We start from the raw sequence: 71765 nt of genomic DNA, 5'->3' as shown, positions 1-71765 counted from the left end.
AGCCTGTTTGGGAGCTACATCTTATCCGAACCCTCTAACCTTAGTGATTAATTCTGGCCCTCGTGGGGTTGGCTATGTGAATGACATAATGTTTTGATTGGTGGCAGTTGCTTTGTCAATAATATATGTATGGTGTGTTTATATTACAATCCTAATCCTTCAATCCTTACACATTATGATGTGAACCGTAGCCACCGAAATTTGTTATAAAAGTAGTTAATATTACATTAGATCCCGGTTGGGATTTCGTTGAATTTTTCTTCCAATCAACGATCCACTTATTCAATGGGCGGGCTAAACCACTTCTAATTTTGCGGGTTTTGAGTACCTTAGATAGGCAATGAAAGCGACTTTTCTTTACGAATACCGATGCATATTATTTAGGATGCAGAATTAGGGTTTGAAGGATTGTTCTAACACGAGAATGGATTTTGTCATATTATTTCAGGAATCAAGGGCCATCCATCGTATATTCTTTTTATGGTTGTTTGTGATGATTAGCCGTTGGGTAATGCAAATTCCAGGTTTTGGGCTCGGGTGCAATTACAGCCACAATCTCACGAGGGGTTACATCACTTGTACGAAACCACGCAATACAATGTGGATGGCTGTATATGGCCAAAAGATAAAGCCGTTGACATTACGACAAAATTCCATTTTATAAGAACAAATGAAACTGGTGATGTCTTTAATTATTCATAATGCTAGCAATGGTAGGGTGTCATGTCACCTTAAGAAGATAAGGGGAGGAGAAAGAGAAACGAAAGGAAAGTTCACTTTGGGATCCATCTTACAACAAGATCATCAACGGGGTCATGAAAGTGTTCCCCATCATCCCAGCTTTGCAATGGCTTGGTGTCAGTGGAACGAAAAGGAGATCCAAGGATAAGGGTCTTCTTCCCGCCAGCTCATATGCTCACCCGCAAACCCAAAGTTGAGTGGATCTTTCGGTCCACGTATCGTGGATTAACCTTTTGTATCTACACCACCCAGCGCTGCGGCGCAGTTGGCTCAAGCGCTTGTTCCTCTCGCAAAAGGTTCAACGTTCGAATCCCAGCTGCGTCGTGCTGACTTACCTGGGGAGCAAGGGTGGTGGTGACTCTACTTTCCCTCCAGGGGTTTCTTCCGCCGCAAGAACGCAGGGAGTTCCCGGGTCAAAAAAAAAAAAAAAAAAAAAAACCTTTTGTATCTACGGACATTATTATTTAGAAATCTTAAAACTTAGTATAAGATGATCAACTATCTACGAAGATTATTATTTAAAAATCTTAAAATTCATTGTAAGGTGATTAATTCAGTTCTAAAGTTTTCGTTTGATCAAAAATTGCTAAAGTGGTCGTTGGCTATTTTACACAATATTACTGATGCTGATGTAGATAATTTTTACGAATTTTTTTACAAATTCTTTTTGAATTTTTTTTTTCATTGTCCATCTTCTCGAAAGGATCAATGGGGATCGCCGACACCTCACCAACCCTTTCGTGAAGAACATTAGAAAAAAAGTCTTATAATATTTTGTAAATATCATCATTAGAAAAAAAAATCTTATAATATTTTATAAATACCATTCACATCAACATTAGTCGTGTTATTTAGAATGACTATCAATTACTTTAACAATTTTCAATTAATTTCGGCTATAAAAATTATATTGATAAATTATCAAAAAATTTAGCACTATATTCATCATTATCCTTTTTTTCCCTTGACGAGTAACGTATAAGAATTCGTATGATCATCAAATGTGACTTTGCCGTTACCGTGTTTGCCTCGATAATCATAATCCCCATTCCCTTCTCCGCCCATGGAAATGAGGTCGAAACGAGGAACTTCACTTTGAATTAGGTAAGCAATCTTGTCTAGCGAACGAAGTGAAGAATGTGCCGTCCAATTTGAAAGATGTGTTACATGACGTGTTTGCAGTGTAGCTGACTTTCAGCGACGGAAGTGTTTCGGGTTGCTCCACTAAGCAACTGACACGTCATCCGTGCTTATCCATCTCTTTCGCACCACAAGATGGAACTGCACAAATTCGTGGCCTCGTTTCTTTCGTTCGTTACAGGACAAACTGGTGTGATGATGGCGGCGGCGGCTGAGTTGGTTGTCAAGGTGGGCCAAAAAGGACACCTCGTATATCTTAAATTTTGTGCCACACTTATTTCATTGCTTGAGAGAAAAACAAAAGCATTTTTGGATTTTCTAATATGCATTTCACGAAAAATAAATTAATCACGAAAAATATATTCTACTAATGAAAAAATATATTAAAAAATGAGAAAAATATTTTTCACTTTTCAAAAGGCGGAAAAGTTTTCCATACTTTCTTTCATTTAATCAATTTTTCACCAAACACATATTTATTTTATTTTAAGCTTTCCTTTTGTTTTAAATAGAGTTCTTAATTTTTTTTTCTCTTTTCCTTTTCTTCAAGCTCGTTTAGATTTAGCGAGCCAAAGCTTGTGGCCTCGACGGAGCTCAAGCTTAGGTGGATCAATCGAGCCTCGAGCTTGCTAACCCGCATCTTGGCTGGTTGTCAGGCTGTCGACCATTGCTAAGGTAAGAGGCCAATAGAGGAAGGAGGAGGAAGAAGGAGGAAGGAAAAGAAAAAGAAAAAAAGAAAATTAAAAAATAAGAATTTGATTTTAAATAAAATATTTAAAATTTTGATTTTTTGGTAACTTTTCCTTGAAAATCAAATCAGAAATTGAATGATGAAAAATATTTTCTAGTTTATTTTTAAATTTTGGCTGAACACAAAATATTGTTATTTTCCTAAAAATGAATTTCAAGAAAAGATTTTTTAGATATGTGATATTTTCTACAAAATAAACAAAGCCTAAGTATTATAAAAATATTTTCAATCACTTGAGTACTATAACTTATGTATTATGTACAACACTCATTTGAATATCATAATTTTTAAAAAAGTTCACTGCAAATGCCATACCAAGTCAAATTTTGACACTTGAGTGAACATCAACTCAAAGTTATGACACACAAATTAGCATTTTTTAGAAGTTATCATTCTTAAGTAACCGGAAAAAAGTTTATGACACTCTGGTGAATGTCGTATAAAGTTATAATACTTATGTTGTACTTATCTCTAAAGTTTGGTGATGGCGGTGGCAACAGCTATCGAGTATTGATGGCGATGTTCTCTGAGACTAGCCATGGCAGATGGGGGTGGTGAGTAGGAAGCGTTTGATTCACTTAATAAAAATAAATATTGGGGTGTTCAAAAATTACAAAAAACAAAAGAGGAAGGTTGACCTCGAACTTTCTAGACCAGCTGATTGGTCCGCTCAAACACCAACTCTGGACCTTTGATGACAAATTAATCGCGTTAACCTCCACATTAGCGGACACTATTAGTTTTCATTTAACAAAAAGACCATATCAAGCCAACAATTTAGAGATTATATCGAATAAAAAAAAGTTGTGAGTTGATATTGATCACCGAACAAAAGATCAGAGACCATTCGCGCGAGCGGAAAATACTGATTTTTGTCCCTTGCTAACGTGTCCTTTAGCGTGCCCATTAGGAAAAAAAGACATCAATATAATGTATCAGTGGACCACTCTCCTTTGATCAGATATCTTTAAAAGAAATTCAAGTCCTACACTCAACCACCAAAATCATTTTGCAAAGTACCTAATTAACTATACGAAGTTGCATGCCTAATCATGTTCATGAGTGGATATTGAAAATGATGAGAAATAATATAATATGCTTTGCAAGTGTCTATCCATACTTTATTTGGCAATGGTTGGTTCAAGGAGCAAGGCCAACTCTTTAAACAATTCTCAAAAAATAATTACTTCCCTTCGTTCCCAAAGCACCCCACAACAACCTGATTAATGTTGGGTTGCTTTAGAAGAAATGGACAAATGTGACGTGGCAATCAGATTTTGGGTGTTGACTTTTGGGGAAAAAAAAAAAAGTGGGCCTTGTCTGTCCTGATTAATATCTCTAGGCAAGCAACGGCTTGTCGGATGGCAAGATGAGCAATATCAATTAATTTTGTAGAGTGAAACAGAAAAATAAATAAATATGGACAATATAACAACAATTGACATCACACCCATGTTACAACTTTTTTTTATAAGTTGCTAGTTTTCTAGAGTGAGAAAAAGTGCCCTTTACAAAAAGCACTTTCAACTTTCCTGTCCATGATTTTGCAAGAGTTGTGAGAAGCTTTTGTAAATTTAGATGAATGTTTTTAGAAAAAAAGAAAAAAGAAAGAGAGGGTGTTCAACAAAATATGAAATGCATATGAACGAATAAAAGTGAATTCCTAAGCCGAAATTTAAAAAAGTGAAAGAAACTTCAAATTTGCATTGAATTCTCAATTTTACAAAACTAATGAAATTGCACAGTGAGACGAAATCAATGCAGCAGTTAATTTTTCTTGAAGATTTATATTCATCATAAAATACTTGACTTGCACTTTCATGTCTAGATACAACAGTAAAGAGAAATCAACATGTGCTTGAGATAGTTGTTATTTTCTAAAATAATTTACAATAGGAATGAACGATTATAATTAGAGAATTTGAAAGTTCTTCAAATTGTATTCTCATTACATTACCCGAGCTTGACAAGCTAGATGGCCCGGGACGGCAGTAAACAGACCAGCGGGGGATTACATTTGAATGAGAGGGAAAGGGCCATCGAACCGATCTTGAGCAGCGAGTGTTGGGCTTGTGGACGAATGCTTAACAAGATCAGAGAAAGAAAATCGAATTTCGACTTCTTAAGCTGGAATTGGACCTTAGCTTTTCACCGTCTCCCATTTTCTTCAGCTTGATCCATGTCCACACGAAATCAACGAAGACCCATTAAGCCCACGAAACCCTCTTAAGTTAGCTAAAAATGGGTGCGGTGGAGCCGGCTATGGCGTAATACAATCCCACCATGCTATGGAGGGAAGAGATCAAGAGGGCATTCTCTCCAGGCGCCCTTCCAACTACACATGTTGCAAGAAACGCGGTGGAGTTGAGTGTTCAATGTCGATGACCTCGTCCGGTCGGACAGAACGGAGAGACAACGCGTGGAATTTGTTCAAATTCTGGATGGAGGAGCGCAAGGCTTTCCCATCTTCCTTCCTCAAGTTTCAAACTTTAAACTTCGTTAGCTGGCTCAGCGATCCAACTTTCCTGAGCATTCCATTATCTCAGTCCGCATTGACGCAGCACAGCTTGTATAGTGACGCAAGGCCTCTAATTCCCGCATTTGATTTGAAGCCGTGCTTGCGATAGTACAAGTCCAGCCCCCACTCATACCGGTAGAGCAAGAGATATCGAAGGCGTCGTAGCTTAAGGACGGAAGTGGGCAACTCGGACGCCAAGGTTTCCTTCAGGTCCAAAGTCTTCGGCTTTTGTAGGTTTCCTATTGAACTTTAAAACTTCCTTATCTGTGTACGTCTCAATCTTAAATGCTTCAAATGGTATGATATGATAATCTCCTTGGGAAATGAATCTAAAGGAGCATCCCTTAGGTCTAACACCTCGAGCAGCTTAAGCCCATTTACCCAGGGGCTAATACCAAGGAGTTTGAAAGTACATTTGGCAATCCGAACACAAGTGGAGAGGGAAGACGAACGGCATTGATCTTGCGCCATTGTGCATTGGTAGAGCTTCAACGGATGGCAACTCGCCGGGCCTATCTGGAAGACTTTGTGATCGTTGGATTGGCTATTGTTGCGAAATTTTCCTCCGACCTTGTCAATAGTATCTCCCTCAAGATGTCATGTACACACACGATAAGCGTGGATCCTCCCGTCGGTGGTTTGTTCTCGCAACTAGGATCAAGCTTCTATCATGAAGCTCTAGGAGGTACTTCTCTGTAACTACTTCCAATGTCTTGCTATTTTGCCCTTCCACGGACCCTTCAGATACTTATAGACGGATGAGCCTCATGCACCTAATTATAGGGGGTGTCAATGGGTCGGGTCCGGCCGGACCCAAAGTGTAAGGGCCACATGCTCCGACTTGACCCGACCCTAAACGCATAAGACCTAAAGCAAGAAACCTAGGTCAGGTTTTCAGTTTTTTTTTTTTTTTTTTTTTTTTGTAGGGCGAAGTTACTTTTCCTATGCATTAGCTAGCTAGTTGTGATGCCAAGTGAAAACAAATTATCACAGTCAAAATTCAAAAACTGAAAAAACAGTTATCAAACCAAAACTCGACGAAGACACTTTATAATATATCGATAGCGGTCTGTCATCATTACCTCTTGAGTGCATCAGAAATGCAGGCATTATAAGCACTGTTATCTTAGTCTATAGAACCTCACAAGAGCTCAATCACAAGTCAATTAGTAAAGAGTTTAAGCTACGCATTTACACTGTCACATTTTCTACAATGTAGCAGGATGCAAATACTATAACTCAACTGACAAAACTAGAAATAGGATAGGCTTAAGTCACACGAATCAAAAGCACGACCATAATGAAGATACATGTCATTGCAAAGATCAAAAGTCAAGTAAAGCATGTAGTCTTAGGGCCTATTTGGTAACCATCCCAATAGTGCCCGATTATGATTTTTTGTTTCTAAGAGTAGTTTTGGAACAAAATCGTGTTTAGTAAAATTTTTGTTCCCAAGAATAAATTTCTATTTTTTTGTTCCTAGAAATAGATTTGGAATAGAATCAAGAATTTAAAAAAAAATTGATTCTTATTCCCTAGAACAAATCTAAGAATTAAGCCATTTTATTTTTCTTCTTCCATTTTCTCTTCTTCTTCTTCATCTACCGCCACCGCCGCAATTACCGTCCGCCGCCCACTATCGCCGGTCTCCGGCAACCCGTTTGGCGAGCTCGTAGAAGGTTCACCGAGCTAGGGCGAAACAAGCCCGAGTTCCACCAACAACCTTGGCCGAGGTGGGCAAGCCTTGTGATCCGGCGAGGCCGAGCCTCGCCGATGGCCAAGCGGGCCCCACCCAGGCTCCGGCTTCGCGATGGCTTGGGCGGTCACCGGCCCGGCGAGGCTCGGGCGGCCATCGGTGAGGCTCGGCCTCGTCGAGGGTCGGCGACACTCCGATGAGCTTGTTGACCCTCATCTGGCCAATCACCAGCCACTTGAAGAAGAAGAATAGGAGAGATAAAAGAAAATAAAAAAAATTATTTAAAAATTAAAAAAAATGATTTGGAATAGAAATTTTGAACATGGTATTAAACACAATTTTATTCTAGAATTAGAAATTTTGGACAATTACCAAACGGTTTAAAATGATTAGAAATTGTTCCTGTGAACAAAATAAAAAATAATTATTTCTGATTAGAAATTATTCTCGAAAAATAGAATTATTACTAAACTCACCCTTAAAGCTTTTGAAGTATATCTCTGTTGCTCATACATTAACCTAATTTGTGTTTGCCAAGCTGTCTTCAACAGCTTTCTTGTTGAATCAAGTATCTTCAATGCAACCCAAAAGGATCTTGTCAGGCTTAGTAAATTATTGAGTTGGATGGAAAGCCACTGCCCAGGGAAATGTCATGATTTAAAGCAGCTGTTTTGCAACACAAAGAACAACCTATGAACCTCAGTAGTCGGTAGGTGAAGTGATGAGAACTAAATGTGAAGAACTTCCAAGAACAATAGATGAGAAATCGTCAATCCAAGGCCACGAAAATGAATCTGTCACGTCAGACCAGGTTAATTATTGCCTTACACATAGGTTCCTACAAAAAAACAAAACAAATTCATCAACTAGCATCGTACCAGCAAAGTCATCAAAAAGCAAGGGTTAAACATGAAAGGTCGAGTATCAACAGCAATCAACCCCATCAATCATCCAGAGAAATTGATATTGAGTTTTGCTCCATAATTGTTTTGGCAACTCTATACTAAATTTTTACAATAAAAATGAGAATTAATTAATGCATTAAAATATAAGGTATTCTATAATTATATTTTTACTTGACTAAAATTTTTGAGTTCTTCTAATTCCTCCTCAATCAAACATGAAAGTGATGCATAGATCATAATCAATCTTAAACACATATAAGAACCTCCACCATAATTGGGGTCAAGGAGCTATGAAACACATCAAGCATACAACCTCATGTGCTAAATGTGGTCTCTAATGCTACAATTGAGATGTGTATAACGGTCAAAATATCTCACGCAATAGAAGAGATGATGGGATATTTAATAGAATTTATTTTTTACCAACTTAAGATATCAAACTTAGCATTATAACATTTACATCCTTCCTCTAAATACTTGTCCAATTTAGATTTTTCTTCCAAATGTTGTTGTTTGGCTTGGCTAAGATACATTGCAATTATAATATCAGCACTAACAATAGAAGACTTTGATTCGTTTACCATCCTTGTGTTTTTTAGCCCCAAGTTGTTTTGGGGTATGCATTAGTGCAATATTGCTCAAACAATGACATTAGAGATTTTGGTGCTTTATCTCATAAAGTTTCTGCTTGTTTGCTTTCGTAAACACAATTAATTATCCACTTTACATAATCCCATTATATCGCGGGTCAAGTATGCAAGTAATAAACAAAGTAAGATTGATTTATTACCTTTACCAAAAAAAAAAAAAAAAACAAAGTAAGATTGATGGTGTTCACATTGCCTAAATACTTATTGAATTTTGTCTTTATTCTCTCAACTATTTCCTACAAACTTTGGTCATCATTCTCACAACATCTATCTAATCATTATATAAATTCCATAAATATCATTTGTCATATCATTACTAGTGATATAAGAAGAATTTGAAACTTTTAAAGTCGCATCAAAAAACAACTTCAAAAAAGTAATAAATTGACGAGCATACTTCCAATCTTCACTAGTAGGTAACCATTTTGCCTTGAAAAGCTCTTCAACAAATTTGCTATCTTGAAATTCCATTGAGTTAAAAGCTATTTGAAATTTCAAAGCTGTTCCAAACATCATGTATGTCAAGTTCCAACGAGTCTTGACATCCAAACATACAAGACTCTTGGACTCAATATTCTCTAACTCATCACATTCCTTGAATCATCTTAGCATTTTAGGAGAAGATTTCACATAATGCACAGCTGAACGTATTTCATGATGCAATTATTTGTGTTTTTCAACCACTCTCTCAATCAAACTCAAGATATGAGCGCAACATCTCGTGTGGAGTAACTTGCCTTTCAATACCAAAGAGTTTTGAGAGTTTAACCACTTTCAAAATATCGAAGCCCTATGTCATTTGAGCTAGACGCTTTGAATCTCCCAATTAATCAAGCATTTTTCAATCGCTTTTCTTATTATCTTACTAGAATGACTTAGTTTGACAAAAATTTAATAGTTTCTTTTGCAACTCCCAACTTTCCTTATTATCTTGCTAGAATGACTCATGTTTGACACAAATTTAACAAATTTAACAATTTCGTTTGCAATTTCCAATTGACATCAACAAAATGAGCAGTCGGATATATGTGACTCAAATTTTGACAAGACATGATATACTCCAAGAGATGTCCCAGAGAAATATTTCTTCAATTTACTTTTTTCTTTTGTATATGAATCATAACACTTACACCTCAAAATGTTATGTGACGGGATTATGAAGTTTGGCTAGATTTTATTAAAAAAATTGTCGAAATCCTTCATGCTTTACCAACTTGAAAGGCCATTTATTAGAATAAACATGATCATTAATTCTTTCCTACTAGATTCTTGATCAAATTTCCATAGACTAAAAGAACTGCTGACCCAATAAGTTGATGTGTTGCAGTTTTTGGGTCAAATTTCCATAGACCGAGCCCCAATGAGTTGATCTGATGCACTTTTTTGCCAACGTTTGCGTATGAAAATTGTTAGATGACGATGCATCGAACGGGTCCCTTCACCACTAGCACAATCATTATGAGCCCGGCAATATAAAAATTTAGCCTTTTCTTCATGGAATCTGTTCAAAGTGTTCCCACACTGTAGAGAGAATAGGGGAGTCTGGTGCGAGGCGTCGCCTGCAAACGAGAGCTCGTACGTCAAGGTCCGCACCACCACCAACTACGTCCGCTCGAAGCCGACGACACACCGCCCTAGCAAGCCGACCGACTCGCTGGAGTCGCACCAGGTCTTCGCGCTTGGCCACAACAAGCCCGAGTCGGCGGGCTCCACACTGAAGATCTCCGTCTGGGACTCACCGTCGGAGAGCTTCCTCGGCGGCGTCTGCTTCGAACTTTCCAATGTGCCGGTCCGCGACTCGCCCGATAGCCCGCTGGCCCCGCAGTGGTACCACCTCGAGGGCAGCGACGCGGCGGAGCGGAGCGGCGTCTCTATCGACATCCAGCTCTTCGTCTGAATCGGCACCCAGGCCGACGACGCGTTCCCGGAGGCGTGGAGCTCTGACACGCCGTACGTGGTTCACACACGCTCCAAGGTGTAACTGTTGTCAAAGTTGTGGTACTTTGCAGGTGACGGTGATTGAAGCTCGGGACCTCCACATCGTTTCAAACTTGCTGCCGCTGACGACGCCGGAGGTCACGGTGGCTGTGTTGGTGGGTGACGGGGTTAGGGATTTTCAATCGTGTATAGAGAGAGTAGGGGCGTCTGGAGAGAGAGAGGGAGATGGGGCCAAAAGGCCTGCACGGTACCGGTGCCGAGAGGGCCCGCGCCCGACCCGGCCCAACCTGACCCTAACCAATTTGAAGAGGACTTTGGGACGAGTCGGGTCGGGTCGGTACTGGCCATACCGGGTCGGGCCGATCCTGGCTGGGCCTTTTTGACAGTCCTACCTCATTATATGTTCCTCTAGAAAAATGCTTAGTTATAGGAGACAAGATTTCAAATAGTGAGGCAAATCAGAGTACCCACTTGACAGTATCTTTCTTAGATTAAAAAACGTGCCATTCCCTTCTAATTCATTGCCTCTTAGCAAATACTCTTCTTCTTCTATCACCGTTGAGAGCTTGTGGAGCAGGAATGTCACCATTCCATCTGCCATGAATCCCCAAGTTTAAGAACTCGGGACTGAATCGGTTGGACTTGTTACGCTCTTCCTTTTTTTATTGTTGAGTATGAAAATGTCTTTCGACAAGACCCCGAGTTTGATTTAACCCAATGATGAACTTTTCGGTGGTGGCTCAATGCGATTATGGTGACAGACAAAACGTAAAAGTGAAGATCATGCATAGAAAATATAGGCTTCTTTGGCTGACGGCTTTATAGGTTAAGGAACGAAAGATGGGAATGATTTAAGCGAACGAGAGGGACGTAACTTCTTTATACCCAAAACAAGAAGAAGCCAAACCTCGGTTGACTGATATGTCACTACCAGAAGAAGTTTCACCTGACATGATCATGAAATGTCTGCTAAAATATGCGTGATCATCCGTTGTGGACACAAGAAAGAGGAGGAAGGGAGAAAGAAGATGCCTTCCCATTTTCCAAGTAGCGCTATTGTTGGGCGATCTCAATCAGATATTTCGAGCGAATACTCATTCTTTTTCCGCACATATCGTCAGAATATCCATGTCAAGATGAGAGAGTAAACTCCTATAGTATTGTAATCATTCTTCCGTCATCACCGACGAGATCTGAAGCGGACTTTGAATGACGAGTGCATGTTTGGTAAATTTGTGTTCTTTTTTATTTCTTTTAATTTTTTAAAATATTTTTATTTTAGAACTAAAACTTAAAAACACGCCTAGTTTTTTTTGTTTCTTGCTTCAATTTTGATCTAACCAGAAAAAAAAAAATTACAACCAAAATTGATCCGCTGATCTAACCACAAAATTGATGAAAGCTTTCATTCCGAAATTGTGCGGATTGATGAAAACTAAGGAAGAGGCAAAGGACGGCGCGGTGACTTTGTGCGCCATTTCAGGAAATTAGCCGAGCGCAGTGAAAGAGAAAATCTCTCGGTATACTTATTACGACACTAATGACCGGCTGCCACTGTCACCAACGGATCTTAGCCAAGTGCACAGAAGCTGCTTACTAGGAATCACCTCTCGATGCAGGCCCCTGCTGGACCAAGCTGAGATCCCACGATTATTTAGCTAAGGAGCAAAGTTTTGATCATTCATTCTATCGATACCAGCTTCAACGTACATCCCTTGAAATTATGCACTGGAGCCCATCTCTGTTTGTCCAGCCAAGTGCCTTAAATTCAAAACAATCATTAAAAAAATTATTAAAAATTATCTATATGACGTTGGCGCCATTCATATTATGTATAACGGTCAGCATCCACCTTGGCGATTTCTAACCAAAGTAAGCCAGATAGATTCAATTAATAAAATGTAAAAAAAATTAAGACTCGACTGGTAAAATTAAAAAATTTAAAACTGAATTGATAAAAATATAATAATTTTAAGATTTTTTAGATAATTTTTTTCGCACAAGATGAGAGAGGGGTCAAATAAGTTGATGTAGAGTGTGTTTGGTTGGACTTTTGGGGAAAGCCATTAGGAAAATGCAAAATTCTTTGGGTTAAAGAGGCTTTTCAGAATGCAAGTAGTGTTTGGAAAAAATATATTTTGCAAAAGGACTTTTTGTGATAAAAAAAATTATCAAAAGAAAAATAAAGAAAATTGACCGATAGGGGCAATGACAGCCGGCGATCGAAATTTGTTGCCAGCGGCCAACATCTAACTTAGGCAGCCCCGGAGACGATTGGGGAGGGTTGCCTGAGGTCGAGCGACCCCGGCAAAGGCCGCTTAGGGTCGGGCAACCTTCGACAACCCCGAAGACCACGACAAAGGCCGCTCGAGGTCCGGCAAAGGCCACCCGAGGTCGGGCGACCTCCGGTGACCCCCGAAGACCACCGGCAAAGGTCACTTGAGGTCAGGCGACCTCTGGCGACCCCGCCACGACCTAGATTTGGGGCTCTTGCCGCCCCCAGATCTCGATCGTAGCGGGGTCACGCGATGTCGCTGCAACCTCTAGCAACCCCGCTACAACCTAGATTTGGGGCGGTGAGGTCATGGGAGGACCTCATTGCCCGAGATCAGAGTCGTGGGGTCGCGCGACCTCGCCGCCCTCGGATCTGGGGCGACGAGGTTGCACGACCCGGATCGGGGGCGGCAAGGTCCTCTGGCAACCCTACTGCCCCAGATCTAGGTCGCAGCAAGGTCGGCGACCCAAACCTCATCGCGACTCAGATGGCGCGGCGGTCATACCACCCCCCAGCGATGGTCGCACCTCCCCCCGACGACGGTTGCCGTGCAACTGCTTGCCCTTCATCGACTACTGCTCACGGAGAAGAAGAAGAAGAAGAAGAAGAAGAAGATGATGATGAATAGTGAGGACAAAATCGGAAAACGAAAAACCAATGAGGATAATTTAGAAAGAAATTTTTTATTTTACTCCCTCTAGCATGCCAAGAAGGTTGAAAGCCAAGGCAGCCCCCAACCTACCTTAGGCTTTCGGCCTTCACAAGGCTAGCATTCTCCAAATGAGAGGTGAAATTTTTTTATCAAACACCCCAACATTGGCCCAAAGATCTTTAGGGGCTCAAAGTGGCTTCTCAAGGCCACTCCCATATGCACCTATAGTTATCTAACAATGATGAGAATTCTTCTACTTGAGTCATAGTAATTTAAGAAAACAAGAGCTCCTTTCAAACCAATTCTAGTCGAGCACAGAGAATGAGGAGCCTTGCAAATGTACATAAATGTCTTTATCAATCCCAAAAAGAACATTTCTAATATTTTTTTTTCTATTTGTATATTTCTAATAACCCAAATGATCTCTTTGTAGCGATACTATATTCATACTTGTTATATTATTTTCATAGTTAATTTTCTTTAGAACAAATTTATCTCTTGCTTTGTTTCTCTTCCGTACATATAAGAAAGAGAAAATGTCACAAATGGTCCATGAACTTTCATTTAACGATTCCATTCATCTATTTGCTCAATTTTCAATCATCTAATGTTCAATTTCATTCTTGAACTTTCGATTTGCTCAATTTGGTTCATGAACTTTCATCTAATGTTCCATCTAGTCCCTAACTATTTGAAAATTGACAAATTTCCTTTTTTAATACAAATTTATTTTTATAAAAAAAAATACCAAATTGGGTTTCTTTTTTTGTCAAAATAATACCACATTTATGCAAAGTAATAAAGGTCAATATTTATTTCCTTTCTCCATATTAAAAACAATAGAAAAATGGACAGTAATAATAAACAAAGGTGAATCTTGCATTTTGATTTCTTTTTTGTATATGCAAATTACTTGAATAATGTACAAAAGCCCATCAATCGATTTTTTTTATGGACTTCACCGAAAAGGGAAAAATCGATTGATGGGCTTTTGTACATTATTCAAGTAATTTGCATATACAAAAAAGAAATCAAAATGCAAGATTCACCTTTGTTTATTATTACTATCCCTTTTTCCATTTGTTTTTAATATGGAGAAATGAAAGAAATATTGACCTTTATTACTTTGCATAAATGTGGTATTTTTTCAACCAAAAAAAAAAACCCAGTTTGGTATTTTTTTTATTTATAAAAAACAGTTTGGTATTTAAAAAAAAGAGAAATTGGTCAATTTTCAAATAGTTAGGGAGTAGATGGAATATTAGATGAAAGTTCATGGACCAAATTGAGCAAATCAAAAGCTCATGGATGAAATTGAACATTAAATGAAAGTTTATGGACCAAATTGAGCAAATCGAAAACTCATAGATAAAATTGAATATTATATGAAAGTTCAGGGATTATTTGTGACATTTTCCCCATAAGAAACCCCATTTGATGGAAGTGGAGCAAATCTCAAATAAGATTTTTCATTCCAATTTTCCAAAAGAGTTCATTAAAAAGAATGTAGATTGCTTTTTTTTTTTCCTCCAAATTTTATGGATAATTGAAATGTAATTGAATATGTCAAATTAAAATAATGGATGATAATGACAAATTGTGAATTAATATTTTTAGTGTAAATTCATTATAAACTCTCTTTTTATTATTTATTTACTTGTGAATTTGAATTAAAATAATCATAAAAATATATAAAAATATACATTTAATATGTAACGTATCTCAATATGTAACAATTTCTATTTTTTTTTAGAAATGACATATTGATATGCCATATCATGTCGTGTTGTATGCCGCGTGTTAGTGTTGATACTATTTAGATGGACACCTATCGCGACCAATTTTTTGGGGTGTGAACCACCTAGGGTTTGACTAATGGATTACTAAGTCTAACTTAGCTCGAGCTGTCACGCCCCGAATCTCGAGCACGCCAACATCCCACCATGGTCATGCAAATGCGACATTCTCAGGTAGTGTCGCCGACCCCATTCATTTATTATAGCGCAAGCGGAACGTATTATAAAACCCCTGACAATGAAATACAGGATAGAAAAAGCAGGGAGCAAAACCACAACATAACACTTTCATAATTCAACAGAATTACAACAGAGGTCTACGGCCAAAAGTCTACAAAAGACCGGCTCTTAAAAAGGAATTGCCTTACGACCTACAAGTCAGACACGTTCTCCAATTTTTATGACTTCACCTTTGCAACTCTTCAAAGCCAACCAAAGTTATCTGGCTGCTTCGTCCACCGGGGACCTGGAAATTTTAATCCCACAATCGGGATGAGACATTGTCTCAGCAAGTTCAACCCCCTAAACCTCTATTAGAAAGAAAATACACCCCAGGTGGCCTAGCCACATCACACAAAAGACTTACCTCGTCTTAATTCCTTACTGCAGATTAGCACAATTTGTATCATACAATCTCAGGTAGTAATAATAATTCAAACAATTGGAACGCCATCACTTTCATATAAATCACAATCGCATTTAGCACGCATTCCAATTATTATTCATCACACACAAGGGCATAGCCTATTTGCGTTTGGCTATCTACTAGCATATAGCCAGGCATCGCCTCCCCACCTTGGAGCGGCTTCGTCGACATCGACGGCGTTCCCAAAGGAGCATGGGCCGTAATCAATGCGACCCGCAACCACTGCGTGGGCATCCCATATAGGGGCAAGTCCGGCTCAACAGCCCGGGGACGATCTCCTCTTAATTATCACACAACAATTCATATTCGGCTCGGGACACTTTACATTTCACTCAATGCTTCCACTTAAAATAGTGATCTCGGCCATTTTTCTTCATATTAAAAATATTCCATAAATTACTCACGTGTGTGGGAGCACATTAATTTCGAACCAGAAAGCCAATATCTCACCTTTTCAAACCCCACTATTTAATATAATCATTAAAATCCAATTTTTGCATCAAAAACCGACACTTGGGTTTTTATAAATAAAATCTCTATTTACCACAATCAACACTCAATTTGCCACATCCATTCATCAAATTCAAATTCTAAATGCACAACAAATGATCAGCACAAAATTCTGGGAAAATAAGGTCCCGAAATAATTTTCGAAATTTATTAAATAATTAATTTTATTCCGGAAATTAATTAACTAATAATATCCATATTTTTCACGATCCACACTCAATTTATAATATACAATCATCAATTTCAAATTCTGAATACACAAGAAGCGATCAACGCGAAATTTTGAGAAAATAAGGTCCAACAAAATTTTGAATTTAATAAATAATTAAATTTATTCCGAAAATAATTAAATACTAATATTTTAATAATTTCGAATAATAACATATTATTAAATTATTGAAAAATTTCGAAATATTTATTTAATCTAAAAGTATTCATTTATATCAAATCACCATTATACTAATATAAACATCAACTTAACCTTAACTAAACATACTTTAAATTAAACCAACCTCTTAATCTAATTCACAATTAAATAAACTAAACTAACCATCTAAGTTTACTTAACTTAGACTAAGCACACTTAGGGCATCATTAACCATCTAATCAAGATTTAGTGAATTAAACTCATCCGATTAACGAACCGAGTGGACCAAAACGACGGGGACGCCGAGGGGAACAACTTTCCTCAAAGTGGGCCAAGCATTCGGGGTCGAGAAGCCGACCAAAACGGGCCAAACACGAGCTAAGAAACCCATTTTTATTTGCTGCTGGTTGAGGCCAACGGAGGTGCACCGGTGGTTGGTCGGGCGTGAGATCAACGGAGACGAGCGGCGGCAACTCGGCGTGAGGAAGCGGCGGCGAACCGGCGGGTCTCCCGGCGACCTTGGCGATGGCGAGCTGGCTGCTGGTCGATGGACGAAGGCTGGAGACGCGGGCTGAGGCGAAGCGAAGAGGCGAGCGAGACTATGGCGAGCGGGCGCGGTGCGCAGGCGACGCGCACAGACGACGGCGGTGGCGAGCTTCTCCGGCGAAGCTGGCGGTGTCGAGCGGCGAAGGGGGTGGCGTCCGGTCGGCTGGTCACACGAGCATCTCCTCTCCCCTCTCTCTCTCTCTCTTCCCAAGCTTGAAGATGATGGTGATAGGTCACCTTTTTGGGGAACAAATCTCCACCTTACACTTGTCAATATCTTAGCCATTCTTGCCCCACACCATGACATCACCACTATCTCAATTTCTCCCACAACAATATTCAATAGGTGCAATTTATTTTTCCGCCGTGGCATGAAATCTCGTACACTAATTTCTCCAATTTCATTCAATTCTCTTCCAATTGAGTCAAACTGAAGTCCATAAAATTAATTCAATGTCACCATCCTTCAATTCACATATTTACTTGACCAAAGTACTATCTTGATCTCAGAAATACCACCAAAAGCAAGCCTACCAATTTTCCAAACCAAATTAATCTTTACCAAAAAAAAAAAAATTTCCAAACCAAATTAACCATACCTTGATTATTTTGCTGAAAAGCTCGGCTTGCATAAAAAATCTTCCAAAGATGAGTCAATGATCCTAAAATGATTTGTGACACACCAGACTTCCAATTTTGGAATTGATCTCAATTCACGGTTAATTTTACTCTAGCACAATATTAGTGCATTCTAATCTACCGGGTAGTTTTAGAAATTTTCATACATTTGACATGTGATCGATCAAGCCACAATGTACATCTTTGGCATTGTCGACTCTTGGTTGTCGGGGTAATCTAAAAGTTTCAAATACGAACACAAGGTACCCAATCGACAGAAACGTCGGTCTAGTGCCGATCGACCAGAATTGTGCGATCTGGTGGAATCACCCACACTTGATCACATGCCTCCGTCGAGTCGACCTATCTCCGGTCTCTAATCGATTTTTAATTGTGCCGTAATGACCCTTGCAGATTAGCTCGATCGAAAGGTCGCTTCCTAGTCAAATTCTCGAGTCTGATGCATTAGAATCTCTTAACGGCTTCACCTGATAGACTATTTTTCACATGAGTGGCCGACTCAAGGAAAAGAACTATATACATGCCAACGAAATGCTCGTCTCAATTTATTGAAAATAGAATTGGAAAATCGGGATGTCACACGAGCTCTCCTACGCCCATACCAATTCGCGACTTATGTTTAAGTTCTTAACATGCAAATGGATTTTATCTAGGAGTCGCCACTAATCTATTTTTGGTGGGTCGATTGAAAACTCAAGTAAAATAACGGGAGAATTATTTTACTCTTACGAACTAGAGACTATGGAGTACGGGGACTTGGTTACACTAGATTTCTCTAATGCCCTTTCGGTACCATTCTTTTATTTTCAAAAATATTTTTGCAGGCAACTTGAATTGATTTTAAATTTACTTCCCTAACATGTGAGGCAATCATGCGGGTGCGCAATCCACCAATTTAACGCCCAGATAAATAATAAATAAATTGCAAAAACTTATCTCGAAACAACGAAAACATCTACAATGTTAAATTAAAATCCACATCAATAACCCTAGATATGATTTTTAATTAACACGCAATTTCTTTTTTTGTTTTCACTTAATTAACGAAAATCATGCAATATGCAATGCAATATTAACTAAATGACCTAATTCTAATGACATGTAATTTCTAATTAAATGGGCCTAGCAAAAATACTAAATGGCATGCATTTCAATGAATATAACCCTAATGACGTGCATATGACATTTTTTTCTTTTTCCTAAAAGAATGCATTTTATCCTAAATAATAAAATAATTTACCCTATGACATTTTTTTGTATTTTTTTTTATGAAATTCAAAATTAGAAAGATGTGAAAAATTATCTAGCTAAATTAAGATTCTATCCAAATTATATTAAGGATTAGGTCAGGCTAAACCCTAATTTAAATCAGGATATTATCTTAACCTATCAATCTCTAACCTAAGATGTAGTCCATCTAAATCAATCTAAATTTAAAATGAAATATGCAATTTATCCTAATATGCAATGATGTACAAAGGATGCCATAATTCTAAATGACATATGCATGATGATTTTTGTTTTTTTAATAATTTAAAATGTCAAATAATTAAACATGCAATTTAAGCTAATGAAACAAAAATCTAACATCCTAAATTTATGTCTTTTTAAAATGAAATATGCAATATGCATGATGATTTTTGTTTTTTTTCGAAAATTCATGATAAATAAAATGCTTAGTCTAAATATGCAAATAACCCTAAAACATGCAATATTCTAACTCAACCATATTTTAAGATAAATAAAACAATCAAGACGAGACAAGCACCAAGCCATTCAGAATCATCAAAGATATCATATATCATTCATATCAAGGAATAATATCTCGCTAATAAAATCGATAAATTGATCTTAAAACCTTAAAGATCAAAATAACAATTTTTTTCCCACTTGATTAATTACTCCATCTAAAGCCTTATAGATGGAATAAAAAATCCAGGCGCGGTTGCGAATCATGAAATATATCCCATTGAATATTATACCTCTTAAATTAGATATCAATCTCATCAATCTAGGCAATATGATGTTTAAATCAAATTAAGATGAGATTTTTTTACCTAATTGCTGAAAACATTCCAAATTCGAATTTGTCAATGGACGGCTTGCGGGGGAACTTGACCGAACACGGCTAAGGCTCTTGGAGCAGGCTGGTCATGTGGTGGTTCATAATGATGCTGGCCAATGGGTCTCTCGGTGGTGCTTACGATCGACAAACCTACAAAACAGAAATTTCACGGGATACTTGGTTCGGGGATGAGCTCAACGGGACGAGCTCAACGGGACGCAGCTTGTCTTGACGTATGGCCAAAGGATGGTGTCGGAGCAGCTCACGTTGAGGCTTCACAGCTCAGCATGGCAGGGCAACAGCGAGTCAATGAACTCGCCAGGGACTCCACGACTAATAATATTAAAGGAACGCCAGCATGAAATATGATAAAGAATGCCTTGGTTAATTCCTGCTTTTCGTCTGTTCCCAAAAGAAGGGATGCCTCCACTGAAGACTTTGACCGAGCAACCCTCTTAGGCCACTTCCATACATCGAAAGAAATAAGAAAGTGGCATCTTCTACATGTAGTGGGTGATGAAACTGTGCCAAAAACCTAAACCTATGCATTGATACATTGGCCTCCAAATTTTCGATCGACACATTCAGTCCTAAACCTTTTAATATCGGTACCAATTTAGTCCATCCGGCCAATTTTGGCCGGCCGGGTGCCGACGTGGACGTTGGCGGTGTGACCGGACGCCGACGTGGCAATTTTTATTATTTTTTTATTATTTTTCGAATTTTTTAATTAATTTTTATTGATTTTTTTATTAATTTTTTTCTTTTTCTGTCTGCCTCTTCTTCCGGGGTGGCGGCGAGCCTCACCGAGGCTCGCGGCCACCGGGCGAGGGCCGCGAAGCCCTCGCCGCCGCCCGGCGAGGGTCGTGGCCCTCGCCCGCCTCTCCCAGACGCCGGCGAGGCGGCTTCGCCGGATCCGGGCGAGGCCGGCTCGCCGCGCCGGGCGAGGCCGGGGGCGGAGGCGAGGGGCCGCGAAGCCCTCGCCGGCCCGCCGGCGAGGGTCGCGGCCCTCGCTCGGCCTCGACTGGGGCCGCGGTGAGGCGGCTTAGCCCAGATCTCGGGCGAGGCCGCCCGCCCGCGGCCCCGGTCGAGGCCGAGCGAGGGCCGCGACCTCGCCGGCGGCCGGCGAGGGCTTCGCGGCCCTCGCCTCCGCCCCGGCCTCACCAGCCGCGGCGAGCCCGGCCTCGCCGCATCCGGCAAAGCCGCCGGCGTCTGGAGAGGCCGGGCGAGGGCGGCCCTCGCCGGCCACCCCAGAAGAAGAAGGTAGAAAAGAAAAAGAAAAAAATTAATAAAAATCAATAAAAATTTTAAAAATTCAAAAAAAAATCATAAAAATTGCCACGTCGCCCAATCATCGCGCCCAATCATCGGCCGACGTCCACGTCGCACCGGCCCGCCAAAATTGAACAGATGGACTAAATTGGTACCGATATTAAAAGGTTTAGGACTGAATTGGTCCAATTGAAAAGTTTAGGACTGAATTGGTACCAATGCAATAGGTTTATGACTTTTTTGGTACTTTTCTCTGTACTGGGTGATGAAACTGTGCCAAAAAAAAAATCTGCAGTAAAAATAAGGAATAGAACTTTGCAGGATCGGTCTCGGTTGTATGGGACCAGACACGTTGTTGCAGCTTGATGTGGCCTAACCAAGGTTACTCGTCGTGGGAAACTCACTGGCTGCCGGGGCGGTGACTGGATTCGGTCAAGGAAGACCTGCAATGATAAAAATTCAAACGAAAGCAAAATAACTGGATCGGTGGAGGTCTCGGGCACATCAAGGACGCCTAGAAAATTTTCTCTCGTTCCATTTTGATCTTCAAGCATTGCCAAGTGGAGCTTTGTTAGAGCCGCCAAAATCTGAACGTCGTGAGCTTTCGACCATCGTCATCGGAGGCTCCTTGGCGTGTGATCATCGTCGAAGGTCGCACCTCGGCTGGACAGCAAATCGTCATGGGTTCTCAATGGTGAAGGTTTCTCGACAAGGAAACGTTGACTATTTATTTTCTCTGGATAACACCCAGAAGAAGACAAATCCACCACTTGGGCTTATTTCACCAAAATCGTGGTACTTGTTTTGCCTGTGGACTTCAGGGCAACGAGAGATGCAGCTCAGACTTCAGGCTCGCGAGCGGTGGCCACAAAAGTTTGGCGTGACTTTCACGTATGTGGAGAGATATTGGCCTCGCTGGACATCGGCGAATCCATCGGGCATAGATGGAACTCCACAGGAGTCTTGCTGGCTCTAAAACATGATGAAAGTGATTCAAACGATCCTGAGTTGTGCTGGTGAGGAGCTTGCCGAGACCGCCGGACACTCCTGGGAGCTCGACTGGAGGTGGGTCGTTGGTGGCAGGATTCTTGATGGATCAGCAATAGCGACGGTGAGAGTAGGCGTAGTGGTGAGGCTACGTGAGGATTACAGAGATAACAAGGTCACAGCTGCGAGAGGGACTTGGCTGTGACTTCTCGTCTTTCTCTCTTTTTTCAGTGTGCGTGCGAAGGCTCCCCTACGTACGGCCGTGTGTATCGATATGTGTGGCTCCCTCCGTTGCTTGTCTATAGATGGTCCTTTTATAGGTAAGGATAACCTAGGCTTTCAAGGAAAGAGAATAAATCTACATATTATGTTTTAGTTCTTTCCTATTCTTGTGATTTTTTCTGTGACCATGCCAGTGAAGAAGAAATTCCACTTTCCCCTTTTTGTATTGAATATATCGTTCCCCTTGGTGTGAAGATATGAAAAACAATCTGCTGATCCTTTTGCTTATATTCACTTCCCGCAATAGCCCTTTTTTTAACCATCGAAAGAACAAATTTCAGCAAAACCTTTCTGCTTTCTTTCCATCTATGTTTGCCGATCCCCTCACTAGCAATCCCCCTCATTTCGTGTCCATCGAATCAACCAAATATCTCCAAGATTTTCACTTCCTTTCTCTTCTTTGACGGATAAATCGGTCAACTTTTGGACTTTACTCAAGCAAATGCGTGAGTGGGCAAGGAGCCCACAACTGCGGATTTCCGTAACCGAATCCCATGAGGACCATTCTCATATCAGGCCAATTCTAACGTGGATGCAGTGAATTGATGATAACCCTTCGAACATCTATATGCAATTGACTAATATTTTTTGTTTAGGGGCTAAAGTATAGTCCCTAACTTTTATGTATAAAATAAATGATCGATCGTAAAATTTAGGTGTCAACAACACCCCTTAATGAAAGCCTTTTTTTCTCAAGCTACTTATAATTGTTGGACCACATGTTACCTAATTAAATTACTATGTTGCATTGATACTTCGAATCTCCCTTCGGCAACAGCCAAAACCCCAACGATTCAAAAAAAAAAAACTAAAAACTAAAAACTAAAAAGTTTTACCGACATAAAATGACACACGAAAATTAAAAATGGTCCACAAACTTTTGGACGATGGACAAAAAACACTCACAGTTAGGAGACGGGCTGATGTGATGCATTGATATGATTGTTGATGACTTTTTTTTAGAGAAATAGATTAGCAGAGAAAAGAGTAAAATGATCTTTCGAAACACATGCGAAACCAATTAAATCCCAATTAAATTGAATCAAGATCGATGGTGTTTTAAGTCTCGCGGATATAGGGTGCGTTTGGGAACCACTTCCCAAAGCCCTTGGGAGTCCAAAGCCCTTTGGGCACAAAAAATGGTGTTTGGCAAAAACTTTGAAAGGGACCTAGGCAAAAATGCTAGCATTTTTAAGGCTGAAAGCCCAAGGCAGGTGGGGGCTGCCTTGGGCTTTTCAAGATTTTCGGCATGCTAAGGAGCACTGTTTTTTTTTTTTCCCAAAATTGTCCTCATGAATTATTGGTTTTAGGTGCGTGCCCTTGGATGAACACTGTTCATCTTCTTCGCGAACGACCGCTCACTGTGGACGCCGCGACCTCGCCGCCCTTCGTCGGAGAGTCGGGCGACCTCCCCGAGTCGCGGCGTTGCGGCGACCGTCGCCGCGCACCGCGACCTCCGCACGGAACTCGCCGGGCCGCGCGACCGTGATCCGGACGTCGCGAGCCTCGGGGTCGGGCGACCTCGGCCGAGGGTCCGCCGGAGGTCGCAGTCACCTGAGGTCGCGGGTCCTCGCGGCGACCTCGCGGCGACCGGATTCGTCGCGGCGACCTCGGCCGCGCGACTCTGCGCAACCAGATCCGGTCGCGGAGGTCGCGGACTCGTGGCGATCGAGATCCGGTCGCCGGACGGGTCGCCGCGAGGTCGCGCGACCTCCGGCGAACGAGATCGGTCGCGCGACCTCTCGCGCGACAGGACACGGGCCTCCGGCGACCAGATCCGGGGTCGCCAGGAGGTCGCCGGGTCGCGGAGGTCGCCGGCGGTCGCGGAGGTCGTTGAAGGCACGCCTTGCCTTAGGTCATTTTTTTTTTTTTTTTATAATTTTTTTTACCACAAAACTCCATTTGCAAGTGTAATTTCCCAAACACTATTTTGCTCAAAGCACTTTCAAAAAGAGCTTTCAAAGTATAATTTACCAAACACGGTTGCATTTTACAAAACACTTTTAAGTCAAATGTATTTGTATTTTCCTAAAGGCTTTTCCCAAAAGTGGTTCCCAAACGCACCCATAGTTCTAGAGATCTCTTTAAATCTTTCGAAAATTCAGAGCATCTTTTCTTAGGAGATCTTTTGGAGTTGCCCCACTTCAAGATGACCTTAAATGCGCTTATAAAAGATTAGAGCCATCAAGTACTTGAGCTCCGATCCTGTGGTCGCCGTTCCATCTGTCGTAACTTTTGTCTCAACTTGGCAGGAAATTGTCAGAAAATCAATCGATTCCTGAAAAAGGATTTTCATGAAACTGATAATACCAAGAGTCATCAAACAAATAATAACTAATCATTTTCTCTACAAATGATTAGTTATCTTTTATGAAACAAATGAATTATAGACAACTGCCGTCTCGATATGATTCCGTGTACAAAACATTTTTTATCCTCGACAATTCAAACGAGGTTCGATTTTCAAATGAGCAACATTTCACGGTCCGTTCATCAAGCAGCGATCAGAACCGAGAATGATGCATTACATGGTGCACGACGCCGGGGTTCGGGGTGGCGTAGGTGAGGAGCTCCTCGTCGCGCTCGAAAACGGCCATGTCGCGCCGGTCCAGCGTCACCCACGCATCGATCCCGTCCCCACCCTTCGCGTCCACCATGTACACGAAGTTCTTCGCGAGGCTCAGCGACGTCAGCCACGCCGGCTTCCCGGACCCGAAGTCGACCTCGTAGAGCCGGAACCCACACAGGCTCGAGCACCTGTAAAACCTCGACTCCTCCTTCCATTTTCCGAAGAAGTTGCCCGCCGCTGCAATCGCAATTAACATCGTCAGACGAGACAAATGAGCAGATTCGTGATTGGCTTGATTAATAAGTTTGATGACAATGAGCAGATTCGTGATTGGCTTGATTTATTAGCGTAATAAGTTTGATGTGATGTACTTACTCCCGATCGACCCGCACGCTATGGACATGAGCTCGCCACTGTCGGACCCGCTCGCTTGAGCTCCCTTGGTGAAACTGATCATTTCCCTCCTGATGTTCGAGACCAGCTCGTGGAATGTCGACTCGCTGTTCTCGTATAGTATGTTGATGCCGAAGGCGAGATTCCCGACGACGTCGTTGTCTCGCAGGGCCGGCGACATTCGGTTCCGGAGGTTCACCATCTGGCGCAGCAGGGTCGGGTGACGCGAGGACCCGGTCACAGACCGCGAGGCAGCCAGGGCGCATCTGACGATGAGCGCCAGCACGAGCTCGACCCTCGTGAACCGAGTCGACTCGCCTGGCCGAGCAGAGCGGACCGCTTCGGCCCTGAGGGCGGAAATCTTGGACCGGTGGAACACAAACCTCCGCGTCGCGCAGCTCTCCATGCCGGCGTAGTCCGACAGCATGAAGGGCACCTCCTTGGGCCCCACGAGCGAGTCCCCGAGGAACCTCGGAGGAGGGGGCCGGCCGCCCTCGAGCCTCCCGGCGGATCTCGCCGACCAGCTCCGGAGGAAGAACGCCAGCGAGGACCCGTCCAAGAGCTTGTGCGAGCCGCAGGCGGCGACGGCGACGCCGCCGCAGGTGAAGGTGGTGATCTGGACAATCAGGAGGCACCCCATGGCGGCCAACAGCGACGTCTCCGGGTGAGAGGAAGGGAGGAACTGGGCGAGCAACGTCCCATCGGGCCGGGCGAGGACGTCGGCAAGCCGGAGGTCGGCTCGGGCCTCGACCCAGTACGCGCCCTCGTCGTTGCAGTCGATGCGGGCGCTGCCCCTGAGCCGGCCGGCCAAGGGGTAGAAATCGGTGAGGGTTTCGCAGAGAGAGGCCCGCATGCGGCTGGAGAGCGACTCGCCGCCGCCGCCGGGGCGGGCGTAGAAGAGGAGGCTGTGGGACCAGCCGGCGGGGAAGAGCTGGTCGAGGAGGGAGAGGTTGAGGGTGCGGCGGTGGGGAGGGGTGGGAGAAGACGGTTTGACGGCGGTGGATGAGACGATGCGGACTTTCCGGTCGGGGACGGCGGTGCTCATCTTGGACTCGGGAACTCTCTCGGTCGATCTAGAATCGTATGTCATTCCCGCGAGAAAGCTGCTTGCGATGACACTCCGAATGTACGTATGGACCATGTTCGGCTGACGCGGTACGGTACTGGCGCGTGGACCCCACTTCACTTGGAGGGGGGTGAGAAAATATTGGGTAGGTTGGAGTAGGCGAAATGTAAGACCATAGAGAAGTCGACACGTGGCAAATTTGGGCCCACCTGTCAGGCTCCACTTCTCCGTTAACGCTCCGTCTCTCTCCCCTTTACTCTCTCTCCTCCCCTCCGTTTCTGCGACAACTCTCTCTCCCTCTTTTCTCTCTACTTCTCTTTTTTTCTGCCTGCGACGCTCTCTCTCCCTCTTCCCTCTCTACTTCTCTTTTCTCCAACCGCCACCACCGTCACCAACTCTCCTCCTCCTTCCGTAATAGACTCGCTCCAAGCGCCGTCGGACTCGTCATCGTCCTCAAGCAAGACGATTGTCAAGGCGGTGGCGGCCACGAGCTGGTCGTCGCCACGCTGTTCTTCTTCGCAATCCAAAGGCGGAGACGCCGAAAGGGTCCGGACCATGGACAGGCGGAAGCGGGAGGCTTCACGCCGATGCCTCGCGGGGACCTTGCGCGGTTCGGCGGGCATATGATCAAGGGGCTCACAAGCACGCCGACGCTCATACATGGCTGTCACGGCCTGTGCGGGGGGGTGGCGGAACGCAAGGACTTGCTCGAGAAGATCAGACCCATCTCCCAAATGGTCTATGGGACGACAACCGAACGGGCAGACGGACAAGGAAGATGAAATGAAAAATAAAAACCCAAACTTCCTTGAAGAATTTCAGCAGGCGGGGTCGGACGCGGAACTGGGAGGAGGAAATGAGCAAATGGGTTTTGTAAACGGACGCGTAGGCGTGTCGGGTCGGCTTCGGTTTCCTTATTTAATGCGATTTCATCACGTGGGTCGTCCTCGCCTGTTCCTGGGTATTGTTTCTTCCCGTCCACCATGGACGACACTCGCAGCCAGCCATGGACAACACTTGCTCGACCTCAAACTCGGAGCTTTGGTTAGCGCTCGAGTTTCGAGCTCGGCCTCAAGCCATCTCACTGCAAACGAAGCTCAATGCGGTCTCCGTCCGGCGGCGCACCGTCCCTCCTCGACCTGAAGCGGCCATGAGCAGACTCGAGCTCGAGCCATGGCAGACGCAAGAGAAAGAAAAGAGAAGTGGAGAGAGAAGAGGGGGAGCCAAGGGAGTTGTGCGCAGAAACGGAGGGGAGGACAGAGAGTAAAGGGAAGAGAGACGGAGTTAAGGGAGAAGAGTGGGGGCTGATTTTTGGGGTCTTGAACTTTGGGATTTTATGGAAATGGTGAATTATGGCGTTATGAACCGATTGGGTTTGATGAGAGTTGATTTAGAGCAATGGTGTGGTTAGATGGAGAATTTTAGGGTTTCGCGTATGAGTTCTGCGTTTCGAGCAGTGTGAATAATCGCTTTGGGATTGCCATTTGTAGAGTGGGAATTGTTTTGCTAGCATTTAAGCATAGTTCATCCAGTTTGTAGTTGTTGTGGTATTTTATTTGATTTTGACATCAATTCTTATTTATTTGTTAGGATTACAAGATTGTCGGCCGTGTATAGTTACGTTGTGGGCATTTCCAAGTGAGTAATACTATCTTTTCTTTGAATATATAAACTTATATTTTAAAATGAAAACCATGAGACACATTATGTGCATGATATGATTTGGCTAAAGGGCAAAAGTTAAGTGCATAGCATTTGATACATAATTTCGAATTGGGCATTTATTACTTTTTAGTTATTTGTGGATGATTTCAAATACATTCTATGAAATACGTCTCAAGATATTATGAGTATGTGAAATGGATTCCCAAATGGTGCGAGAAATGTCTAATTATATGTATTGATTGATGAGTGAAGTTGAAAATGATTATATATATTGAGTTTGCAAAACCTTTTTATAAAAGAATTACAAAAAGCTCTTAACTTTGCGTATGGTTTGTGAAATGTTATATGTATTGATTTGTGAAATGCTATATGAAATAAATTCTATCTAACAAATCGAGTTGTGAAAGGTGATTTGATTTGGTCTGTGAAACCGATTTATGATACAAAAAATGAAAAATGTTTTGTATATCTTCTTTTAGCTCACCAACTTTCATCAAACACTTTTTCCTTTTATTTTTATGTTTTCTTTTTATTATTTTTAATTCAAATTTTTAATTATTTTTTATATATTTTTCACTTTTTTTTTTGCCTTCTTCCTCAATCGATCGTCTGCCATAGGCCAAGTCAAGTCTTGTCATAGGCCAGTGAGGCTTGAGCACAAGCCTTGCCTAGCTCGCTAGATATGGCAAGGCCCGAGCTGCCTAACCCGCTCGTTGGCCTCGGTGGCCCTTGAGCTCGCTTGGATCAGCCGAGCCTCAAGCTTGCTAACCCACATCTTGGCTAGTCGTTGGACTGCTAGCCATTGCTAAGGGAAGAGGCCAACAGAGGAAGGAGGAGGAAGGAAATTAAAAACAATAAATATTTGATTTTTTAAATAAAAAAATAATTAAAATTTTAACTTTGTAAAAAATAAAAAAAAAAAAAAAATTGATTTTTTTGGTAATTTTTCCAATATAATCAAACCAGATTCCAAACCGTGGAAAATACAAGAAAATATTGTTATTTTTTTCACAAAATGAATGGAGCCTAAGTATTCTAACTTCTTTTTTGATCACTTGAGTAATATAACTTATGTATTATGTACAATGCTTACTTGAGTACCATATTTTTTTTTCAATCATTTGAGTATCACAACTGTTAAAAAAAGTTCATCGCAAGTTGCATACCAAGTCAAATTTTGACACTTGCGTAAACATTCTTAAAAATTCATGATACTCAAATGATAAACTCAAAATTATGACACAAATTAGTGTTTTGTAGAAGTTATGGCACTTAAGTAATCGAAAAAAAAATTATGACACTTAAGTAAATGTCATATAAAAGTTATAAAACTTATGTTATTGTTAACACCGAAAATGACTTGGTGGGCCAAGGTGAAAGATAAGGCTCAATAAGCCTGAGACTTATAAAGTGAGCCCAAAAAGATCCAAAGGAGGTCGTTATCATAGGTTTCGATGAACCGGTATCAATTATTGCTCAAAAACAAGAAGATAAGGATAAAGGTGGTTATTCAAGATGTGATATCGACGGCTTTGCAGGTAGAATAACGTGGTTATGGGTGTGCTGTCGAAGATGTTGGAAATTTTCTATAAAATAGGCTTACATTAATTAATTAGTTTTCTATTTTAAATAATCAAGTTATAATATTTGTTAAACCCTAGAGTGATCTTATTGAATTGTGTATTGGCATCTATTAATAATGGGTCTAGTTAAGCAGTAAAGTAGGTAATTGTGTTTAACTGAAGCCTATAATGAGAATGACTCAGTTGATACACTATTAATTAGGGTTTCCTAGGTCCTCTCTTTAACCTATAAAAATGTAGGTTATACATATCAGTTGCTTAATCCCATTGAAAACTGTTATAGTGAAATAGATCATAGAGATGAAGATTTGACATTCCAATAGATCTCTGGTATCGAAGTGATTTATTTTTCTTCAAGTGAAGCAATGGTTCAAACAGATACGTTTTAATTCCGCTGTGTTGATCGATTTTGGTGTTTTACAGTCATATATGAATTCGATTCTTCTTGATTAATTAATACATGTGGTATCAAAGCAAATCATATATGATTGTAGAAAAAAAAAATTATGGACAAATTCGAAATTTTCCTCTTTGAGCCAAATATTATCGGTATTTTTTTGTCTGGATTTTTTGCTCGATTGATCCTAAAACCATAGGTTTTTTGTTCTACATGTCGAGATCATTCTAACCATATATAATTTGTTTATATTCGTTGAGAATTGAGTTAGAATTTTAAATTTGAAATTATAGGTTTATACCTCAAAAAAGTTCTAGAATTTTCAAATTACTTGCAATTGATTGATATTCGTTATAAAGCGTTGTATAGGTATTGTTATATATATATTTTAGCATCCTTTTGTTGCATTAAGATAAGCTTTTTGAGCTTAAACATTAGAAATCCGAAATTCGGCCATGGGAGGCTTAGATCCGAAACCTTGAAGCTTGAATATGATTAATTTCTTCGTTTGTTCTTCGTTTTATTAATTCTAGTCAATTATAATAATATTAGATGCAAGACCCATGAAGAAATTTTATCAAAAATCAATTATTATATAAGTTTTTTGATGTTCGGGTTGAAACCAGGTTGTATGACCCGGTTTTAAGACTTCGTGAACCGGTTAGAGGTTGAAGAAGATCTCCAGCCAAGCCGAGCCATCAAATTGGGCTCACGCCCATTAAAAGAATTAAAAAAAAAAAGGGTTCTGGGCGTAAGCCCAAAACCAAGAACAAAATAAAGGTTCTGGGCTCACGCCCATGAACCAAAGAAAAGAGAGGCTGTGGGCGTGAACCCAGAACCAAGAGTTTTGGGCATAAGCCCATTTTCTCCTTTGGGCCTATAGCCCAATCTTGGGCCATTTTAATTCAAACAAAGATGGGCCCGTTCCAAGTGGCCTGTGTGGGTTCCTGCGGGTCTACAGGCCGAGCGAAGGTCAGGGCCCGCCGGAGGGTCTGAAATATTAAAATAATAATAAAATAATAAAATATAATGTAATTTTTAAAAAAAAATTGTGGCAATAAACTGTTGTTTGATAAATGCAATATGATCCTAGGAAGCACATGTTGTAGAGTACTTCATATTGTTCGATGAATTTTGGTCATAAATTTTTGGAGTTCCCTATTAATAAAAAAAAAAATTAGTATATACAATAATTCACTCAAAGGAGGTTATTGTGTATGTTAATTTGGAAAATAACATGAAGATTAATTCCCAAATTTAAAAGATGGGGATGTATAATTGAAAAATATTTATCTGTTCAAAGGGAATAAATGTTTTGAAAAATATATATAATTTCCTCTCTATGTTGTGATAATGGAGATGTATAATTTAAAAGATTTGTCTATCCAAATGGGATAGATCATTGACAATTATATGTAATTATCCTTATTGTTGCTTTACAAACTTCATACTGTAGGAAATAATGGTGCATTGTACACTCTGCCCAAAGGGGAGTTTATAATGTACTAATTATTTTTGTTGAATTGCTTATTACCCATAATTGATTTTATTGTATTATGTGTGACAAACAGTTACCTTTTCTGTAAATAACAATAATGCTACTGTTAAAATTGTAATTGGATAAAAATTATACTGTTAAAGATTTAGTCAAGAAAGGAGACATTGTGATCAAGAATATCAAAATTGAGTCCATATTGATTAATCCTCTAACAAAAAGCTTACGACTCATTTTGTTTAAAAAGCATGTGAAGAATGTGTGTTTTAGATTCTTTTGATTTCTTTTGTTAGTGGGAGCTATATAATTTGTATTTCTGGATATTATAGTTATATGCAAACTAATAATGCTTTGATGATATCTATTAAAGCATTTATTTTAATGATTATTATTATTAACTCTATTGTTATCATTTTTTCCTGTTGACTATGAAATAGAAATATAAAACAATATATTTAAAAAAAATTAGTTTAAAAATGGATGTCACTAATTATAAGATCTAATATTCCATATTGTTTCATGTCGTTGTTGAGAAATTACATTGAGAATCGATCATATGTTGGCACTATTTCATACTACACTACTAGGTCTATAATCCATGAAAATATAATGCTTATTATATGTGATTATGGAATGTCATGTGTTGTGGTATTTTCTTAATACATTGATTTCCATAGTCCTTTATTGAGATTATATAGGATTGGATTGGTTTTAAGATGTTGTTATTGGAATATTATTTTTTAAAGTTATGGTCACATAAAACAAAAAATTCAGTTATAAACTCGATAGTGTCATTTTCAACATAAAATCATTTTCAAAATAAAAATAAATAAATTAATGTAGCCCAGGTGGGAACATGTTAAAAATTTTCTATAATATGAGCTTACATTAATTAATTAATTTTCTATTTTAAATAATTGGGTTAATAGATATTTCAATATTTGTTAAACCCTAGAAGTATCTTATTGAATTGGGTATTGACATTTATTAATAATGAGCTAGTTGAGCAGTAAGGTGTAGGCAATTGTGTTTAACTGAAGCCTGTAATGGGAATGGTTCGGTTGACACGTTATTAATTAGGGTTTACTATGTCCCCTATCCAGCCTATAAAATGGTAGGTTATACCTATTAGTTGTTTAATTCCATTGAAAACTGTTATACTGAAATAGGTCATAGAAATGAAGATCTGGCATTCCAATAGATCTCTGGTATCATAGTAATCTATTTTTTTCAAGTAAACAATGGCTCAAACAAGTACATTTTAATTTTGCCGTGTTTATCGATTTTGGTGTTTTATAGTCATATATGGATTTGATTCTTCTTAATTAATTAATTATTTGTGTGAATAATTTTCTACAGAAGATTCCAGGATATTTGAAATTGAAGTAACAATCACCAAGGGACAGTTATTCATAATGCTAGACTATAAGTAGCCGAGAAAACATCATTGTAAAGGATTACACATTTGCACAATAGACATAAGTACACTCAATTTTAGCTATTTTTACTTATCCCTATTTACATTTACTTTCAATTACTTTAGATTTATCCTTTATTTTATTGTAGTTGTATTAAAATGTATAGCCTCTTTTCCGAAGTGATACAGGACCTTATATAAATAATAAATCCAAAGAAAACTCTTTTTCTATGAAAGGTATTTGGTTTGAGAGCCATCTTGACCAAACAACTATACTTATCTTTAAGTTTGGTGATGACGGCGGTAACTGCTGAGTTTTGATGGCCATGTTCTTCGAGACAAGCCACGGCGGATAGGGGTGGTGAGTAGGAAGCGTTTGATTCACTTAATTAAAATAAATATTGGGGTGTTCAAAAATTACAAAAAACAAAAAAAGAAGGTTGACCTCAAACTATCTAGACTAGCTTATCGGTCCACTCAAACGCCAATTTTTGACCTCTGATGACAAATTAACCGCGTTGAACCTCCACATTAGCGGACACTGTTAATTTTCTTGTAACAAAAAGGCCATATCAAGCAAAAAATTTAAAGATTATATCGAATAAAAAAGGTCTCAAGTCGATATTGATCACCAAACAAAAGATTAAAGATTATTTATGCGAGCGGAAAATCCTAATTTTGTCCTTCGCTAATGTGTCCTTTACCATGCCCATTAGGATTTTTTTTTTTTAATATAACATTAGGGGCACCTTGCGTCCTTGAACCGATAACTATCTTTCGGCTAACTTAGCCTCCTCTGTCCCTCAGTACCAACAAGGGGTAGACAGGAATATCCATATGTTGTCCATCGACTACACCTTTCGGCCTAATCTTAAGTCCTAACTCACCCTCCGTGGATGAACCTTGTGGAGGAACCCTTAGGTTTTAGGACGAGTTTGGCAATTTGCCAAGTAGTAACCGATTCTATCTTTTTGCTCTTAAGAATAGATTTGGAATAAAAACCTTTTGGTAAATTTTTTGTTATGGAAAATAGATTTGGAACATAATCAATGGATAAAAGAAAGTTGCTTCTTTTTTTTCGGGAACAATTTCAGAATCAACCCAACCCAAATTTGTTTTTTTTTCTTTTTTTCTCTTCTTCTTTTCTTCTTGTTCTTCTTCCTCCTCTCTTCTTCTTCCACCGCTGCCACCGTTGACCATTGCCCCGCGACCATCCACCGTTGCTAATCATCGATGATTGGTTGGGCGAGGTCCAATGAGCTTGTCAAAGACTCGCCTAGCCACCAACGACGACGAGCCTCTCTAGTGGCTAGGTGAGCCTTGCTTGGGCCTTGACCAAGTCTCTTCGATGGCCACATGAGCCTTGCTCGGGCGAGGTCGAGACTTGCTGATGGCTAAGCGAGGCTTAACCAATGAGGTGCGACCTCATTGGAGGCCAATGACAATTTGGCAAGATCATTGGCCCTTGTCTGGCCAGTCACCAGCCACCAACCGATTGCCGGTCATCCCATGGCTGGTGATCAGCCAAAGCTTGAAGAAGAAGAGAAAAAAAAAGGAAAAAACAATAAAATTTTTTTTTTAAAAAGAGTTTGGATTAAAAATTTTGAGAATAATGCTAAAAACAATTCTATTTCAGGAATATAATTTTTTGGACAGTTACCAAATGCCTCTAAATGTATAGAAATTGTTTCTATAAACAAAAGGGATAAGTGTTGTAGAAGTCCAAAAACTTGTCACGAAAATACATTGAGTTCTAAAACTTGCAAAAGTGCTATTCAGTTCTAAAATTTGTCAAAATGTTTCAATTGAGTTCTAAAATTGACGCTGTCAAATTTCCTAACGGAATTTTTTTTTTTAAACTATTCGCCACGTAGGAGAGAGAAACGATTAAAAAAATCACGTCCATGCCATGTCAATTTTTTCTGTTAGGAAATTTGATAGCATCGATTTTAGGACTTGATTGAAACATTTTGACAAGTTTTAGGACTTAATTGCACTTTTTACAAGTTTTAGGACTCAATTGCATTTTGTAACAAGTTTTAGGACTTCTGTAGCACTTATCCCTAAACAAAATAACAAAGAAACATTTCTAATCATAAATTGCTCTTGAGAATAAAATGGTTATCAAAAAGACCCTTAGCGAAATACGTTCATTTGATATGATATCTTTCAAAGAAAATCAAGTCCTACACTCAACCACCAATATCATTTTGCAAAGTGCCTAATTAACTATAAGACGTTGCATGCCTAGTCAAGTTCAAGAGTAGATACTGAAAATGATGAAAAGTAATCTGATATGCTTTGCAAGCGTCTACCCATGACTTTATTTGGCAATGGCTGGTTCAAGGAGCAAGGTCTGCTCTCTTAAATAATTCTCAAAAAATAATTACTTCCCTTCGTTCCCAAAGCACCCCCAACAACCTAATTAATGTTGGGTTGCTTTAGAAGAAATGGACAAATGTGACGTGGCAATCAGATTTTGGGTTTTGACCTTTGAGGGGGGAAAAAAAGGTGGGCCTTGCCTGTCCTGATTAATATGTCAAGGCAAGCAGGGGCTTGTTGGACGGAAATATAAGCAATATCAATTAATTTTCTAGAGTGAAAAAAAGAGGGTGTGTACAATATAACGACAATTGACATCACACCCATGTTACAACATCTTTTTATAAGTTGCTAGTTTTCTAGAGTGAGAAAAAGAGCCTCTTCAAAAGAAAACTTTCAACTTTCCTGTCCAAAAATTGATTTTGGAAAAATTAGCTTTTATAGATGAATGTTTTCAGAAAAAAAGAAAAAAAGGGGTGTTCAACAAAAGATTAAATGCTTACGGACAAATAAAAGTATATTCTTAAGCCAAAATTAAAAAAGTAGAAGAAACGTCAAATTTGCGTTGAATTCTTGATCTTACAAAACTCATGAAATTATCCATTGAGACAAGATCAATGTAGTGGCTAACTTTTCTTGAAGATTTATATTTATCGTGAAATACTTGACTTGCACTTTCACGTCTAGATACAATGATAAAAAGAATCAACATGTGCTAGAGATAGTTCTTATTTCCTAGAGAGAATTTACAATAAGAATGAGCGATTATACTCAGATAATTTGAAAAGAAGTTCTTCAAATTGTGCTCTCATCACATTACTTGAGCTTGACAAACTAGATGGCTCGGGACGGCTGTAATCATACGTTTGAATGAGAGGGAAAGGGCCATCGGGCCAATCTTGAGCAGCAAGCGTTGGCCTTGTGGACTCCTGACGGATGCTTGACAAGATCAGAGAAAGAAAATTGAATTTTGACTCATTAAGCTGGAATTGGACCTTAGCTTTTCACCTTCTCCCATTTTCTTCAGCCTGATCGGTGTCGAAAACAACGAAGACTTTTTAGCCCACTAACCCTCTAAGCTAAAAATGGGTGCACCGCCTAAGACGACCAAAAGGAGAAAAGGGAAAAATGTCCCCCCCCTTAAGCAAATGACAGAATACATCATGTAAATGATTAATATCATGAAAAATCCAAAATTCATATATATATATAACAAATTTACTATAAATTAATTTTTTGACCAACGATAACCCAAACTAGTAAATATATAAAAAATTTATCTCAAACTAATTTTTTTGACCTCAAAAAATCCCAAACTTATACATTTATTATAAATTTACCATCTATTAATTTATATTAAATTGGATTAATACCACAATCACGAACTATACCCGTGTTAAATGGAGATTCAATTCCAAAATAGTACATCCATCAACTGTTATGAGTCATCCAACTTAGTAATTTTGACGTTTAAATTTAACGGAAATTAACGGGGGATAAAATTTGTCACAAGTATATCAATTTGAAATTTTGTTGTGGTCAAAATATTAGTTTATGATAAATTTATCACAAATATACTAATTTAAGAATTTTGGTGGTATTAATCTTTGTTTGAAATTGGTCCACAGAATTTAAAAGTACCTAGTTTTTTCTACACTAGTCGAGGCAGTAAGATCAGCACCTAGTAGCCAAGTTGTTTCTCACGGTGTAGCTGGTGTTGGTAATTTGTTTATATAGACAAAAAGATTTCCGTGGACGGATCATTAATTTTATTTATTGAAAATTCGGATTTATTTTTATAAAAAAAATTAACTATAAAGTCTTGTTGAAATAGTGCGACTATTTGTTCGCTATTTTTTATTATTATTATTTATTTAATTTCTATCAAGCTCTTCGTGGAAGTCTTTGTTCTTTTTTGTAAAAGTCTTGGTACATTTGTTTTGAGATCATCTTCTTTCATTTTTCGTCTTCTTTTGACAAGAACATTATTTTCAAAATGAGAGAAGTTATCGCGCCTTCATATGCATTGCCAAGTTGAAATCCACGAGATTCCGAGCGATTTGATTTCTAAATCCGGGATTCTTCGAGCGGGTCGCAGCCATATTTTCCTAACAGCTGGCTTGGCATATGTACAATCTCACTATTCTATTGCTATCGAGGGAAGAAAACCAGGAGGCTATTCTCTCCAGGCGCCCTTCCAAGTACACCCGTTGCAAGAGACGCCGCGTAGTTGAGTGTTCAATGTCGATGACCTCGTCCGGTCGGACGGAATGGAGAGACAACGTGTGGAGTTTGCTCAAACTCTGGATGGAGGAGCGCAAGGCTTTCCCATCTTCCTTAAGTTTCCTACTTTCAACTTCGTGAGCTGGCTCAGCAATCCAATGTCCTGGAGCATTCCATTGTCTCAGTCCGCATAAATGCAGCACAGGCTTTGCAGTGACACGAGGACTCTAATTCCCGCACTCGATTTGAAGCCGTGCTTGCGATAGTACAAGTCCAGCCCCCACTCATACCTGTAGAGCAAGAGATGTCGAAGGTGACATATCTTTAGGATGGAAGTGTGCAACTCGGACACCAAGGTTTTCTTCAGGTCCAAAGTCTCCGGCTTTTGTAGGTTTCCTATTGAACTTTTAAAGCTTCCTCATCTGTGTACATCTCAAGCTCAAATGCTTTAAATGTTATAATTGATAATCTCCTTAGGAAATGAATCTAAAGGAGCATTCCTTAGGTCTACCACCTCGAGCAGCTTAAACCAATTTACCAATGGGCTAGTACCGAGGAGTTTGACAGTATATATGGCAATCCGAACACAGGTAGAGAGTGAAGACTAACGGATTTGATCTTACTCCTTTGTGTATCGGTAGAGCTACTACGGATGGCAATGCGCCAGGTCTCTCTGGACTTTGTGATCGTTGGATTGGCTGTTGTCTCGAAATTTTCCTCCTGCGACCTTGTCAGTAGGATCTCTCTCAAGATGTCATGTACACGATAAGCGTGGATCCTCCCATCGGCGGTTGTTCTCTCAACTTGGATCAAGCTTCTATCGTGAAGCTCTAGGAGGTACTTCTCTGCAACTTCTTGCGATGTCTTGCCTTCTTGCCCTTCCACGAACCCTTCAGATATCCATACGGATGAGCCTCATGCGCCTGATTACGTTTCTCTGGAAAAATGCTTAGGTATAAGAGGCAAGATTTCAAATAGTGAGGCAAATCAGAGTACCCATTTGAGAGTATCTTTCTTAGATCCAAAAGCTTGCCATTCCCTTCTAATTTATTGCCTCTTAGCAAATACTTTTCTCCTTCTATCACCGTTGAGAGCTTGTTGAGCAGGAATGTCACCATTCCATCCGCCATGAGTCCCCAAGTTTAGGAACTCAGGACTGAATCGATTGGGTTACACTCTTCCTTTATTACTGTTGAGTATGAAAATGGCTATTGACAAGACCCGAGTTTAATTTAACCCAATGATGAACTTTTCGGTGGTGGCTCGATGCAATTATGGTGACAGACAAAACGTAAAAGGGAAGATCATGCATAGAAAATATGGGCTTCTTTGGCTGAAGGCTCTATGGGTTAAGGAACGAAAGATGGGAATGATTCAAGAGAACGAGAGGGACGTTGCTTCTTTATACTGAAAACAAGCAGAAGCCAAACCTTGGTTGACTGATACGTCAGTGCCAGAAGAAGTTTCAGCTAACTTGATCATGAAATGCCTGCTAAAATATGTATGACTATCCATCGTGGACACAAGAAAGAGAATAGTAAAGAGAAAGAAGCAGTACTAGATATAGATGCCATCCCGTTTTCCAACTTGTGCTATCGTTGCGCTATATCTATCGAATATTTCGAGCGAATACTATTCTTTTTCAACACATATCGTTGGAATATCCATGTCGAGATGTGAGTAAACTCTATACTATTGTGATCATTCTTCAGTCATCACCAATAAGATTTGAAGCAAACTCTGAATGACGAGTGCGAGAAACTCAACACGCCCTATGCTTCTGATCTAACTGTTCAAAATTGATCTGCTGCACAATGAAGGCTTTCATTCTGATCTTGTGCAGATTGATGAAAACCAAGGAAGAGGCAGAGGATGGTGCGAGTCATGTGCCATTTCAGGAAATTAGCCGACTGCAGTGGAAGAGAAAATCTCTAGGTATACTTCTCGCGTTGTTGATGAACGGCTGCCACTGTCGCCATCGGATCTTAGCTGAGCACAAAGGAGTCGCTCGCTAGGAATTATCTCTCGGTGCACACCATTGCCGGACCAAGCTGAGATCCCACGATTATTCTGTTAAGGTGCAAAGTTTTGATCATTCACCCTACTAGTACCAGCTTCAATGTACATCAGGAAAATTATCAAAAATAATTTAAACCTATTGTAATTTTTTCAATTCAATCATAAACTTTTTTTTGGATCATTTCAACCATAAACATATTGCAATTATATTAATTCAGTCTATCAAATCAAATTTGGTTTGCCAGTACTGATATGGATGTCGTTCGGCACTAATAGACAACTTTTTAATAATATTTTGTTTCTTTCTTCTAATTTTTCTTTTTTTTCCTTTTCTCCTCTCCTTCTCCTTTTTTGGCAACAGGCCAGAGGGGAGGGCTAGTCGCTGGCCAATGGTGAGGCCAATCCACTAGCAAGGGCTTGCCTCACCAAACATGGGTGAGGTCACCCTCGCCGTCCATTGGAGAGAGGAGCTCGCCATTGCCTGGTCATCGAAGAAGGTGGAAGAAGGAGGGAGTAGAAAAAGAAAAAAGAGAAAAAAATAAAATAAAATAAAATAAAAATTACTAAAAATGTCTGTTGGCACTAACCAACATCCATGTCAACACCGGTCAACCAAATTTGACTGAATGGACTGAATTTATATAATTGCAAAATGTTTGGGACTAAATTGGAAAAAATTACAATAAATTTAAGACTTTTGGTAATTTTCCCACATACATCCCTTGAAATTATGCAATGTGGCCCATCTTTGTTTTTCCAGCCACATGCCTTAAATTAAAAAAAAAAAAAATTTAAAATAACATAAAAAATTGTCCATGTCAATGATGGCACTAGTCATGCTATATAGGATGGCCAGCGTTCACGTTGACAATTTCTGATTAAAGTGGGTTTGATAGACTCAATTAGTAAAATGTGAAAAAATGTTTATAACTCAATTGATAAAAATAAAAATGTTTGGAACTGAATTAATAAAAATACATTAAATTTAGGACTTGAACATTTTTTCCTATCAAAGGCACAAGATCATAGAGCGGTCAATTAAGTTAATGCAATTATCTAGCAACGACAAGAATTCCTCTACACGAGTCTTAGCAATTTAAAATAGCAAGAACACAAGGACCCCTGTTAATGGATAAAAGTGTCTTTATCAGTCTCAAAGACAAAATTTCTAATGTTTTTTTTTTTCTATCTTGGAATTTAATGGATATTTATAATAACGTTAATAATCTCTTCCCAGTGATACTATTTTCGTACTTGTTATACCATTTTAGTAGTTAACTCTGTTCAGAACAATTTTATCCCTTGCTTTCTTTATTTCTCCACAAGGAATCCCACTTAAAGGAAGTGGAGCCAATCCCAAATGAGATTTTTTATTCAGATTTTCCAAAAGAGTATTAAAAAGAATCAAGGGTGGAGACGACACGTTCTCCTAAAAAAATAGAGAGTAATGGTGCCATTAGTTAATCATTTCCCTTTTAGATATTAATTTTTTTGTATCACAATCTTTCGAGGAGCTGTTCTTTGACAGACCGATAGCGATAGGGTTGCAAACCAATAGATATGCGCAATTGATTAAAAACATGTTGAATTTCCTTTTTGTAAATAACAATAATAAACTATACACAATTGGAATGCGTTGTATACATGGGGGACCACTTCATGTGGACACCCGCCAATGAGAGCCTCCTTTCTCGAGCTACTCATAATCGTTGGATCACAAGTTCCTAATTAAATTGCCACATTGCGTCCCTTTAAGTCCACCAAATCCCAAAGATTAAAAAAGAATAAAAACTTTTGCCGTCATTAATACCCTGACTTCTCTAACGACACATGAAAATAAGGTCCACAAACTTCTGCACAATGGACAAAAAACACCCACGGTTAAATTTTCGATCTAAGTGAGTTGATATGATCGTTGGTGATCTTTTTAGAGAAATAGATTAGCGGAGAAAAAAAGTAGAATAATCTCCACAACCTCACGCCAAACGAATTAATCCCCAATTAAAAGGAATCAAGATCGATGGAGTTTTAAGTCTCATGGATATGGTTCTTGACATTTTTTTAAATCTTTCGAAAATTCAGAATATCTTTTCTTAAAAGATCTTTTGGAGTCGCCCCACTTCAAGATAACTGCTAGTAAGAGATCAGAACACCAAGTACCTGAGCTCCGATCCTGTGGTCCCAACAAGGAAGAGCCATCTGTCGTAACTCTTTTTTCTTTTTTTTTTTTAACTTGGCAGGAAATCGTCAGAAAATCAATCGCCGATGGCTTCGTGAAAAGATATTCACGAAACGGATAAATATCAAAGAGTCATCATACAAATAAGAACTAATCATTTTCTCTATAAATAATTTTTTAATGAAAAATGTCATCTTCTATGAAACAAATGAATTATGGACAGCTGGAGTTTCGAGATGATTCCGTGTACGAATTATATTATCCTCAACCATTCAAACGTTCGACCAAAAAAGAAAAAAACCACTCAAACGTAGCTCCGTTTTCATTTTTTCTTGCTTTCGGTCAACGACGCACCGTTTTCAAATGAGCAACATCTCACGGTCCGTTCATCAAGCAGCAATCAGAGCCGAGAAGGATGCATCACATGGTGCGCGACGCTGGGGTTCGGAGCGGCGTAGGCGAGGAGCTCCCCGTCCCGCTCGAAGACGGCCATGTCGCGCCGGTCCAGCGTCACCCACGCATCGATCCCGTCCCCGTCCTTCGCGTCCACCATGTACACGAAGTTCTTCGCGCGGCTCAGGCACGTCACCCACGCCGGCTTCCCCGACCCGAAGTCGACCTCGTAGAACCGAAACCCGCACAGGCTCGAGCACCTGTAGAACCGCGACTCCTCCTTCCATTTTCCGAAGAAGTCCCCTGCCTCTTCAATCGCAATCACATCGTTAGTAGGCCGAGCAGATTGTCGAAACGTGATTGACTTGATTTATTAGCGTAATAGGTTTTGATGTGATGTACTTACTCCCGATCGACCCGCACGCTATGGACAAGAGCTCCCCGCTGTCGGACCTGCTCGCTTGAGTTCCCTTGGTGAAATTGATCATCTCCTTCCTGATGTTCGAGACCAGCTCGTGGAATGTCGACTCGCTGTTCTCGTACAGTATGTTGATGCCGAAGGCGAGATTCCCGACGTCGTTGTTTCGCAGGGCCGGCGACATCCGGTTCCGGAGGTTGACCATCTGGCGCAGCAGAGTAGGGTGACGGGAAGACCCGGTCACGGACCGGGAAGCGGCCAGGGCGCATCTGACGATGAGCGCCAGCACGAGCTCGACCCTCGTGAACCGAGTCGACTCGCCGGGCCGGGCGGCGCGGACCGCTTCGGCCTTGAGGGCGGATATCTGGGACCGGTGGAACACGAACCTCCGCGTCGCGCAGCTCTCCATGCCGGCGTAGTCCGACAGCATGAAGGGCACCTCTTTGGCCCGCACGAGGGAATCCCCGAGGAACCTCGGAGGAGGTGGCCGGCCCCCTCGAGCCTCCCGGCGGATCTCGCCGACCAGCTCCGGAGGAAGAACGTCAGCGAGGACGCGTCCAGGAGCTTGTGCGTGCTGCAGGCGGCGACGGCGACGCCGCCGCAGGTGAAGGTGGTGATCTGGACAATCAGGAGGCACCCCATGGCGGCCAAGAGCGACGTCTCCGGGTGAGACGAAGGGAGGAGCTGGGCGAGCAGCGTCCCGTCGGGCCGGGCGAGGACGTCGGCGAGCGGGAGGTCGGCTCGGGCCTCGACCCAGTACGCGCCCTCATCGTTGCAGTCGATGCAGGCGCTGCCCCGGAGCCGGCCGGCCAAGGGGTAGAAATCAGTGAGGGTTTCGGAGAGAGAGGCCCGCATGCGGTGGGAGAGCGACTCGCCGCCGGCGGCGGGGTCGGCGTAGAAGAGGATGGTGGGGGACAAGCCGGCGGGGAAGAGCTGGTCGAGGAGGGAGAGATTGAGGGTGCGGCGGTGGGGAGGGGTGGGAGAAGACGGTTTGACGGCGGTGGATGAGACGATGCGGACTTTCTGGTCGGGGACGGCGGTGTTCATCTTGGACATGGGGACTCTCTCGGTCGATCTTGAATTCGTGTGGAAATCCTGCGAGGAAGCTGTTCGCGATGGTACTCCGAACACAAATATGGATTATATTCGGCTGAGGCAGTAATGGTTGCATGGGCCCCACTTCGTTTGGAGTTCGGTTGGGATCTCGATCTCTGACAGGGAAAAGATATTAGGCGGTCCAGACTGTCAAATCAGGGCGGTCTCGGAGCAATAATGCAGTGCCATGGGGAGATATGACCAGAAGGACTTCTTCTCGCCCAAAACAAAAAATGTAATTTTCTTTCCTCTATTGCTAGTCCTAAAGGTGGACTCGAGTATGTACCAGGATTCCTTCATCTGAACTCAGAAAAAGTAGCCGTCCACGCCAACAAAGATAGAGGGGTCGGTGAAACACCCATTTCATTGCAAGGCCTACAAAGCATTCATTTCCCCGATTACTATACCTAAACACGCTAGCCTCCACGCATTTATTTTCCTTTCTCTCTTTTTGTATCCTCTCCTTCCTTCTCTTAATAAGAAAAAGGGGAAACATCCTTCTATCTTCAGCAAGAGTGTTTTCTCTCCTTTCACTCTTAGATTTTGCTCCTCCGACCCTCTGCTCCGGCGTCCATTACGACTCCAGCGTTCCAAATCCTTGGTCTCACTAGGATTTCCTTTTCTTCTACGCTCTTATTTCATTCTCTTTCGCTCTGACATCTCCCGCCAGTCGTTTTTCGTCTCTTCTGTGAGATTTCTAAAAGGACATTGTCGGAGTCAAGTCCATCCATGCTCAGATCTTGTCAACGACTCCTACAATGAACCAGTTCGGCTACGGAATTTGTCAGGTTTATCGTGATTTGGGTTGCCTTGAATATGCATGCAAGGTGTTTGATCAAACTCCGCACCCAAAAGCGTCTCTATGTAAGCTGTAGGATAAGGCCCTTGCATTTTTCGAATCTTCTTTCTGATGAAGTTCGGGAAGGTAAAAAAAATGCAAGAATGGTGTTTGATGGTGTCCCTAGGAGAGATGTTGTGAATTGGAATATTATTGATGTTGGAGAAAGCCATGACTGTAATTTTACGGCACATTTTGCTTCCCAAATTACCTTTCAAAAGAATCTCGCCTATAAAAGCTCACGAGAACAATTCCACGTCAAACATATAGTTGCAATACTAAAATCTTATTCAAATTGTACAACATACTAAAATCTTATTCAAATTGAGTAAGAAGAAGTCCCTTTGGTCATATCTTCACGTGGCATTGCGTGATTGATTGATTTCAATCTAGAACTACCTAATATTTTTGTAATAGGATTAAATTAAAATAGAAAAGAAGGACAAATTTTGGCGGTCCTACTCTAGGATTCCTACCTCAATATTTTTTGTGATAGGATTAAATTAAAATAGAAAAGAAGGATAAATTTTGCGCAACGTTAGATGACGAGAAAAACCCTGTCAATGGAAGAGATGATGGGATCATTCATCGTACGGGACCATGTTAATACAGTTGACCCACGAGATCATTCGATGGAACGTCGGATGAGGTTCTCGATCACGCGAGCTTTTGATCGGTAGAGTTCAAGTGAAGTGTGACATGCGGCTGGTTGGAGCCGCGAAGAAAAAAGAGAATGGTTGGAAAGTCAATATAAGCCAGACAAAAAGGGGTACGCTCAGCTTATTTGAGACGGAAAGCTCGAAGGACCAGGAGAAAAGAGGAAGAGAGAATAAAAAGAAGAGGAGGATTTTTGTGTTCCCGGGACATCACGAAACCGATTCAACTTCATTTCACAATGGCCGATAAGTGTTCGCACCCTCGTTCATTTAATTGGATAAGTTTTCGGAATTAGGATTTAAATTTGAAATTTCATGAAATTCGAGCTGCGAGGTCTGATTATTGAGTTCTTGAACTTTGGGATTTTATATGAAATAGTGGATTATGGTATTATAGAGTGGTAGGGTTTGATGAGAGTTGATTTATAGCAATGGTTTGGATAGAATGAGAATTCTGGGTTTCACGTACGAGTAATGCCTTGCGAACAACTTAAATAATTGGTTTGGGAGTGCGATTTGTTGTGTGGGAATTGTTTGATTAGTGTTTAAGCATAGTTCAGGTAGTTTACAATTGTTTAGTATTTTATTTGGTTTTGACATCAATTCCGCCGGTTTATGGTTATTGTAGTATTTTCTTTGGTTTTGACGTCGATTCTCTTTTATTTGTTAAGATTATGAGATCATCAACCGCGTATAGTTATGTTGTGGACATTCCCAAATTTATAAACTCATTTTAAAAGTGGAAAGTATGAGACATATTATGTGCATGGTATGATTTCGCTAAAGGGCAAAAGTTCATAATTTCAAATCTTTATTACTTTTTAGTTATTTCTGAATGGTTTCTGAAACATTTTATGAAAGACGTTTTAAAATGTTACAGGCATATAAAATGAATTTCGAAATGGTGAGAGAAATATTTAGTAGTATATGTTTATATATGTTATTTGATGAACAGAGTTGAAAATGATTATATATAATGGGTTTGCAAAATCATTTTATCAAAGAATTATGAAAAACTCTTGACTTTGAGTATGGTTTATGAAATGACATATGAAATGAATTCCATTTGACAAATTGCGTTATGAAATGTGATTTGATTTGGTTTGTAAACCAATTTATGATATAGATTCTAGACTTGGTTTTACGGAAAGAATTGATTTGAAAGGCTATGTTTTGATTTGTGATACGGAATGGCCAAAGGTTAAATGCTACATGATGACGCAAGTCTTGTGGGAGTCATTTTAAGACCTTGTATCATTGATGTGTGTTGATAAAATGTTATGTGCTATAAAAAGATACAAGTTTCATAAAGAGCCACCTCTATGGTCTTGTAACATTTATATGTATTAGTCAAGGGTTAAGTGCTCCACGGTAACACAAGTCTCATATGAGCTATCTCTAGAGTTTTGTACTATTTAAAAGTTAAGTGCTACATGATGACATGAGTCTTGTGGGAGTCACCTCAAGGCTTTGGGATGTGATGTGATTTGAGATTGATTGATGCAATGGATTATTGACGTGTGATTTGATGAGATTGGTTAATGAAATAAACCATTAACATCTGATGTGGTCCCTTTGATTATCATATACAAGAAGGTCTCTACCACTTTCCTATCAAATCTCTCTCTACTCTGGTGCGTGAGATTAATTAGTGGACCGGACCACTGATTATTTATTTTAATAGTGTTGACGAAAATGTTACTTCTACTATGAATATAGTTATTTTGAAGTATTATATAACTTATTTTCAACTTATAAGTTTGTTATATATTGGATTTGGGGTTATTGAGTTTCATTATCACTTTATAAATATACTAACCGAGTGCTTGATTTACTTAAAAGAGATACACACTACTCACTAAACTATAGTTGCTCATCCCTTTCCTTCTTTTTTCCAAGTTCTTTGCTTAGCGGCCATTGGATTTTTGAGAATTGAATTTTGGGTAATGTTCAAGGGAATCGTATATGTCTGAAATGAAGTTTGTTGAGTTTAGTTGAGTTGGTAGTGGTAATGTTTTTTTCGTGGATAATAGAAAGTCTGATGTTGCGTATTTTTCAAGAGGAAAGGTGATCGGTCAATTTCTGCTAAGAATTGGGATGTGACATGAAGTACCCCACACGTTGTCCACCGACGATTAACTCAGAGCACACACGTATATTACAGATAGAGTCGTCTCTAGAGTAATGCCCAGGTCAAGACGATTAGAAATTCTCACGGAGGAACGTGGAACGCTTGATGGAATATGCCCGTTTAAAGCTGTAGAGAGAATCAAAGGGGGTGACATCACGAAAAACTACACCTGCACGTATCAGATTTTGACTACGAAGATGAGAAGATCAATTTAGACTAGAGTTCGAATTTCAAATTAGATTAGATTTCCCGATTTCCAATATCTACCTTTGTTCATAAAAGCATCATAGTCGTACTTTTGTTAATTGTGTAATTTCTCTATTCATTCCACAGTCATCTCCATTGGCAGTTCATGTCCAGTTTCAGTCTGGGAGAAAGCACGGCCTCCGAGAATGTAAGCCATCTATTAAACTTCAATAAAGTTTCATGCAATTTCGTTATTGTTCTCAGTCTATTGTTTGCACATTATTAATTCCGATTTTGCAACGTCCTCAAGACTTCAAGAGAAATTAGAATCCAATAGCTAATTTATTATTTTAATTGGCCCTCAATGCTCCTCAATTGAACTTTAATTAAAACCATCAAGTTTCTGTCGAGCACAACTTTACAAAAAATTCCAAGTAATAATACATATGGCCGCATGTGAAAGTATTTTCTTTTACAAAGAGCGCATATGCTATATAATTACCCGAAATTTAAGCATCCAACCCGTGTAATCATGTTTAATACCTGACACATATAACAATGGTAACAACGATTCGGGTGCCTCATTTTTACATGCCTGAACTCGAATTTCTTAGGGAAGAAATACACGAACTACATACTAAAGCTGTTTTTACATGCCTGATCTCAGGTTCTCGAATTATTTCCTAAGCTGTTCTGTCCTCTAGACATACCTCGACAAAATCCCGTCGTCGATAAAAACTTTCGACAGATGCGAAGCCTCCGCGTTCTGCCTGGCGAAGAGTTCCCGGGGCATGCCGTCGAACACGACCACTTTCAGGCTGGCCAGCCTTTCGAAGTCGGCCGGCATCTCCTTCAGCGACTCGCATCGTCGTAGAGTCAGCTTCTCGAGCCTCGGCGTTGTCCCCTCCTCCATTATCATCCGCTTCAGATTCCTCAACTTGATCAGCCACATCAGCTTCAGCCTCGGGAATCCGCCTCTTCTGAAACACAACGACTCGCCTTCGTAAGCGTCACCGAGCTGAATCTCCACGAGGTTAGGCAGAGCCTCCATGGACTCGAGCGGGTCGTACTGTAGCCTGCTATGGCGTAAGTACAGTCGCGTCACGCTGTAGAGGGAAGAGGTCCAGGACGGTATTCTCTCTAGACACCCTTCCAGGTAGAGCCGTTGCAAGAAACACGGCGGAGTCAATTGCTCGATGTCGAGGACCTCAGCCGGATCAACTGAGCATAACCATAGCACTTGGAGTCTGCTCAAGTTCTGGATTGAGGAGCACAAGGCCTTCCCATCTTCCCTCCTCAAGCTTCTCACGTTCAGTTTTGTGAGCTGCCTCATGGTCCCAATGTCCATGATCACTCCATTTTTTCTGTCTGCCTCGATGCAGCACAACTTTCGCAGCGAAACCAGGCCCCCAATTCCTGCCTGCGCTTTGAAACCGTACTTGCGATAGTACAGGTCCGAACCCGATTCATACCGGTAGAGCAAGAGATGTCTCAGGCGTCGTAGCCTTTGGATTGAAGCAGGCAACTCCGACACAAGGTATTCTTCAGGTCCAGAATCTCAAGCTTTTGCAGGTTCCCAATTGTGCTTGGAACCCTGTCTATCTTCTTCCCTCTCAAGCTTAGATGCTTCAATTGATATAATCTGACGATCTCCTTTGGGAACACATCGAGGGAGGCATCTGCCAGGTCTAACACCTCGAGCAGCTTAAACTCGTTTCTAAGCGATGGCAATAACGATGAGCTGGATGGCAAATCGGGCACTCCAAACATGAGTAGAGAGCGGAGTCGGACTGCATTGATCTTGCTCAATTGTGGATTGGCCAAGCTACAGTGGATGGCAACGCGTCGAGCATCACCAGAACACCTTGCTGTCATTGGATTGGAAATCTCAGCGAAGTTTTGATCCTTCGACTTCGTCAGCAGGATCTCTCTTAAGATGTCGTGTACCCAATAAGCATTGATCCTTCCGTCGGAAGTTACTTTAGCAACCTGGATCAAGCTTCTGTTGCGAAGCTCTTCGAGGTACCTCTCTGCGACTTCTTCCGATGTTTTGCCTTCTTTCTCCTCCACGAATCCTTCGGTGATCCACAGATGGACGAGCCTATTGTGCCCGATTATGTGGTCCTCAGGGAAAACGCTCAGGTACAAGAGACAAGATTTCAAGTAGTAAGGCAAATCGGAATAGCCGAGCGACAATATTTTTCGCAGATTGAAAAGTCTGTCGTTACCTTCTAATTCATCGCCAAGATTGCGCCGAATCATTTCCCATTCGCCCACTCTACTCGTACCCCTCGTAGCTAGGACGCCACTAATAGCAACGATTGCAAGGGGTAATCCTCTGCACTTGGCTAAAATGCATCGCGAGATGTCTTCCAAGTGAGGAGGACATAAGTTTCCTTGGAATGCTTTCTTACAGAACAGAAGCCAAGAGTCTTGGGGAGGCAGAGGCTGCAAGTTGTAGACTCGGTCTGGTGACTCGATGCAACAACCTAAGGCTACATCGGCCGCGCGGGTTGTGATCATAATTCGGCTTCCATGGAAGTTTCTAGGCAATGCAAATTGCATTAACTCCCATGCTTGCGAGCTCCACAAATCGTCGAGAACGATCAAGTACTGTCTTTGCTGAAGGAATGCATGGATAAACGCCTTCAGCCTATCCCCATTCATGGCGCTTACTCCAGGGGGAACCGGTAGCTTAATCTCTTCAAACAGTTGCTCTATCATATCCCTCAGAAGATCTTTGACGTCAAATGATCTTGAAATGGTGATCCAAGCATGACTAGCGAAATGACTCTTCACTACTGCACTATCGAAAACTTTCTTCGTGAGGGCAGTCTTGCCTAATCCACCCATTCCCACTATAGAAGTGACTTCAAGCTTCGAATCTCCGCCAACAAGCCACTCCACGAGTTGGTTTCTTGGCTTTTCGATTCCTACCAGCTCTGATTCCTCGAGTAATAGCGCATTTCCTCTAGGATCAATCCATGGATCGTCTCTGGATACCAAGCTCGATCCATGGTGCTCGATTACACTGAACTTGTAGCGGTACCTCTGGTGCCGCTCTGATATACTTAATACCCTGGCTTTGATATTAAATATTCGGTAGGCAATTTGACGCCGCACTCTCAATGTCTTCAAGGGGAAGGTGACTTTTTGGATATAGGATCGGACACCACGCTCAGTGGGACGAACGAGACTAATCGCGTATTCGTCGAGAGCATCCTCGATGTCAAAAGCAACGTCTCTGACTTGCTTCACCCACACCTTGAGTTCCGGATCTCTTTCTTCCATCCCGTCAGCAACCCTCAAGAAGGCCCTGATGCTCTCCAATTCATCTCTTATGTGCTTGAGCTCTTCCCTGAACCCTCTCAGCAAATACTGCTCTTCTTCTATAACCGTTGAGAGCTTGCTGAGCACGAACGTGACCACTCCATCGGCCATGAGTCCTTTAACTAAAGAAAAGTTCTGGAATCCAGGCTGAAATTTATTGAAAACTGCTTAGCTTGTTGCTCGCTATCATGCACAACCGGAGAATGAAGCGACATTCCAAGCGAAAGTCGAAATGTTCATCCTTCATTTCTGAACAAGAGGGAGGCTACTCTTTCTCTCGCCACGACAGATGCCGGATGGCCGTCTGTTCAGGACACCCTGGTGTTTGAGCTGGCGCGACGAGGACAAGCTTTCGGTGGCGGTTAATAACTCAGGCGAGGTGAATGGATGCGGGAGAAAGAAGGGGGAGGAAAGATCATGAACGAAGGGTGAGAGTCGCTAGCTGCAATATGGAGAGACGAAGCTTTTCTGGGCTGGGTGGCATCACGGATGAATTAATGGAAGATAGAAACGAAGTACAGAAAACAGAGGGACGCGTTGCCTCTTTTTATGCTTTGGATGCCAGAATGCCAGAACACCTGACTGAGTTTCAGTCCACATGATCGCGGAACTTCCCCTGGTGGACATTCGTGCTTGGCTGACCACGACAGACCAAGAACAAAAGAAGACCCGTTCACATGGATCAACGTAGTCGCCGTTCTCGTTCTAAGCTGCTCGGTACGGATCGAAGCAACAAAGAAAGTTTGAAAAGTCCTTGCAATCTCTCATCACATGGATCAACTTACTCAAGCATTCTATTTCTTACTAATATAATTTCTGCCTTATATGGATGCCACTCCACCTCACTTTACTATAGCCTTTTCCATTTATTTTTCCTTTTTCTTAAACTTCCAAATAATAGCTATTAGGGATGAGCGTCGTTATAAGGTAAAACTAAAATCTAAAACCTGAGAACTGGATTGGTGGGAATCTATCCGATTCCAAGTTCCAAAGTATGTAAGCTACATTCCAAGTTCTAAAAATTGGGAACCTATTTCAATAAATAGGTTTCAAGTTCTAGAGATGTGGAGTCTAGAACCTAGAACAAATTTTTGTGTTTTTCTCAAACTATATCTTTACACAATCCTGCAGTATTCCATGGTAACAAATGATGAGTATATAATTTGGAACTACTAATTTAAGTTTCCATTTTATATTTAAGAACTTTACTCTATTAATGTTTCATATTTTTCGTGTCTCTGTATATAAATTGTGGTAAGTGGATTATAACAACAAATGGTAGTCACACGGTAATTATTCAATTAATAATATAAGTAGATCCTAAAACCTATGACAAGATAGGTTCTAAATTCTAGGTTCCAATACTAAAAAATGAAAAATCTGTTTTGATGGATAGATTTCAAGTTCCACCTCGAACTTGTACGAAACTTGGAACCGCTTATTCCTAATAGCTATCCTCAATAAAAAAAAAATGTTTTAATTAAATTAGAAAAGGAATAAAAAAATAGTTGGCAGTACTCTTCTTTCATTAGCGATAAACTTCGGTAAGACTAAGCTCACAGGCTTAAGGGACAAAGGTGATGTCTATGTAAATGCGTAGTTAGGTAATTAAATGAATCCCCACTCATGAAAATTTTGAACATTGGAATATATTATATATTTGGATATATTTGGCCTCATCGTTTAATAATGAGATATAACATTAAAACTAGCAAAAAATAATAATTAATCAAATAACCTAATAATATGACATGTGAACGTTAATGCAATGAATCATAATATTCGGTCCAATAATTCAATGACAAAGAACAATTTGTACATGAATCGTATCTGTATAATCTCATGAAGTAATAAGACTGAACAATTCTCGCGCAGAACTCTCTTGACTTGTCCAACTTCAAAACAATTTCCATCTACTTTCTTTACATCGTAAGATTATTAATGGTTCTCACTATGCTATTAGATATATCATGGACCATGATCGAAAATCTTCCTTCTCTCCCGTGCATAGCACGGCGTTATTACTTTGTCTTGGACTTGGAGTATGCACAACTGAATCTGAACACTCCCACCGTGGAACTGGACTGGTCCGAACATTGGAATTCAACTGTCCTGAAAGTTGTGAATAATTTCTTTGATTTGAAGTCCACAGGCGCGGACCAAGAACCTGATACTCAAATACGGTCTCGATGAGACATTGAATGATGGTGCGCAATTCGTTGATCTCGCCGGTTAAGCTTTTCGTTAAAATTCCAGTCTCCATGAGTTTGCGGGCATGAAGAAAGCTTAAAAGCAAGTCGAGAAAATTGACTTTAACTCGAGTGTGGAAAGGCGTGAACTTTTCCACAGCGGTTGTGGTCCCATGCGCGCACATCGCACCGCGAATAGTCGCCCCACAAATAAACCTCGTACCCAAATTCTTGAGCGAAGAAGATGAACACGCTCGCCGCATACGAGCGAGTTCCAGATGGTATTGGCGCAATAGCCAAACAAGCAAGTTTCTGTCCACTTTCCATGTGAAAGAATCTTCACAGAGGACATGAACAAGTCGAAAAATCCCCAAGTCTTGAAACTTTGTCTGTAGATCACAAGCCCTAGAGATGGTCGTTTCTCTAAATTCTAAGCAAACTTATGGTCTTCCTGAAACATGGAGTTCTAGGCAATTCTCTTCTGCCACGACAAGTCACTTGTCAAAATATAGCACGGAAATGGTTACCGTGTTTTGGAAGGAAATTGAACTTCGACTTGTTTGGTAGCCCATCAGCATTTCCTTCCACCTGTCCCTAATTTTGTTGCAATGAGCTGTCGGCGGGCCAAAATTTTCCTGGTCAAGAATAGCGCGCCCAACATCTACTTCCACTTTGGACTAACTAGCTAACCAAACCTCGTAAACCATTTGAATCTTTCATACTTACCAAACATCTAAAATCTTGTAAGCCATATTACTTTGATACTTTCCGGACAAAAATTCTAATCTACCAATTTCTTTTAGATCAAGTAGGATCCACATGGTATTTGACTTCACATTGTCAATGCATGCAATACTAGGCTGCCGACCAAGGCAAGATTTTTTTCCGAGAGGGGGGGTGAACGATATTGATATTCCCTGGATGGGAGGGGAGTAATGGAAAACATCTCTTATTGTACTAGAACACTTGTAAACACACGACCCTCATCATTCTCTCAATCCATTTGGATCTTTTCTTCTATGCCTTTCATACTTACCAAACATCGGAAATTTCATACACCGTATTACTCATATTTATTCAAGAATCGTATTTATACATTCTAGGCAATGAATCCAAGCACCAATTTCTCTTAAATCATGTGGAATCCACATGGGATTTGACTTCACATCGTCGATGCACGCAAGACTAGGTTACCAACGAGTGCAAGATTTTTTCCAAGGTGGGGGGGACGACGTTGATAATCCCTGGACGGGAGGAGAGAGCTCGGCGGCTCCGCGCCCGACAAAAAACCGCGACATCGGACCCCACGGAGTCGTGGAATCTTTCACGACACTCGCTCTCAGGGAATAAAGAGAGAACCCCTCAAATCCCGGAAAGGAGAGAGACAAAAATAGGAGAGGAGGACCCCCAACAAGTAAATTCACGACAAGCAGGAAAAAAGCATCATCATCCCACTAACTCCAAAGCTTTGAAAAGAAGAAACCAACGAGATCCACCTCGAACACCTCTCCATCCCAATCTCTCCGACACCCTGAATCCTAGGAAGAGAAAAAAGGAGAGAGAAAGAAGGGGAAAGTCTTTGCCTTAAAAATCGTGCCTTTATGCGCTCCGATCTTCCCTCCCCTCCCCTCGTGCGGAATCTGGTACTTGCGAGGGATCGGCTCACTGTACGGGCGATATAGCGAACTGGGTTGGAGCCGAATCGGCCTGGCGATGAGGGAAGACGATGGTGGTAATTGGTTCACGAAATGGCAAGTGGAGCTTCCCCCGCCTGAGGAGCTCACGCCCTTGACTCAGTCCCTGATCACTCCTGATCTCGCTCTCGCTTTCGACATCGGGAGAGGCCCTTCCTCCAGCAATAACTCGATCTCCGTCGTCGGCGCCAAACAGCGCCACCTGCTGCCCTCGCCGCCGCCGCTGCCGCTGCCGCAGCACTGAGTTCCTCCAGTCGCGATTCGAAGACTGGTGCCCCGGCGGCGCGCCAACCTGGCCCCGTGGATTTTGCCGATTCGGGCGATCTGGGGTCTGGGGAGGGGCAGGGGGAGGCGGGGACGAGCCGGCCCGGACCCTCAAGCGGCCGCGGCTGGTGTGGACGCCCCAGCTGCACAAGCGGTTTGTGGACGCGGTGGCGCACCTTGGGATCAAGAACGCCGTGCCCAAGACCATAATGCAGCTGATGAGCGTTGACGGGTTGACCCGGGAGAATGTAGCCAGTCACCTGCAGAAGTACCGCCTCTACCTCAGGCGGATGCAGGGATTATCTGGCGGCGGAGGTGGCAGCAGCAGCGCAGATGCCGCCACCGAGCGGTTGTTTGCAAGCGCGCCAGTGCCGCCCCATTTCTTGCATCCAGGCAGGCCGAGTTCGGACCATTTCTTGGCACTGCAGCACCACCAGCATCTAGCGGCAGAGGCTGCCGCGGCAGCAGCCATTCCACAGTACCACAGGCAAGTGGGCCATTTTGGGTTACCGCCAAATGGACAGTTTGAGCATCCTCTGTTGCAAAGCAGGCAGGGGCAGATCGCGCATAGCATGGCGGCAGCAATGTCAATGCACAACCCTATTCAGTCCTCTGTTGGAGAGTCGGATTCGGTCAAGGGAAGTGGAGAGAGAAAGGTCCTCACTTTGTTTCCCACCGGAGATGATTGAGTTTTGGGGTAATCACTAATTTTCTTCCCCCAGGACCTTTCTGTCATCTCCTTAAAAGTTTTACTTTTATGGTGAGAATGATCATTTGTGTCTGTGCTTTCAAGCATTAGTTTTGGCTCATTCATAACTACTGTGCTTTTAGCTTTTTGCTGGGGTCTTTTCTGTTGGCTGCTTGAAATGTGCTTCCAGGAAACTACTTTTTATCGAAAGGTTCCTGTCACTGAATGTATAGGAATTTGCTGGAGCTGGACTTTGATGCTGGTAGATTGGCACGATAAGGCCATCTAAATGTTAGAGTCTGGCTGGGGTAGGTGGGCATTGAGGATTGCAAGCAAATGTTGCCCGGGATTTGTTCTACTTCAGGATAGGATGTTGCGCGCTGCTTGGTGATTGGTAGATCATCAGATTTCAACACAGTGATTTATCACTGCAGCCTTCCATCAATTGGTCTGGGTTCAACTGTTGATGTAAATTACTTGTGTCTGTTGTAAATTCCGCAACTTTAATAGATTTTTTCATTTCATTAGAGTATTTATGTCACTGTAATGTGCCGTGTGATGTAGTTAGCTTTTCTTGATCTCTCACTAGACAATACATAGTTTGTTGATTTGCTCCCTCTGAGGAACATCGCACTGCTCTTTGGCTTTTCCATTCTGTTCCATTAATTTAATCTTATATCGGCTACATATCTTTTAGTAATTGTTTGCTAAACCTAATTTGGTCTTAAAGATGATAAACATCCTCACCATTTCATCTAAATCGAGTGCAAGAAAACTTTTTGTTTTATCCTTGTATTTTCTCCTCGTATTCAGTTCAGCAGTTCATAATATTCGCTCTTTATTGCCATTCCAACAAGTTCCTCATGTATGAACCTCGTACCTCTTTTCTGAATCACGGGTTTGATTCTGTTTGCTTTCTGGTTCTGATGATAAGAGAATTTCTTAAACCTTTGTCGAAGAAGTCAATGCTATTGCTTGCAGATCCGGCTAGTCGTCTATGAACTATGCTTTCACTTCTCTTCCGCTTTTCCATCAAAACAAGCATTCATCTTTTGGCCTCTATCTGTTGAACGTATAGAATAGCCATTATCATTGGCGGGTAAAGTATCCTGCGTGGCTTTCCTGTTTATGTTGAGCAGTCATTTCTACTCTCTTGCGATTAAAGTATCTGAATCAATGTAAAGTTAGAGGTGTCATCAACAGTCGAAATTTCAATTTAACCCTTCCGAGGATAATTGTACACTAGATCTCATGACTTTGAAATCAGGGTAAGAGCATCTGATGTTACATATCTCACTTCACTTTGAACATGTTTTACTGAGAGGCGTTTTTTATTGATTTATCATCATCAGGGGATAAAATTCACCACGGTAATGTGAATTTGTAGTTTTTGTGTCCATATCAAGTTGGTTTTCAGGCATCTTACTAATATTTTGTGTGGCTCACACAATCCATCAATCATGATCATGATTTCGATAGAATACCTGTAAAGTCACTATCAGCATTGTCTTTTTGTCGACCAAACCCATCGAGGAATGGTCATGAACATACTCGATATCTAAAGGACAAAGATGTTTTCCTACATGTGTCATCAGGCTGATTATTCGATAAATTCCTGCCCTCCCTACTCAGAGCATACGGCTAAAACAACCGTGCTTCACATTACATACTGTCTCATAGCTTAGCTTGGCATGCTCTTCTTTTTTGTTTGTTCTCTTGTTTTATGGGTTTCCTTCGCTGGATGATTAGCTTGGTGTCATAGTCGGTAATTCTCCCATACTCTTTAATCCTTGGGAGTGAAGTTTGGGTTACTGAGTGAAGAATGAAGATGCAAAAGGAATGAATACAACTAATTTGTAAGAGTAACGTCAAAACAATTAGTACTAGGAGTTTTAGAATAGAATGAATATATCTCTTAGGAGCGCTAAAGGTGAAGTCAGCCTCCTGTGCACATACTAATCGATAGCTAATATCGCTCTCTTGATGAGGCAATAGCAAGTTAAAACCAATTGTCAAGCCTAAAATAATCCATTGTCTTGCTCGATGGACTAGACGCTCGAGCTAAGTTAGATGTGATACCACCTTGTATAAGAAAGTTATTTGCCATATTTTTCTCCGAAACAACTATTGAACAAAAGCTAGTCTGATGAATTATGCTTGTTAGGCGCCATTTGGGTTGTTCCGAGGCCAAGGAACTGCCGGCCCATGACAAATGGAACCGGAGCAAAATCCCTAGGTGGGTGATTTGAGTGGAGCTTGTGGTCTTCTAGGTCCTGTAAAGGCAGAGAGTGATTGCCAAGGCCAAGAGGGTTAGGACAACATATAGCTCTCGTATAACTTCTAAAATGACAATGGGGACACAAGAAGGAACTGAATTGCTCACTGAATAGGGATAATGTTCTTAAATTAATAAGCAAATTTCAAGAGGAGGTCTATTATCATGTTTCCAACAAGGAGAGTATCCTCCGTTGGCTTGCTAAAATCAAGAGGAACTTAATAGGTGAAAGAAGATGCTGCCAAAGGAGTACAATTGGCTAGGAATGCCACACTTGTCAAAGAGCACTAGCGACTGGAATTTGCAAATGGCTTCCGTTCAAGGAAGCAACAAATGGAGTGGAGTGACCTGTTTTGCTAGGTGAGCGTCGTCATCTATGTGAGTCCTAAAGAGTGGCATTGATGGCTAGGGAAATGCAAGGAAGCGATGGAACAGCCCACAATGAGGGCATTGTGGAATTGAGTGGGGGAGTATGTCACGGTCCGTGATTTTTCCGTACTTATGAACTCTTGGGAATGAAGTTTGAGGTTCATGAATTAAAAAATGAGGATGCAAAGTGGATGAATATAACTGGTTCATAGGAGTGGCGTTAAGACAATTAGTATTAGGAATTCTAAGATAAAATGTGTGTATCTCTTAGGAGCTTTGAATGTGGGGTTGACATCTTGTACATAAATTGATCGTGAGCTAATGTCGCTCTTATGATGGATGTGGTAATATATTATTTCGCTCGATGGACTAGTCGTTTGAGCTAAGTTGGATGTGGTACCATCTCACATAAGAAAGCTATTCGTCATATTGTTTTTCTAGAACAACTATTGAACGAAGGTTGGCTTGATGAATTCTGCTCGCTAGGTGCCGTACAGGTTGTTATGAGGTCAAAGAATTGCCGACCTATGACATTGGCATGCCTCTTTTCCTTGAAGCCAGCTCAATTAGCTACTGAAGTTGGCTAATTCGTTGAGCGTCTTAGGTTTATAGGAAGATAAGATCTAATGATCTATCTTATAGATCAAATCTGAAGACTTTTAAGACGTGTGGTTACTTGCCCTTGTCAACTAGCCTTCTCTTATTGTACTAGAACACAGGAAAAATGGGTTGTCAGATCCAGTGGGAAACATGCCTTTTCGAAAGCCGTTAGGTTGGACCTCAAAACTTCTGTCTATAACTCATAAAAAGTTAAAAGACCTGTTTAGTGGAGGGCCAGAGGCACGTGGAGACTAATCATTTTCATTACTCGAACCCGTTTTTAACTGATTTAAGTCCTGGCACACTGCTGCAGACGAGAACACTTTATGGGTTCGATGATAATGTGACCAGAAGATCTGTTATATCTAAGCAAGTATTGAGGGCAACTTCAATCTGCACTGTACTCATTAGCACGCCCGAAGCTTCAAAACCCAGTTCCCGAACCACCTGAAGGGAACTTTCCCCGATCTCACCTGTTTATTGCACTTGGATAATGCCTACGATTGTATAACTACCGTGAAAATGTGGAGTACGTACGCATGTCAATTTAACTTTAGGGGCCTGATTTTAGCTTTCCCGCAGCAAGTCGGAAATGGCAACAGGATCATATTGAGATGGTGGAATGACAATCACCACATGTTAATAAACCAGATATGCAGTATGTACTCTGCCTTGTGGACCTTGTGTTTGCCATCCCCAGTGTTATCGTGTTAGGATTTGTGCATGTCAAAAATCTTATGAACTACTACAGAGTAAAGCAGGCTTGTAACCCCAGAAATGCAAAGTGAGACGCGGGAACTTGGACCAACAGAACAGGTCATTTATTAGATCAAAGTACAATATATTCTACTAAATGTTATCGTCAAAAGGAAAGATATAGTACTAGAATGACGAGCAACACCAAATAAATCCCATACAGCAACACCGGATAAGTCCCATACTATAATCGGTATTCAAAAGATATAAAAGAAAGTCACTGAAGCTTGAAATAGAACAGAGGTTCTAGCCAAACATTGGATCTGAATATATGAAGTCTAACATAAGAAAACTCCTAACAGAACAAAAGTATTTGCATGTGAATCAGTCATACAACACCATAACCTAGCACTAATTAATGGTTTTGCGAGTAATCAAAGCTCAGTGGCTGCTGACAGACTGGGGCCTGCAAAATAAGGGGGAATACGTCATAAACAGTGGGAGGGAAAACACGCCTTGGTAAAAAATGAATGGTTGGCGACATAAGAGAAAAAGGAGTAAGCTGGCTTCAGGCCAATGCAGCAAAAGACTTGGTTCAAAGGCAAATTCAGGCAAGAACAAGAGACATCATCTTGAAGATTGTCACAGATAGAAAATCCATAAACCATAGGCTAAGATCCAGACAGCAACATAAAAATCTCTAACTCAGCCAATTGACACATATGACATTGAACAGCATCAATGCAGGAAATGAAAGAATTGCCAAGAGAACCCAAAAAAATAAAGATAAACCTCTGAAAAACAAACTCAATCTGATTATATGACTAAGAAACAGTAAATTCATTGCAATCTAAGCTTCCCTTCACATGGCTACTAAAATAGATAGATTAATAGGATATTTTCACCTGGAAAACACCATGCCGGAGTTGATCATATGAGTGTGCATACATCATTGCAGCAGTAGGCCACTGCATGTACCCAGCATCACTTGTATTTTGATTCAATCCCGTCACTCCAAAAGAGTTCATGACAGCACCAGAAGGAGGCATATAGTTAAGTGAAGCTTGAGGCCTCGGCATCTGACCAAGTGGAGTAAATCCAGCATCAAAATGCCCAAAAGGATGTTGAATCTTTTGCATGTTGAAGGGCACCAAACCAAAACTTTGACCAGCAGGGACATTCCTAACGTACCTGTTCCAGTACGGAATTCATCAAACAAAACACCAATATTGAGATGGCATTGCATAATGCCATGTTACAGCTACACAAAAACATATTTTTGGGACAAGGGAGAAGGCTAAGCAAAACAAGTGTCATTGTAACAGTTACACAGCAAATTGACAGCATATGCCTGTAAATAACTTTATCAACAGCTTTTCACAACAAAGTGATGAATACTAAAATATGTCACCACTTTTGCTGTGCTTCTTATGATAAATTGTGTTGAATGAGAAGTAAAACAGCTGATCAAAGGATTAAATCGAGGCTGAGATGAACTCCAGTCACATTGATCTCACGCTCAAAAAGAAGAATACCAATGGAACAGAAAAGACCTTACCTTTCATAACTCCGATCATAATCTGGGTCAGAACGATCTTTTTCTCTGTCTCTAAGAATGGCTACCCTAGATTGTGTGCTGCCATCTCTAATGCCTGTATTCTTATCAACATCCACCATGGGAATCCTGCACACTTCATTATCATCTCTGTTCAAAGATATATTCCTCCGGTCAATAGAGGTCTGAGAAAATGTATCATCCGAATCAGAACCACTTGGGCTACTGAAGATACGAGCACGTGCTCTATCATACTCCTCTTTCCTCTCTTCCACACTTCGCACTTGGCCTCTTTTCATCCCTGAGTCATTGGCTCCATAAGCAGATGCTTTACTAGGTCGAGGCCTGATAACAATCTTAACCTGTTCAGCCTTATCATCTTCCAACTGTTTGGCAGGAATATCTGATAAGCGGACAGCAGGAAGTCTGCTTCCTGCTGTTTTGATCACCAGTATCCTATTTCCATTGCCATCTAAACCACCTTCCTGAACCATAGTTTGCAAACCATAGTGTTGAGCAACACGGTGTGCAGCTAGCCGTAGGTAAGAAGTTGGGAAGTGCTGAAATTCGAAGTGTTGCTGACCAGTGTTTTGAATGAACTTCCGAACATCGAGTTCCATCCTCAAAACTGACTCATGATACAGCAGAAAATGGTGAAATAGAATTAGATTTCTATGCGCATTAAGTGGTTTAAAAAAAAAAAAAAAGAAGAGAGAGAGAGAGATCTAGACAAACAAGACGACAGCTAGAAAGTGAAGACGACAATATTTAGTCTAGTAAAAACCAAAACAACATGAAGTAGTGAAATTATACATCCTTATTAAAACATGTAATAGCCATTCAGTTTACATTCCCTATTACTGCACACTCAGAGACCTGGAGAAGATTTAAGCTCCATTGACTGAAGCTATAAAAGGCATGATTTTGACATAAGATCCTCAGAGATGAAAACAAACCATCTATTCCAGCCAATTGTGAATATTCTATTTGCTGCTTTAGGTACTTAAACAGTGGCATGCAACCAAAATAGTTTCACTTTCAACCAATGCACAAATAAAGTCAAGGTTACAACTAGGCGGTACAGCTATAACTTGAGCATCGTCACTCAAAAGTTGCTAGAGCTAAGCAGATAGCAGAATCATATAAATGTTTCTGACAGTAGCCTTAAGTTTCGGCATAGCAACAAAGAAAACGATTAAGTGATCAGTCAACTGAACCAATGTGCAGGATAAAACCCACGCTGCCTGAACATTTTTCATAAGCTGAGAATTCAGCCTTCAGAGTTCAACCAGAGATCTTGATGAAAGAAATTGCTGAGTTGGAGTGAGCATTGTTTATAAAGCAACCAATAAATGCGGTCAAGTAGAGAGAAGTAATGAGAAATGTCCAACAAAGATTTTCTTTCTTCTTATGGCTTCAAGGGTGCTGAATATAGTGGCATGCTAGTTCATTTAACTTGACAACTAGTGCAAGTCAATCTCTCATGTTAAGGCCACTTATCTTGCCTTCTACATTGTAACTCTTCATCCACCCATGATATATGTGAATAACATCACTCGAGAGGTGTAGATAGTCACCGTGACTGGCCCAGGAGCAATACATTATACAGGTTGCCAGAATAGCCTTTAGGCTACATTAATTACTAGGATTTTCGGTCTGATACAATGAGATGATAAAATTTAAGACATGTGTAAGACATTCAATACCTACGGTCCTATCTTATCGGGGATTAACAGGCAACTACAGAACAAAATTGAATTTTCACTGTGACTAATAACCATAACATTCTAAGGGAAATACACATGGAAGCGGAGATGCATGATGAGTTTCCACATTAAGGGGATAATGAAAATCCTAGAGTTAAACTTATTCAGATTCCCACAACAGTTTTCACAAGACCCTTTGTCCAGCAGGGCCCCAAGCAACCAATAACAACACATCGCCCATGGAAAAAGGCCGGGGCTAAGTGAGGCAACACCATTCAAGGAAAGTCCCCACAAGAATTACCCCCTTGAGAGGGTGTATTTAATCTTATGCTCCAGATAAGACATACCCCCCGTGCTAAAATCTTCAGAACTAAGCTAATTAATACCCCGATGTTTCGCCGTTTCGCGATTAAGCCACACCCAACAAGAACCAGCATGACGACAACCAACCCACCCCCAAAAAAAAAAAAAAGACCAGACAAAAGTCGTTTCACTCGATTTCCTCATCTCTCTCAGCTCCAACAGAGGGCAATTGCTCAGAGCAGCCTCAGATCTGAACATTCCGCACAAACCCTACGCCCGATCGAGCCTCTATCAGAAAACCTAACCCCACACGAAATTCTCCACCGACCCGAAAAGACATAAAAACCAAATCTTCAATGTCAAAAGCGATAAAATCCCACTACCCACCCAAGACCCCTCCAAAGGCCGACACCCGATACAACGAAATCCGCAATCGACACGGAACCGCGGCAAGAAAAATCGGGGGAGCTGGCCCAAAAGCAAAGGGGAGCTTACTGGTGAGGCGGTGGCGAGGGTTCTGGAGAGCCTCGACGAGGAAAGGATCCACCATCGCCTCCTTGTCGTTCGGAGCCGCCGCCGCCGCCGCCGCCGCTGTTGCTGGGTCCATGGCTCTTCACCTCTCTGCCTTCTCTCTCTCTCTCTCTCTCTTCCTTACTCCTTCTCCGTCACCGAATTCCCAATTCTCTCTCTCCTCTCGCCCGGAGAGAAAGGGGAAGGCGAGTGTCAGGAAGAAGACGAAGAGGAAGAGGCGTTGAATTCTCCCAGCATCGTAGAGAGAGAAAGGGTGCCAGAGAGAGAAACCTCGCGGGGGCTTATCTCGCCGAGAGGAGATGGGATAAAAGGGGAAGTCCAAGGAAGGAAATATTTGCAGATTTTTATATCGGGGAAAGAAAAAGACAAGATGGTCAGACGATTGGCTGGGAAGATTTTCGGGTGCCCTCCCGCTTTCGGTGCGCTCTCGGCCTGCCGCCTATCGGGTGCCGCCACGTAGGACGATTCTGGGGAGGGCGTCGTCGGGTCAGATTTTTATTTCCTTGTCTGGCCGGTCGAGCCTTATTTGACGGGTCGATTAGCCACGTCGGCCCGATCGGCGCCGGAAATTCCACGTAAGCGGAGTGAAGAGGAAGAAAATTTCAAATTGAAGTGAATACAATTTAGGTGTTTATCAATAAATTTGAAAATTAAGAATTGGAATGTTTCGATTTGACAATGTGGACCACTGAAGATAAAAAGAAAAATTATTTCCCCGTTTGTTTAATTTTGGATTTTTAGTGGCTTTTTCCCATTATTATTTATAAATTAAAATAAAAAATAAAAAATAAACATATCTTGGGGCATCTAACTTGTTCTTTAGCCAGTTGTGTGATTTTTAGTTTAAATAAATGGATTCTTTAAATCAAAATCAATAAGGGTGATTTTAACAAGCTAAGCATCTGTCAATACATGTTATTACTACTTTACCCAGAAAAAAAAAATACATGTTGTTACTATGTTGATGGGTATATAACATAAACAAACAAATCGAGTATTAGATGAGATCACTTAATTAACCTGTAAGCTAATATTGGCAAAACATCTATTTACTTATCTCATTGGACACACAATGATGTCCTTGGTTTCTAAAACAATACTAATGTTTTTTTGTCGCGTCATTTTATCACTTATCGTTCATAGGCTGCCACTTATCCAATCTAACTTGGCTACTACTTCACGGTACCATATAAGTGGTAACCCAAGACTTGGAGATAGTTTCTTCTTTCAGAATTCTTTCCAAATACACACCGTTCTCCATTTTAGGTTCAAATTTCTCCTCATCTAGATTTCCCCCATTTTCAATGCTAACTAAAGCATCGGAGGGCAAATACGGGTTCAAAGCACAAATGCAGTCATCCAGTGGTTGTGTGGCTATTTACGTGAAAAAATATCAACTTTTGTGAAGATGTCGATACTAAAGTATCGGCATGTAATATTGCCACTCAATGTCAATTATTGAAGATTCATCGTTTGTAAACTTTGCTAAATGCTGGAATTGGAGGACAAACAAGATGTGTCGATTCCCGGATTCAAGTGTCATATTTTTAGCATGGTGTGATGATTCTTATATCAAGTGGCGATTTTTATTTCAAAGACTTCGGAAATATTGATTTTTTTTTTTGTGGATAATGATTATCAACGTACGAAAAACATACTGGTAACTTCAGAAGATGCGTAGCACTTTGAATTCCAAAATCTATTCTTCATTTAATTGTATAGCACTCTAGGGAACAAATGGTTTTTCCTTCTTCTTTTTTTTGCTTGGATGAGTTTCTAAGTATTTAAAAACGTTTAATAATTGTCCAAAATTTTTATTCTCGGGATAAAAATACTTTTGGCATGACTCTTATATTTTTTTATTTCTTTTAATTTTTTAATACTTATAATATATTTTTCTTATTTTTATCTTTTATCTTTTCTCTTATTCTTCCTCCTCCTTTGTAGCTAGTCGTTGGCCATGGCCAGTCTTGAGACGGCGACCGACTCGGCGAGGTCCGGTGAGCTCACAAGAATCTTGTCAGGCTAGGGCAAGGTCTGGCGAGGCTTGACCTCGAGTCACCTGGGTGAGGCTCACCTGGCCATAGGCAAGGTTCGACTAGCCACTAGATAGGCTTAGCGTTACCCAGATTTGCAAGGCCGAGGCTCGCGATGGTTAGTTAAGCCTCCAGTGAGCTTGCCAAACTTCGCTTAGCCAGTCGCGGGCTACTGCCAACGACAACAACAGTGGTCGGTGGTGGTTGGTGATCGGTTGGGAGGAAGAAGAAGAGAGAATGACAAATTAATAAAAGAAAAGAGAAAAAGAAAAAGTTGGACTTGACTATGAAATTATTCTCGGGAATAAGAAATTACTATTTTTTACTTCTTGATTTTGTTTCTATTTTCAAGAATAAAAAAACAAATTTTGTTATTGAGAACAAAAAATTTATCAAACCGATTTTCTTTTTCTAGGGAATAAAACAACAGACATTGTTTGGAATATTACTAAATAGTGCCTTATTTTTTTCAATTTTCAGAATCTATTCTGACTAAAAAAACTTCGGAAGACGCGTGGCACTAACTATAGTGAGCAGGAGCAGGAGTGTCCGCTTGTGTTTGATTATTATTTTGCAAATCCGATCGCACATTTTCCCGGACATTAGTCAATGAAGTTCATTAATCTTTTATTTGCTTTATTTCCTGCAAAATTTACTTCTCAGCACTCTAAATTCCGGAAACCTGTTCTTCATTATCGTCTTTTCAATTTCCCTGCCAAATTATCTCCAGTCAAGAATCAACACGAAAACCCTTTTTCCTCATAAAAAACCCAAAGGTTTGGTGAAAGATTTTTTGACTTTTTCCAGCGAAACAGCTGCGGATTGATTTCTCGAGGTAGTTGCAGACCAAGCCCGCGGTTCCGAGTTCCAGCATCAGCAAAAACTTAAATTAATAGTGCTGAACAAGCCTACTTAAACCGAGCGTTGAATTTTCAGCTTTCACCTCCATCGGTATTATAAGTCAGCGGCAGTTGAGAGTTGAAAATCTCGAACCTTTTCCCTCCGTTAGGCAGGCCAAAGGCGGTTTCGATCCACGGCGGGGGCGGGGCGACGGCGCGGTCGCGCAGACAGGGCAGGAGCGAGATCCTCCTCGGTTGCCTGAGGGTCGGTGGCGTCTTGGAGTTGGCAAGTTGCAATAAGCAAAGAGAATCGACAAATGGTGGGAGACGTGTTTAGAGAGGCGGAGTTGTGCCGTGCGGGCATGAGCAGATATATCGAATGGCGAGAGAGGTCCGATGATGGCGGCGAGGGGCGGTGGTCGTGCCTCGAGAGCGTCGATTGTGGCGTGCGATTGAGAGGAGAGGAGAGAGTTGAGGAAGAAGTTTGGAGGTGGAGGAGGCGGTGAGAAAATGAGAAAATAAGGGGAACGGTTGTTCTTAAGCGTTGTGTGAAATTGGATATTTTTAAAGATCAAGATTCAGATTCCTATAATTTTCATGTTTGTAGAAAAATCAAAATGTAGAATTAGATAATCGACTGATGCGGAATTGGATTATCTAGTGGCAGCTTGTATTGAGATTCCAATTTCACAATCCCAACATCACAAAGCAATCAAAGCCCAACTCAAATGCCATCCGTCGATGGTTACCGCAGCCAGTTGTCGTGGCTGCCACCGTCCGTCGGTAGTCATCAGCCCCCACCATTCGCTAGAATATGCAATCGCCATCGCCGTTGCCGTCGATGAGAAGTATCGGACGAAAACTTTTTGCAATATTATCTCATTATGAGAAATGGAAGTCCATTTGCAAATTTCTTTCCACGGAACTAAGCGAGACATTAAATGTTTGGCTTTCATATTCTTTGGATTTATATTATCAAAAACCAAAATCGGTGTGCCTGTAATAAATTTCTCAAAATCGGTATACCTACATAAATTTACTCAAAACTAATTTTTTGATTACCTCATATTGTTCCCTTAGCCTTCGACTGTCTTGCAATACATTGACCAATTATAAAAAAAATTCAAATCAATACACATGTAATAAATTTACACTATTATTAGTTTTTGTTGGAATTTACAATCATATTATTGAATCGGGTGACATATGATAGTTGATTGATAATTTATTCTCCATTTGTCATATGTTAATCGGTTTGTGATTTTTTTTGGTATTTATTTGATTTAATAGAAACTGACAAAGGATGTAATTGTCATAATTGAATCAGTTTTAGATAAAATTAACGTAAGTGTACTAATTTGAAGTTTTTTTATGGTTAATAAATTAATTTAAAATGAATTTATCATAAATATATTAGTATGAAATTTCTCACGGTATTGATCGTACTTTTTTTTTTTTTTGGCACGAATACATAACGGTGGGTGGAATCACATTCACGAGGCGAGGTGGGGCTGAAAAGTGAAAACCACGTTCCCCCTCAAAATTCCTCGTTAGTAGAATGACCCTTTTGCTCTTAGAAAGAATGAAATTCCCAGGGAAATCATGTATTCTATTAGATTGCGTTTAGACTCCAGTACATCCGAAAAGACCGGTTAAAATATTTCTTTTCAGGAATCGTGCCTTAACTCCTAAGAAACTCTCAATAGAGCCACATGACCACAATTCTCCTCACACTATTAAAAAAAGGTCCAGAAAACGGTGCATCTCCTTTTCCTTGCGGTCATCTTTGTGAAGCTTGTTTTAACACAATCAAAATTTAGTGATGTAGAATGTATATTTGACTTGATTCTAGTTTCCCTCCGGTCTGAAAACCAACCAAAACATAGAACAAAGCAAGATTGAAGTCTACAGAGGCTACATAGAGTGTAGGATTTGTGATCCTTTTGAAAACTATTCGGTTAGGATGAAAACTTAACAATCGTAGTTAGATAATTCTGATAAGGCGTTAAATGTGTAGGTTTCTTGGGTAGTTTTCTTAAATAATTCAAGAGCAATGTCTGAGTCAATGTATACTCTTAGCGGCGTTTGATTGAATTTAAGTCGCAAGAGAAATTGAGCTGATTCGAATGATTCATGAAGCAAATTACAAAATTGCTGTTGAAGTTTTTTCATGCACTCATATAAATAATATATATATTTAATGCATTAATTACACATAGCACGAGAAATATAGTACAGTGGAAATGATAAACTCTCTTTCATCGAGGCGTTTTAATTAATTCTCTGTAGGTGCTTAAAATATGTTAATTTCTTTTTAAGCCTCGGTGGCACTAAATCTGAAGTGTTTATAGAGAGGTGAGGATCAAAAGAGGATAATAAAAAATAATGGAAAGCACGGGGGAAGAAAAAAGGACTGGTAGGTGGCGTGAGGGTAACGAAAATTGCGCGTGGAAGCGAACAACCCAGCTCCGAAGTTTCCAGACACCCGGCCATCCTCACTCTAAACCCCACAACAACGTGTCCTTCGGATCGGATCTGTTGAGGTCTACGGGGTCATCGCCTCCGTGTCCTTTTTCCACTTCCGCTTTCCACCCACGCGCTGTTCCTAAACCCATTGAACGGGTCAATCGGGTCGGGTCCTAAATAATTATGCCCAAATAGACCTATCAAATTCATTTCAATCCATTTTACAAATAGATGCAAATCTAATAACCTGTAGTTAACCTGACCTATGAAAACTCACAACCAAATGCAGGGGAGAGTGTGGTGTGAGTGAAGCGATAAATTGAAATGAGAGTTATGAAAATGAGTTGCTCTAAATAAGTTGTAAATCAATTTATAATTCACTTAGCACTTATATGAATTAAGAAATAGATCTATTTTGACTGATTTAACTATTCCTTTCCTAAGGACATAAATATTGGGTTCTAATAGTTTGATTCTTGCTATAATTTAGTAATTTTGTGTTTATATAGAAGTTCTTGTCAAAAAGTTATGCTAAATGAAAAATAGAAGAGCATCTTACAGAGATGCCAGATGCCGAGGCGATAAAGAAAAAGTTAGCATTTTTCTTTCGGGTACTATTTAAATTTTGATATGTATTATTTTTGCGATTGATGGGTTGACTTTTTATTTTTTTTTTTTTTGGTAAAGATGGGTTGACTTTTAGTTTGGTTGTTAAGACATGCCTATTCTTCATGTAAAGAATTATAAAGGAGTTTTGAATGATTCATCTTATCTCAATATGTTTTTATCAATTTTAACCTTCATTGTTATACGATCGACACGTGTTTTGAATTATTTTGGGCATGAACTATTATATGTGAACGGAAAAAAAAGGTGTAATCTTAAAAGAAAATAATATCAGGAAAGTGCACATGATATGCTACATATGATCAAGTATTTATTGTTATTTTGTCGGAATTAAATCCCTTTTACCAAAATTATTTATTAGAATTATTATGAGGAGGCAATATCTATGGTGTTTCCAAAGTTTAATCAATAGAGCCGAAGAAAATAGATAGATATGCTTTTGACGGAATTTTTTTTTGTCAATCCTACTCTATTCCTACTCTACATTTACTCTCAGACTTTTTTGTCCGCCTTTTTGCAGGCGTGGGAGTCGAAACCCACTCCCGAAACTTACGCGTCCCCAACCCCATCGAGAAGGTAGGAGATTTGAATCCCCTCACCTCCCCCTTCTATGTTGGAAGGGTGGCCACTGGGGCGAATCCCTAGTGGCCACCCTTGAATGATCGCATCCAAAAGATCGTGAATTCTTTCAAGCTATTGATGCCTCAAATTGTCATTGTTCTCACCAAATTATCTCTAATGAAAAATGGATGTATCTAGAAAAGATTTTACGTGTCGATAATAAATACAAAAAGAATTGTCATTTTTTAGTGTAAACAATTGTAAAAGAATATTAAATACTATTTACCCAAAAAAGAATGGGCCAATTCCATAAAAAAGCATGAACTTTAGGTATTGTCCAAAATCTGGCCCGAACTTTATATTGTCTCAAAGAAAAGCACAAACTTTCACTTGTGTTCCAAATATGGCCCTCTATTAAACCCTCCATTAACCCTCATTCCACAGATATCCAATGTGGCATTTCCACTCAAAGTCTATTTGAAGATGAATGAAGTAAGTCTATTACAAATAGACTTCACATCTTTATTTAACTACAAGATATATACACTTTTAATATCTTGCTTTAAAGTAATGTAATATTTTGCTTCCAACTTAGCTTCTGACATTGAAAATAACTTGCCAATTGTTAATTGATCTAATGGCCCTAGCTATGTGCCTTGTCCCATGGAATTGAAGCTGTTGACTTATTTTTCCCATAAGAATCATTTGTAAAGTTCACCTCATTGGAGGACAGACTTAAATTTAATAATTAACAATTGGCAAGTTGTTTTCTTGTTCTTTTGGGTCTTGTTCTTAAATTTAATGCCACGTCGGATGACTATGGAATGAGAGTTAACAGATGGTTAGATTTGGGACACGAGTGAAAGTTTATGTTTTTTTTATAGACAAAATAAGGTTTGAGCCAGATTTGGGAGAACACCTAAAATTCATGCTTTTTTTTTTGAAATAAAATAAAGTTCGAAATTTACCATTTGGGATTTCACCTAAAGTTTGTGTTTTTTATGGAATTGACCCATATTTTTTTTTTTGCGTTAGAGAGGGGTACGGGCGTGGACGCACGCGCCGAGAGCGAACGTGGGCGAGGAAGCGTGACGCCTTTGCCACGCAAAGCGGGGAGGGTGGGTTTTTCCACGGAGGAGCGAGTCTTCTCCGTCTTCAATACGAGTCCGCAAAACCCCCGAAAGACTTCTGACCTTTCCCTCCCCATCCTTCCCTCGCTCGTTCGCTCCCCGTCCCCCTCCGTCCTCCTCGCGCAAACCCTAGCGATGGCCGATCCGGCGGTCTCCGATCCTCCGCCGCCTCCCGCCTCCGGCCCCGACCCCGTCGTTCAGGCCGACTTCGATTGCCTCCCGATCCCGCCCCTCGATCCCCTGTTCTTCTCCGAGGGCGCCGACCCCGACTCCAGCTCGATCGGCGGCGGCGCGCCCCAGCCCTTCGATTCCCATCTCGCCTTCGACTTCGGCTTCGGGGACAATGGGGACTTCGAGTTCACCTTCGACGGCCTCGGCGATCTCTACCTCCCCGGCGAGGACGAGTCCTTCCTCATCCCCTCCCCCGCCGAGAACCCCGAGCAGATCAATTGCGAGTCCGGTTCCTCTGGAATCTCCGGCGACCG

At 40.8% G+C, this 71765-nt stretch overlaps 6 protein-coding genes across 6 annotated transcripts in view; 2 read left to right on the top strand and 4 right to left on the bottom strand.

The window, feature by feature from the left end:
• Window positions 1-24665: 24665 nt before the first annotated feature.
• On the bottom strand, window positions 24666-27719 carry LOC104443854 (BAHD acyltransferase BIA1). The gene is made up of 2 exons (XM_010057402.3): window positions 25321-27719; window positions 24666-25182 (listed from the first exon to the last, which is right to left on the bottom strand). The coding sequence occupies exons 1-2, from the start codon at window positions 26477-26479 to the stop codon at window positions 24881-24883; spliced, it is 1461 nt and encodes a 486-aa protein (XP_010055704.2). The 5' UTR covers window positions 26480-27719; the 3' UTR covers window positions 24666-24880.
• Window positions 27720-41842: 14123 nt separating this feature from the next.
• On the bottom strand, window positions 41843-43932 carry LOC104443845 (BAHD acyltransferase At5g47980). Its single transcript, XM_010057390.3, has 2 exons — window positions 42504-43932; window positions 41843-42406 (listed from the first exon to the last, which is right to left on the bottom strand). Exons 1-2 carry the CDS (start codon window positions 42943-42945, stop codon window positions 42105-42107), a joined length of 744 nt encoding a protein of 247 aa, XP_010055692.2. The 5' UTR covers window positions 42946-43932; the 3' UTR covers window positions 41843-42104.
• A 4980-nt stretch (window positions 43933-48912) lies between these two features.
• On the bottom strand, window positions 48913-50862 carry LOC104414266 (disease resistance protein RPM1). Its single transcript, XM_010025325.3, has one exon. The coding sequence runs from the start codon at window positions 50860-50862 to the stop codon at window positions 48913-48915; it is 1950 nt and encodes a 649-aa protein (XP_010023627.2).
• Window positions 50863-54312: 3450 nt separating this feature from the next.
• LOC104443834 (transcription factor MYBC1) lies at window positions 54313-56236 on the top strand. Its single transcript, XM_018876735.2, is given in 4 exon segments — window positions 54313-54909; window positions 54912-54976; window positions 54979-55595; window positions 55820-56236. Coding segments are annotated over 3 exon segments (930 nt in total). The 5' UTR covers window positions 54313-54653; the 3' UTR covers window positions 55588-55595; window positions 55820-56236.
• A 3453-nt stretch (window positions 56237-59689) lies between these two features.
• Window positions 59690-63948, bottom strand: LOC104443825 (R3H domain-containing protein 1). The gene is made up of 4 exons (XM_010057369.3): window positions 63586-63948; window positions 61085-61709; window positions 60432-60717; window positions 59690-59992 (listed from the first exon to the last, which is right to left on the bottom strand). The coding sequence occupies exons 1-4, from the start codon at window positions 63695-63697 to the stop codon at window positions 59942-59944; spliced, it is 1074 nt and encodes a 357-aa protein (XP_010055671.2). The 5' UTR covers window positions 63698-63948; the 3' UTR covers window positions 59690-59941.
• A 7355-nt stretch (window positions 63949-71303) lies between these two features.
• LOC104443818 (bZIP transcription factor 17) overlaps window positions 71304-71765 on the top strand; it is a 3751-nt gene continuing 3289 nt past the window's right edge. The window contains exon 1 of the mRNA XM_010057356.3: window positions 71304-71765. This exon is cut by the window's right edge and continues 1484 nt beyond it. Within this exon, the coding sequence (XP_010055658.2) occupies window positions 71416-71765 (350 nt within the window). The 5' untranslated portion in view covers window positions 71304-71415.

The sequence above is a fragment of the Eucalyptus grandis genome, chromosome 1 (assembly GCF_016545825.1).
Source record: "Eucalyptus grandis isolate ANBG69807.140 chromosome 1, ASM1654582v1, whole genome shotgun sequence".
In the NCBI taxonomy this organism is placed as follows: Eukaryota; Viridiplantae; Streptophyta; class Magnoliopsida; order Myrtales; family Myrtaceae; genus Eucalyptus; species Eucalyptus grandis.
This window is presented reverse-complemented; position numbering and strand designations above follow the sequence as displayed.

Coding starts and splice junctions, on each gene's coding strand:
- LOC104443845 (XM_010057390.3), bottom strand. CDS start 42,945: ATGCTGTCGGACTACGCCGGCATGGAGAGCTGCGCGACGCGGAGGTTC. Junction 42,407..42,503: donor AGCGTGCGGGTCGATCGGGA/GTAAGTACATCA, acceptor TTGCGATTGAAG/AGGCAGGGGACTTCTTCGGA.
- LOC104414266 (XM_010025325.3), bottom strand. CDS start 50,862: ATGGCCGATGGAGTGGTCACGTTCGTGCTCAGCAAGCTCTCAACGGTT.
- LOC104443825 (XM_010057369.3), bottom strand. CDS start 63,697: ATGGACCCAGCAACAGCGGCGGCGGCGGCGGCGGCGGCTCCGAACGAC. Junction 61,710..63,585: donor CCCTCGCCACCGCCTCACCA/GTAAGCTCCCCT, acceptor ATCATGAGTCAG/TTTTGAGGATGGAACTCGAT. Junction 60,718..61,084: donor TATGATCGGAGTTATGAAAG/GTAAGGTCTTTT, acceptor GTACTGGAACAG/GTACGTTAGGAATGTCCCTG.
- LOC104443854 (XM_010057402.3), bottom strand. CDS start 26,479: ATGGTCCATACGTACATTCGGAGTGTCATCGCAAGCAGCTTTCTCGCG. Junction 25,183..25,320: donor AGCGTGCGGGTCGATCGGGA/GTAAGTACATCA, acceptor TTGCGATTGCAG/CGGCGGGCAACTTCTTCGGA.